Source organism: Phragmites australis, chromosome 5, assembly GCF_958298935.1.
Source record: "Phragmites australis chromosome 5, lpPhrAust1.1, whole genome shotgun sequence".
Taxonomy (NCBI): domain Eukaryota; kingdom Viridiplantae; phylum Streptophyta; class Magnoliopsida; order Poales; family Poaceae; genus Phragmites; species Phragmites australis.
The window spans coordinates 5,491,622-5,560,887 of NC_084925.1; the positions used below are offsets into that span (position 1 = coordinate 5,491,622).

Consider the following 69,266-nt stretch of genomic DNA (forward strand, 5'->3'; position numbering starts at 1 on the left):
CTAAAAATCGAGATCTACTCACCGGTCATGTTGTGGTATCCATTAAGGCTCATTTGGATTTCCATTTGGTGTTAACTAATTCTTCTTTAGTATCACCATTTTTTATCGTAGTCGCGATTTCAGGGCAATCCGAGTTCTGCGAGTGCTGCGTCGGAAGCATCAGGAATGAGGAGGATCCCGATTACAATCAAGACTTCGAAGAAAATTCCGAAGAAGGCAAGTTCTATCGCCTTGATCATATTGAGCCTATGTTTTCAAATAATATACATGATCAACTAAAACCGGACTTATTATCGCAAGTGTTATATATTGCGTTTTCTTTCAAACTACTTGTAGTAGTTAATCCTATCAACACTGCCATGCCTTACATGTCATCATCCAGAATACATATCACCCTAGGAATACCTATTGTTAAATATATTAACGATAGACGACGCCATGATATCTAGCATGCTTAGGATTGAATACGTCTCCTCGGAGATGTCGCTTTTAAAAAAAAAACCTCTCCTCGGAGACAAGATTTATTGTTATCAATGATAACTCATATATCATGAATCCTTGATGGTTGTGAATTCCGTGATGGTTGTGAAATCCTTGATGTCATGTGGGATATGGAGGGTGATGTGTAAAAATAGGTGAAAATTGTTTTGGCGCGGGCAGGTAGAGTGGTCCTCCGGGGAGGATGCTCTTGGGGGCTTGAGTTACATGACGGTATTCATTGGCCATGAAGATGTCTGGCCCGGCCACTTAAGGACCGAGTCATTTCGCGGTAGGAAAGGTGTTTGAAGAGTCTCGGTATGATTCGCTCCTTCGCTTGCAACGGTTGGAGGCTAAGTATATCGTATGGGTAGAGCTGTACAACCTCTGCAGAGTGTAAATTTATTCGAATAGCCGTGTCCACGGTCATGGACATGCGAAGGAAGAACCTTTTTTACTAGACTTGGGAGCGTGTGTCTTGATGAGTGAGTGTGTGGACTAGATGTCCGTGTGATGAGGTTCCTGGCTCGATCCGCCAGAAGCTGTGTGGTACTAGAGGTACACCATATGTGATTAGAAGGGACTGCGGAGTGAGGTGTAGCCCCTCCCAGGACCGAGGAACCCCAGTTACAGCTCGTCACTGGTTTTTGAACTACTTAAAATATTTTGAAGTCGATCATAACTCATACAATTGGATATCTGCATAAACTGCTTTACGCTTAAACCTAAACTGTAAATCCTATCCTTGAATAAACCCTTTATGCATCTATCAACACTTTGAAGTAGTATAGGGCTTGCTGAGTACCTTCCATACTCACTCTTGCTGTCATTCAGATGAAGAACCCAATGCCGACTCCGCCGGAGGTGAAGCCGGGGATGAAGAATAGTCTCTGAAGTCGCGTTCGCCCCCTCGCTACTTGTGGCTTGGGCTTTTGCTTCTATTGTGTGTTTTGCTGGCCGCTTGGCTAGGCTTGTAATATTCGGTATGGATTGTAAGCCTTTTGTACCCAGAATCTTACTATTTACATACGAAGTTTGACTGTGATACTATAACTGTTATACTGTGCGTATCAGCTACGTAATCCAGGGACTGATACAGGAGGCACAGGAGATCCTGGTAATGGGGGTCTTACAACCTCCACTAGAGGTTCCTACGTCTCCATTGTGGGGCTCGGTCACACTTGAGCCAGGTTTCTCTCAACCCTTTTCCTCGCCAAACTCAGTCACACTTTAGCTTCAGTTTCTACTATTAATTTGTTCCCTTCCGGAGGCGAAATTGAAGACTTCACAAACTTCCCGTGGTATACTACAACCTTAGGTGCTCGCCGGCGATGCCTAACTGCCTAGGAGCTCTAAGCTCCAAGAGTAACGAACGCTTTGCGATCTTATCGCCGATAAACTCAAGTGCTCAATAATAGAGTTTAGCTCACTTGCACTCAATCTTTCAATCTCTCAACCCAACTCACTTTTCTTCTCAAATCGCACACTAGATCGGAGTGGGAGGAAGTTCTTTTAGCTTTAAAGATGTTCTTTTTTGTGCTCTTGCAGTAGCAACAAAGGATGCGGGTTAAAGGGTAGATATATCCAACCCCCAAAAATTAGCTATTACACAGTTTTTTGTACTGACCCGGAGTATTCGGGTCAAACCAGAGACTCTGGATTGACACTAGAATGTTTAACTGAGAACCCTAGTCGGAGCTCATCCCGAAGACTCCAGACAGAACACCAGAACCCAAAGTATCTGGGTTAACCCAGAGACTCCAGGTGTACTAAAGAATGCCCAAACTAAGACCCCAACCCGGAGCCTCATTCGAGGGTCCAAAACCCAAAAAATCCGGATTCCACCCGGAACCTCCAAGATCAACGAAACTGACCGCGAAAAACGACAATAACTTTTGATCCCGATGTTCGATTTCGACAATTTTAGACTCTATGGAAAGCTTATTCAGAGGGTTACACATCAAAACTGAATTCATAACCTCAAACACATTGGATCAAACTAGGAACACTCCTCAAAACCAAATTCGGACACTTTCACACTTTTCCACCGGGCTCCTTAAGCTAACTCTCACTTTGGGTTGGTTAGAAATAAAGGTAATGCATACCAAATAATATGAGATTTATTCACTAAGTCTCTCCTTGCATCTAGTTTTGAAATATTTGTCATGGCATTGGGATGAGGAGGCTTAAAGAGTTGCACATTTCAGGAGAAAATTTCCACATAATACAGATACGAAGAATTAAATCTTAGTCAAGAAGATTAAGTACCCAAACTTAATTATGAAGATTTTGTGAAGCATTTGGGTGGTTTGTACTATTTTTTCCCCTTACATGAGTTTTCCTGAAATTTCTCATGTTAAGATTTTTAATGAGGCAATTCATGTGACCATGTCGCGAGCTATGCACTCTTTCTCCCAATTTTTCCCACTGGGTTTTTGGGGAGTTTTGATGATATATATGCATTTCACGAGAAGTGCTCAAGGGGGAGTGTTAAGAAACCTGAAATTTTATAACCGAATGTGGGCCCGTCTTGATCTCTCAGAGTTTGGCCTTATCAGAATAGGTGTTTATCTCTTGGAGATTGATTCTATATCTTAGGAGTTTTTGATACTATAAATACAGAGGTGAACCCCTCATTGTAGAACATAGATAAAAAAGTATAGAAATCTTTTCCCCTATATTATGTCTCTTTTGTATGATTGTTTTCTTGAGGGATCTTTGGACTACATCGGTAGCAGTGGTTCCTCAATAAGATCCATTTAGACTAGCTACACCCCCTTGTAACAGACTCAGGTCAATACAACACAAACATGATATAAGGTTATTATCCTTAGGGAGGCCTAGACCTATCTAAAAACCCATGTGTGTCCCCCTTGTGATTTGTCTACTCAAAGCATCCCCTAATTTTTCAATAAGTTCGTTAGGTCAGCGGCTTACAAATCTTCGATAGCTGGCACCGTACGTGGGGATAATGAGAAAAGGCATTGAAGAATCTACACGCGAGATGCCATCGACATCGCTCAAAGCTTCACTGAAAACCGGTGTTTTGGATGATGGGTTCTACGATAATTTTACCTCTCTTCTTGATAAATCAGTGATCGATCGGGTGGATTTCGATGATGAACTCTCTAGCGATGAGGAAAGTCAATTCATGGATCAATGCACCAAAGATCAAGATATCGAGTTTGAACCACTCAATCGCCAAGACAATTGTGAATGTCTGGTTCACAGGAAGTCAGGATCAATCCACACAATTTCTGACAACATGGATTGTTAAGATACCAACCTGGAGCAATCCAATGAAGCATCCATGATGGATTTGGGCACCTCCTCTAGCGGAGATTACCCTCAAGAAGTTTTCACTGTCGGAGACGAGGGTGATGATGTAGGTCATCATGATGCTGACCCTGCAAACGACCAGGATCCTGCGGCCCAGATGGTAGGCCATGGTTAGCTTCAAGCGGACACACCGCCCCTGGTCCTTAACAAGGCCCCGATCTTACTATCTCTTGAGAATCAACAGAGGGTTTACCGCTTTAATTCTATAACTGTTAAGAGGATCATCCTTCTACAAGAGGCCCTCATGCACCCTACGACCACAGGTCTAGCTGTCCCAGTTGGTAAGGATTGGATGAACTCAACGATTGACTTAACAAAGGAGATCATCCTCTAGGCCAAGAACTCTCATCTAGCTCTAGCTGGAAATAGTACAAATCAGGGCAAGCCAAACAATGTCCCATCGCAAGACACATCATACCCGGAGAGGGGTAACCCCTGGAACAAAGCTTCCTGGAATGACAATGAGGCAAAGAACTGCCGCTAGACCTTGCTAGTTACAGATCATCTGATCAATGACTTGTGTGGGGTCATCAACGACTGGCGAATACGCCCGGGGGGCCTTTGAAGAGGCTTCATCTACCCCTCATCGATCTAATCAGGGAACGTTCCGACATCAATCAAATCAGGGCCAATCTCTGATTGCGGTGGGAAAGACTCTCGAGGATTCTAGAACCAAGCAAGGTGCCATAAATAGATGCATAATCTTCTCTCTAGATCTATGGAACATAAGCTAGCTGCCAAGGTTCCACCTCAGGACAATCGAGAAATACAATAGAAGTACAAATCTCATTGAGTTTCTCTAGATATATACCACGACCATCCAGGCTACAGGTGGGGAAGAGAAGGTAATGGCAAATTATCTCCCTATAGTCCTTGAAGGGTAGCCATGACATGGTTGACCAATCTATCACTAGGGATAATATACTAGTAGGAGCAACTTTGTGATGTGTTCTGAGCTAACTTCCAGGTACGTACGTTTACCCCAGTATAAAAAATGATCTCCATTATTGTAAGCAGATGGGGAACAAAACCTTGCATGAGTTCGTGTGCCAACATTCACTCAATGGGTTAAGAGCTGGTATTGTGTTGAAGACATCGCTAGAAAGAAGCACGAAATGGTTAAAGAGCTCATGCAGATCATCGATAAGTCTGCTAGGGCTGAGGATGCGCTCCTCTATATCAAGAAGAAGACTTAGGGCATCAAGGGTCCTCAACCTAGGCTCGATGGCGATAAGGTCCAAAGCAAGCGTAAGAAGAACACCAGGGGAGGTAAGGGCAAGAAAGCTAAATCTGACAAAGTCTTTGCAAACATGCCCGAAATCTGTCCCAACTAGCACTCTGGTCCTTCCTCGAGCAAAAGCTTTATGCAAGGCTCTAGCGAACGAGATGAAAAGCCTTGGTGCGACTTCCACCAAACCGACAACAACAACATCTACAAGTGTTGCCTTTGGAAAAAGTTGGTCAAGGTAGAGGTCGAAAAGGAAGCCAAAGAAAAGAAGACCCAGGTCGCGGCCTAGAGTAGGGATTCCAACTTCGGCAGTAGTGAGTTCAACACAAATCCGATGTCTTTTCAGTCAGGTGAGAGGACAATCGACCACATGTTCGGTGGTTTCGCATCCTATGAGTCTAAACTATAGTACTATAGCATTTAGGCCTCTAGGTAAGTGGTAATTATTTCGGTGATTAATGACAATTGTATAATTGTGACTAATAAGTTTGTTTTGAAGGCTATAAAAATTTTAGTTCACAATGATGCTTGGGCAATCTTGGTCCCTAAAATTGAATTCATGGATGACCAAAGGATATGAGCATCAAGATTAAGGATCTTCTAGTTCTAAGTGTCACAAGGAGATAAAGGATACTTAGAGTAGCACATGTTCTCTTTTTAGTTCTTTGATCATCCTATAAAGAGGGGCTAAGAGTAGTAGTTATACCTTGTTGAGTCTAGACTTGGTTGGATGCACACTTATGAAATTATAACACTAGGTAGCTCATAAAAGCTCAAGGATACATTGCTCAGAAGATAGAACTCAAGAAATTTTGAATTTGACGAGTTCAAAAAAGATTGTAAACACCGAATAGTCTGGCGCTCTGCAAATTATACTTGCTGAAATGTTTTGACTCAGAAGAGGTGCTTCCACTCTACACGCCAGATGGTCCAGCGTTGAGGTTGAATCACGCTGAAGCATTCTTACAGAATTCAAATTTCTGTAGAAGAAGTGGCTATACATGCCGGATGGTATGGCGTACCCACGTGAGTTCAGCAGAGCAATTTTTCTAGAGAAGATGTAATCAACCGATCTGGTGTGGTTGTGCACGCTAGATGATTTGGTGTATGAACAGGAAACTTTGCTGGAGTATTTCAAAATAGTAATGGTTAGTGACAGTTTGTATTGGCTAGTTTTGGAAAAGTTACACGTCGGATGGTCCGACGTATGTGAGCAGGTGCACGCCGGACCATTCGTTGCTCATAGGAAACGTGGGTGGTTAGGCAACAGCTATATTTGGATTTCTAGCATATAAATACCTTCTCACTTTGTCTCACTTCCATCTCGTGTGAACCCAGAGGAACCTATACACTGTGTGTGTCATCAAGAAGCAAGAGAATGCACTAGAGTGAATTTCAAAGTTCTTACTTGAAGATTAAGGACATCATCAGTGTATAGAGAGTAGCAAGTGTGTATCTACCTATAGTTTAGGCATGATCATGGTCAAGTGAAGCTATTGGCTTGTTACTCTTGGTGGGTGGTAACACCTAGCCGGTCTTTGGTGATTGGACGTGTTTTGGTGAGTTCTTGGAGTTCTTGTGGGAGCCCCGAGAAGATCATTGTAGTTGGTTTGATACCCACCAATCCGGAGATGAAGAATTACAATCTTGAGGGAGCACTTGTGTCTTTGTGGCTCAAAGGAGAGCTATATCCTTGGTGGATTCTCCAACGAGGACTAGGGGGGAGTGCCAACTTCTCGGCGCGTCAGAAAAAAATAGGGTCTTTTTGTCCATCTCATTTACATTCCTGCATGTTTTGAATTCCGCATTTACTTAGTGTTTTCTCTTCCTTATTTTGTTTGCCTTGTTCTAGCTTATTCATGTAGTTGTTGCAACTTATTCTAAAAATCGGTAGAAGTAATTTTTTAATTAAAGTCCAATTCCCCCCCCCCCCCCCCCCCGTTTGGGTCATTTGATCCTTTGGTAGCAGAGTTTCATTATCTTGATAGACTTAACATCCTAGAGAAATGACTTCCAGAAATGGAAGTAGTGTGCATGGTTTGAGGGGTAGAACTTCCCTATTGGAAAGTTCACATGACGAGATATCTTAAGGCTATTTTTCCCTAAGTTTGGCTAGCCACTTCCATTGAGTTTGATCAATATTTTACCGAACAACAAGTTAGATGGAATGCCAAGGCTAGAAATGTTATATTTGAGAGAATTTTTGAAGAGGTCTTTTCTAGAGTAAGGAGTAAGGAACTATCTCATGATATTTGGTCCAGTCTTTGTGAAATTCATGAGGGTTCTAGGAAAATTCAGGAGGAAAAAAAATCATGTGCTAATGAACAATCTTAATCAATTTAAGATATTTCCTAATGAGTTATGCAATGATATGTATTCTCGCTTGAATATGCTTGTTGAGGAAGTCAATTCTCTTGAACTTACTCAATTGTCTCAAGGGGATATTATTCATAGGATCTTGATAATGTTTCCAAACCGCAATATAATATCATCATCTCTCCTCTTCATTAAAAGGATATCAATGACATGATCATCACCGATGCTGTTGGGAAGATTTTTGCTCATGAGATGTTCTTGTTTGGAGATCAAGGTGATCAATCTTCATCCAAGAAGAATCTTGCTCTCAAGTCTAAGATGGTTGACAAGAAGAAGAAGATGAAGCTTCCATCAGCAAGTGAGAGTGACGAAGATGATGATGACTGAGCTTGACCTCCTCATATGAAGAATCACAAGAATGATATCCAAGTTGGGTAAGAATGACTACAACTATGATCCCAAGAAGAATAAATTTTGCTCAAAAAAATTTGACAAGTCCGATGGCAGAGACAAGAAGAAATGCTACAATTGTGGTGACTATGGCCACATATTATTGCCCTCACCCCGACAAGAGAAATAAGAACAAGAGCTAGACCAATGATGCAAGTGAGAATGAGGATAGGCACTAGAAGACGAATAAAAGATAAGAATAAGAAGAAGATTTTCAACAAGAAGGGTGAAGGCCGCAAGGCTTACATTGTTGGTGAATTGGTCTCCGGTGAGAGCTCAAATGATAATTCAAGTGGTGATGAAGACAACAACTTTGCGAGTCTCACCATCACTAATGATGATCCACCATTTTATCCACAACCTATGTGCCTCATGGTAAAAGGTAACAACAAGTTGAGTAGTGAGGATGATGATAGTAGTAGAGATGATGATGGTCTTTCCCCTAATGATCTATCTAAGCTCATGAATGATTATTCTGCTATCATCAAAAAGCAAAAAACTAAGATCAAGTCTCTTGAGAATGTTAATGTTAAGTTTAGCTCTAGTCATGATAAGTTACTTGCTAAATATAATGATGTGCTTAAGAAACATGATGAAGCAGTTGCATCTAGCAAGTCACTTGAGGCTAGTAACAAGAAGCTAAAACTTGAGCATGTAGATTTGAAATTCAAATATCAAGAACTTGAATTAGCTTATGATGTCATTTATACTAGCATAAATGAATTGCATATTATTGATATTATTAAGATCAATGCATCTAGTTCTTGTGATGATCTTCTTGATATGTCATGCTCCTCTTCATGTGATACTATATTGTCTTCTAAGACTAACCATGCAAGCAAGCAAGCGTGTGGCTCACTGGTAAGGCACAAGGGTGCATCCTTACTGGTCCGGGGTTTCAACCTTGGGCTTGCACCCCCATTAAAAGGCCTCCAATGAAGGCCCCGAGGAAGGGGATCCGTTGCTAAAAAAAAAAGACTAACCATGTACGGAAGCAAGAGCTCAAATATGAGATTGCAAATCTCTACTCATGTGTGTCCCAGTTAACTAAGAGGGAGTATAAGCATAAGTAAATCCTCATGAAGAATGCAATATTTTACAACAAGAGAGGCCTTGGATGCTTTCTCAACCCGGTGGAAAAAAATCATTAAGTCACTGGAGATCAAGAATTGCTTCATCAAAAAAGTTGGTTCATATTATCAATATTGTGAAGTCACCGGTCACCACATAAGAGAGTGTTCAATTCCTACTAAATCCCTCCCTACTTTGCATCTAAATATAAGTCCACTTTCAATTATCATCATTTTTTGTTGCATAAGCTTAAAAATAGAAATTTTATAGCTAAATTCATTGGAACTCAAGCTAATGGCAAGCTTCCTAGGCAACTTTAGGTGCCTAAAGCTCTTGTGTCTCACGTTAATGATACCAAACTTATTTTGGGCACCTAAACAACAAGCTTGATCTCTTATGTGTAGGTGAACTGTAAAACCAGTGGCAAACATTGGGTACTTGATAGTGAATGCACACAACATATGACTGGCAATGTAAATATGTTCACCTCACTAGAAGATGAAGTGGGCAATCATTAAAAAGTCACATTTGGTGATAATTCTAAAGCAAATGTGGTAGGTTTGGGTAATGTGACAATCTCCAATGATCCATCTATCTCTAATGTGCTTTTAGTAGAGTCTCTTAGCTTTAATTTGCTTTTTATGGCTCAACTATGTGATCTAGGTTTCACATATTTATTTAGTGATGTTGATGTTATCATAATAAGCAAAAAACATAATGATATAATCTTTAAAGGTTTTAGACATGGATATATCTTGTATATTCTTCCTCTAATGAAGCTAGCTTGACAACATATCTCTTCACCAAGACTTCAATTGGTTGGCTTTGGCATCGTTGACTTGTACACATTGGAATGAGCCAACTCAAGAAGTTGTTCAAGAATGAAATGATGGTTGATTTGAAGTATGTGGTATCCAAGAAGGATAAGTTGTATAGTGCTTACCAAGCAGGAAAGCAAGTTGCAAGCTATCAACTATACAAGTTCATGATATCTACATTAAGACCCCTAGAGCTTCTACACATGGATCTCTTCGGACCAACTACCTACATAAGTCTTGGTGATAACCTCTATTTCCTTGTTATTATTGATAATTATACAAGATACAACTGAACTTTTTTTTTAGATGACAAGAGTAAGACCGTTGGAATCTTCAAGAAGTTCACGAAGAGAGCTTAAAATGAGTTTGAGGCCACATTTATGAAGATCCAAAGTGACAACAGGACGGAGTTCAAGAACACACAAGTTGCAAATTTTTATGATGATAGATGTATCAAGCATGAGTTTTCATCAACCTATACCCCTCAATAAAATGGTGTTATGGAGAGGAAGAACAAGACATTGATCACTCTTGCAAAAGCAATGTTGGATGAGCGTGATACGTCGAAGAAATTTTTGACGGAAGCAATCAACACGACGTGTCATGCATTCAATCGAGTGTATCTCCACCAACCATTGAAGAAGACGCCATATGAGTTTCTCATTGGGTGGAAACCAAATATCTCATACTTCTGAGTGTTTATGTGTGAGTGCTTTATCTTCAAGAAAAGAGAACACCTAGCAAAGTTTGAGCGTCATTGTGATATTAGTTTTCTTGTTGTTTATGCATCTAACTCCAAAAATATCGAGTATTCAATAATACCACCGATTTTGTTGAGGAAACATGTGATGTGGAGTTTGATGAATCTAATAGCTCACAAAGAGAAGATGTTTCTTGTGATGATGTAGGTGAAGAACCCTTGAGAGATGCAATGAAGAAGATTGCAATTGGGGATATCAAGCCGAAGGAGGATGATGAAGATGTATCTTCTACTTTCACTTTGCACACCTCTATGGCACCCTAAGTTGATCAAGATAATGAGAAGGATGATCAACCGCGTTGATCATATGATGTACACATCTCTCAAGAGGAAGCTCAAGCTCAAGATGTTGGATCACCTCAAGATACACCTCAAGAAATGTAAGTGAAGCAAACACATATTTCCAAAGACCACCCCATTGACTTGATTATTGGGAATCCATCTAGGGGAGTAAGAACATGCTCTTGTCAATATGCTTCATTTTATGAACATTACTCATTTGTCTCTTGTTGGTAACCTGTCATATAGATGAGGCTCTTAAGGATCTGAATTGGGTGATTGCAATGTAAGAAGAAATTAACAACTTCACTCGTAATGAAGTATGGATTCTTGAAGAGAGACCTTAAGATAAGAATGTGATTGGAACCAAGTGGGTCTTCTGTAACAAGCTAGATAAACATGTTGTGGTGGTATGCAACAAGGCAAGACTTATCGCCCAAGATTTTGCACAAGTTGAAGGTTTGAATTTTAGCGAAACATTTGCTCCCATGGCAAGGTTTGAAGACATCCGTATCCTTTTCACATTTGCTTCACATCATAATATTAAACTTTTATCAAATGGATGTAAATAGTGCATTCTTAAATGGCTTCATTAATGTACTTGTTTATGTTGAACAACCTCCAGTTTCGAACATTCTAGATATCCTAATCATGTTTATAGGTTAAACAATGCGCTTTATGGACTTATGCCAAATTTGTATTGATGATATAATATTTAGTTCAATTAGCAAAACGTTTTGCAAGGAATTTGGTGACATGATGTCGATGATTGGCAAGCTCAACTATTTTCTTGGATTTCAAATCAAGTAATTAAAGGAAGAGACGTTCATCCATCAAAAGAAGTACACAAAGTACATTCACAAGAAATTCAATATGGATGATAGCAAGCCAATCAAGACTCCCATGCCTACAAATGGACATCTTGACATGGATGAAACAGGTAAACCGGTTGACCAAAAGATTTATTATTTCATGATTGGGTCACTTCTTTACCTTACCGCATTTGGGCTCGATATTATATTTAGTTTATGCACGTGCACTTGTTTTCAAGCTAATCCTAAGGAGTTGCATCTTAGTGCAGTTAAGAGTATCCTTAGATACCTAAAGCATACATCTATCATAGGCTTGTGGTACCCCAAAGACACTAGTTTCGATTCGAATTTTGCCGGATGTCATGTGGATCGTAAGAGTACTTCGGATGGTACCACTTGCTAGGGCAGTCCCTAGTTTCATGTTGTTCTAAGAATCAAAACTTCGTACCTTTGTCCATCGTGGAAGCCGAATTTATAGTCGCCGAAGCTTGTTGTGCTCAAATCCTTTATATGAAGCAAATCTTGTTAACTTTGGTGTTCGTCTAGAGAAGGTTTCATTCCTTTGTGACAATGAGAGTGCCGTAAAACTAAACAATCCCGTTAAACACTCTCACACAGCACATTGATATTCGTCATCACTTTCTTAGAGATCATGTGGCTAAAAATGGCATTTCTCTTAATAGTGTAATGTTGAAAGATCAATTGGCGGATGTGTTCACAAAACCTCTAGATGAAACCACATTTTGTAGATTGCGGAGTGAATTAAATGTGATAGATGCTTCTAACGTCATTTGATGCCTTGTCATATAGATATAATAATGATAGGTGCTCTCCTAACCTTCTCAAGATATTAGTGAACATGAGTTTTACTTGAGTTGGTGGTCCCCTAGTTTCACTCAAGGCATGTTGTTCGGTTCACTATGAAGAAGCTTGAGAAAGGAAGTAATATGATAAGATAGATTTATTTTATGATATGTATTCACATGTTATATAGCTTGCACTCATGTCTACTTTCATGCACTTATTTTGCATTGCATGTGCATTGACGGTAGAGAGATCACAAAAGAGGATATCACTTTTTGAGATTGTTATTTGCTCTCAATGTGGGCATACACATCTATAAGTGTGATTAAAAAGTTGTTTGTGTTTGGTGCCTATTGAGTCATGTTCTAGCGAATTTAAAGCTTTAATCTTTGAATTGATAGGCAATATGGCCCATACATTTCCTTGGAGTTTTCTCCCTTCTTTCTTATTGGTTCTTATTGCCTATTTCAAAAATTATGTATGGTATGGCCTTTTTGGGCAAATATATGAAAATAAGTGTTTGAGAGGGTAAGATCTTCACTCGAACTAGTTCAAACATGTGTTTTTGTTGTGTGTTTATTTAAAGTTTAGACTCAATGAGAGATTTTAGTTCAGCATAATGTTTCTCTTCTCACTGGATGGTCCAACGTTCCCTACTTTCTTCTCATCGAATCATCTAACGCTCAGTGCTTTGTTAGATCTGCAGTATCCCTGGAAAAAGGTTTGACATTTGCTCAGAGTTCTTCAACGGACCTTTTGGTGTTTGAAGATCGGTTTTGGCTCAGTTTGGAAAGTGTTCTGGAAATGGTTAGCACCGGATCATCTGGCGCTCACATTTTTTGCAAGTCCCACCTGTCATATATGCTTTTGGGCTCGGCCGCATCCCTCTCATCCTCAATATGTTGTGCCACCTCCCGTACCCTCACTCCTCTCACTGACTAGCCTTGTTGCCACCGCTTCACCATAGCACCACGCCTCTGCCGTCATGTGGCCCAGCGTGCCACATTAGTGGTCCACCACAGCTCATCGCAGCCGCCCAGAGCCGCTTCGCCTTTGCGCCATCCTGCACTCTACCACCACAACCGCACCCAGTGCCGCCATCCACCGCCCTCATAGTTCTCCAACCATTGTTCTCCTCTCTCACCACCAATTCCCTCATCGGTTTTCTTTGTGGTGAACAATTTTTGGCCAGATTACATATTGTCTTGCCCTATATTTGATCAAATTGAGAAATCCATGCAAAATGATCATCTCTAGTGTCTTGTTCCTAAACCCAGCTTTCACTCATCTTGTTATCATTGTTCAATTTGACAAATGGGTCATGAGCATCATGATAAGGGCAAGGCAGTTGAGCAGCCTAAGAAAAAGAAGACAACAACACAGAAGGAATGGGATCGAGCGATAGCTGCTGTAGATGCATCTGATACTCAGCGAGGTTTTCAGATCAGATATAGTTCTTAGCCATGTCGGTCCACCCACACTCGGCCTGCCGTGGGTTTAGGTTCGACGCCTTCCGGCTAGCCAGGCAGCTGGAAGCAGGCTCATCAAGAGCCAGTGACAGAGGAGTAGACAGAGCAGCCTTAGCTATAGGCGAAGAATTCTACGACAGTGCGCACGGAAAGCTCACCGGAGAAGCACGCCGGCCAGAGCTTCGTGAAGGGAAATGCACGTAGGGCTTCTATGGAATAGCACAGACTTGGCTGGGGACTCCTCGACGGCGGCCGGGGGCGGCGGAGGAAGCACCAGATGGCGACCGAAGGGAAGGCAACGGCGTGGCGCAATTTGGACAGCACCTCCCCTACACGGGGAGGTGCTAATCTGCAAGACAAAGGGGCCCAGGGCACCCTAAAGCACACGACACAACGGTCGACGACAACACGGGCACATACGCACACCGGCGATGAGGATTACACGGCGGCGGGAACAAATCGCACGGCAGCACGCAGCAATTAGCCAACAAAGGGCTTGGGGATGCCCACATGCTATCTAGTAGGGTGCAAGGGGGCCAGGAATGCTCACTGGGGGACGAACAGTGGTGGGTTGGCTCCGTTGTAGGGGTGGCTCACGTCGGCTTCCGGCGGACGGGTGGCGGCACAAGGATAGCATCGAGCTCCTAGGGCTCCTCGCAGCAAGTCTATGGCAAGATGACAACGGCGAGCATGCAGCAGCGGCAATGGCCACGGCGAGAGCGTGGGGTGAGGCGAGATGGAGAAAGAGAGAGAGGTAGCGGTCAGGTTCTATTTATAGAGGGAAGGGAGAGCTGGAGAGAGGAAGTGCGGGTTGATGACATCATGGGACATCAGCGGCGAGGTGGTAGTCGGCGCCCACCTTGTTTCCCAGAGCATAGGCGTGCTCGGTGCCATCCATGCGCAAGTGGGGCGCGGAAGTTGCACGTGTAGGGTATGGGAGGAGAGAGAGCGTGCGAGAGAGAGAGAGAAGAAAGAGAGTGGAGAAGCGGGGAGCCGGTCAGGGGATTTTCCTAGAGGGAACGGCGGTCGGCGTGGCGTGAGGTGGAGGAGGGAGAAAGGAGAGGAAGGCGCGCGCGGAACGGAGGTCGGATCAGCGACGCGTGGACGGCCGAGGGCGCGCGGGCACGCTCGAGCCATCCAGCGCGGTGAGTTGAAACATGTGCAACGCGAGGGAGAGAGAGAGAGAGAGAGAGAGAGAGAGAGAGAGAGAGAGAGAGAGAGAGAGAGAGAGAGAGAGAGAGCGGCTGGGTGGGCCGCATGGTCGAGCTGCGCGGGAGAAAGAAAGGGGAAGGGAGCTGGGAAAAGAAAGTGAGAGGAGAAAAGAAAACCGGCCCGGGAGAGAAATAGAAGGAGAAAAAGAAAGAGAGAAAGAAAAAGGTTTTGGAATAATTCAAATTGGAGAATTTGAATTTGGTTTCTACTGTGGATTCAGATCAACTTCATTTGGAATATTTGAACTTGGATCTCAGAGACTTTCTAAGATGGTTTGAATCAAAGGATCCGAACTCGAAATTGGATTTGTGCTAAATAGAATCTCCGAGTAGAATTGAAAATGAGAGACATTCAATTTCAAATCTCCACACAAATAACCACACAAATCTCAACTAATGCATATGATCCATCTTAATGCAGAGATTATTTTGAAATTGATTCTAGTGCATTTTGGGAATACCTATTCAACTTAATACCCTTAACACACAAATGTCTACATATTGGTATACATATACATACATACACATATACTTCCTTGACTTTAATTATCTTAATTAATCATAAAAAGTTTTAATTTAGAGTGAATTTTGTAATTAATCAACATGCTTAAACTCAGGGTGTTACACGTCGCCTTCATCAACCTTCATCTCTTGCCTTGCTTGACCTCCATGTGTACCGCTAGGATCATCCTTGACTCCGTCCGGCCTCCTTGATCGTTCTGCACTAAACATCCCGCTTAGCTCCGATCACCTGTTGTCGACCACCAAGTTGCATCCATCACATATACACCATGAGACTAGCAAACATGCATCTCCAGAACCATATAACATCATCACATGTTAGTCCAAATCAAAATCAAGTTGAAAAAGATCAGACGTAACAAAAATTTGAACACCGGATGGTCCGACGTTCACACCAGTGCAACACCGGACCATCCGATGACTATAACTCCACTGGAACCTGGTTTGCATTTCTCTCTAAAAAAATTAGTCCAGTGATCATAAAATCCCAACACCGGACAATCCAGTAAACACCTCAACATTTTCCTCAGAACTGAAAGGCTCCGGTGATACTCTCCGATGTTTACACGTCCATCACCAGACCATCCGGTGAGTACATCATCACTGGAACTTAGTTTTCCAACCTCTCTGGAAATCTTTGTCCGATGAAGCATCCGGTGATCACCCGTGCACATACCGGACCATCCGGTGAGGCTACCGCACCAGACTTTCACATTTGCACCATTCTCTGAAAAAATTAGTCTGGTGCTCACTCTCACCCACACCGGACCTTCCGGTGAATGAATTTTTTCTATCTCTACACTGAAAAGCTCCAGTGCTCACATCTACCACACACCAGACTATCCAGTGAAGTTGAAAACCCTCACACCGGACTATCCGGTGAGTGTAAGCTTCCTGCACTGAGATAACAATATAAACTCCAATTCTTTTCAACTTTGGTTAGATTAAATCAACATTGCAGTATATAACCATACATATATTAACCAATAAAAACCACATAAACATCAATCACTCATCATACAAGATAAATCAAAACACATATTAACTTGGTTTCTTAGACCTCAAGATCCTAGATAACACCCCTGAACAAGTTTAGAGACCGCTTATGCATTTTAGTCTCTTTCAAAATTCCTACAAGGTTGAACCCGCTAGTGGCCAGTCCAAACAGGCCTTCATTTTGCAAGTCTCTTAATCTATACATACACCAATCATAAATCCCCTGGTATTAACATCAACAAAAAAATGCAGGCTTCTCTTAGTTCATCGGGCTGTCACAGTTGACTTTTGGCATCACGTTGCAGTCCCTAGGGCTCATATCCTTCTTGTTGTTCAACTTCTGATCTTCCTTGTCTTCTTCTAGGCCACCTCGACGACAGCATCAGTAATATATTTAAGCAGTTAATCATACAGTTTTATTCTTCACAATTAATATTGTAATCTGGAACCATTGTTGCCCTTACTATTCGTTGACCTTTATTTAATTGGTTTCGTTCGTTCATGGTCTCATGGGGCGGACCGAGCATATACCGAGCGGGGGCACGGGCTCCTACTTATTTTTATTCGTTTATCGAATTATAGACTGTTTTTACTGTAGCTACAGAAGCCCAATAGCTACCAAGCATTCCCTCAAATCTGGGCTGGATCCGCCAATGGTCTCATCTCATGGATGTGTTTCATGCACGTTGATCTTCTCTTTGAGTTCCTTTCACTTTCTGAGACTGACCTTTCGTATTGAGAGAAGAAAGCTGACACACCACTTGGATGGTTATTTAGATCAAATTGATCTTTATTACATGTATACCTCAGTTGGCCACGTATCAGTCATAAAAATATTTTCATAATAATATACTTATTATATATTAGATTTCAAATAATCAATACTTCCATGATAATATACATGTCAAATAATATATATACCTATGTTCAAATAATATATATGTCAATATATACTTTCACGATAATATATAGGCTTATGTTCACAAGAACATGCTTAATATACATAGGTTTTTCAGAAAAATATGTCTATGTGTATTGCGAAAGTAATATGTGTGTAGTTATATTACAGACATATGTCTTATTTAGACACGTCTGTGTGTAGGTTTATTACTTATAAACCGTTTATACAAACTCGATATCACAGATACTTTACAGAGACAGAACACATACTATTTATAATAAGATTTAAAATATATATGTGATAATCTATTCTGAGATAGTAGGAGCATAACTAATGAATGTGTTGCCTAGTTGAACACGTATGTCTCATTTGATGGAACTGTTTAGTTAGCTCGGTAATTGGCCAATTACGATGACGGTCGGGGCAAGAACAAGGAAGGAAATTTTATACGACTCTTGACAGAAAGATTTTTACGAGATTCTGATCTATGCTATCTTTTTACTAATTTAACGGTTGACACGTGTAGAAGAAAGAAAGATGAGAGTACGTGTCATATTACATATTAGAAGATGAGGTTTTTTAAGGACCAATCCTGTAGAATTTTCATGAAAGAAAGAATGCCGGCCGGTGACAACTGATAGCGTGGTTAATATCGTCAGCATGAGGTAATCCTTTTCATCACTTTGATCTCGGACGTATTGGCCGTACGGATCACAAGGTGCTGTCCTGTACCATGCATGTCAATTCTATCGTCAATTCTGTAGGGGCCCATGCGTAAACTCGTCAGCCTCACGCAAAAGGTACACCACTGTTTCGTTCATGTAGATTATGGCCACAGGAATTTCTCCCGAATTCTATAGGAATTGAAATGTTTTATGTAAAATTTAAATATTAATTCAATTTCCCAGGGGACCATACACTGACCCATAATTAAGCCCTAATATTGTCGTTCTGCATATATCAGCTATCAGTTCTGTATCCTCAGGTTGCTTTGTGACAAAATTTGTTTACTTCTTTTTAATACAATGATACACAGTCTTTTTATATATTTTAAAAATATATTGTTATGCTCTACCAACAGATTGTGAAAGGGAAAGTTGTCATTCTTCTTTTCCAAAAAAGATGTCATTGTTACGCTGGATAAGCATGCAGCGGGTTGTGATATTATTGATTTAATAGTATCGTTATGTGATGAAATCGTTGAGCTGACATCTACAAAACAACAACGCCTTGTTCCAGCATATCTCTAATTATGATTTATTTTTACCTTCATTATTCTTTCTTTTATTTAGGTCTGGTGAAGGTACAACGCGTAGATCATACAAATACAGTGCATCATCTGTCTGAGGTCAACGAGTACAAACCTAAAGAATCATGTGCATGCTGCATGTCAACGTGGCGGCCGGATGCGTTCATTGCCCAGCAGGTTCGTAAGCAAACAACATGTGCAGTACTGGCCAGAGAGAATCAACGGCAAATGCTGTTTTTGGATGCTTAATAACATACATCGATCAGACAAAGTGTTATATGTGTCCAGAATTTATTTATTTACTGACATAGTAGAAAATAAAAGAGAACTGATATATTCTATCTCCTTATATTTTATATCAAGTGGAAAAATACATTAACCATGTCATGGTCTATTTGCTCCAGAAAAGTTTAGGAAATTCTCTTGGTGCGTTTTTAAAAAGAAACTTTTGCGTGTAGGGGACTGAATGCATCTTGATTTTATACTGTTTGTGAATCTGTCTTTGTTGCTAGCTAGGATATCATGATCACCTTTTTGCCATAAAAAGTTTGATCGATCACACATCACATATATAGCTTGTTATATATATATGCAAAGTGCGCCATGTATAAACCAAAGAAACAGATCTTTTACGCATCAAACACAAACCCCTAATTGATCCGTTGTTAGCTGGTCCAAACCAATTGGCTTCCCAGGACCCAATCAATTCTCTATATAAATCTTCCAAAAGCCCAGAACAATAAGCAGTTGACACAGGTAGCAATCTCTCCTGAACGCATTTGATGATCGATTCATAGGGTTTTTTCTTCTTTAAATTGATTTGGATCGTCGATGATGAAACATGAGATCATCAACTAGGAAATCAATATAAAACTGCTATAAAACCAGACATCCTACTACCCGACTCGATCCAACGACACATCGTATTCTACCTTTTTTTTTAAAGTCTAATTATTGTCTGCCTTTTTTCCATGGTCTGTAACCACTCCCTTATATTTCTTGTACAAGCTAGCACTCCACCTCAATCAGACTACTAGTCCTACTTTTCCTAGCTTCCGGTCAGAAGAAGATCCAGAAGACATAGCCAGGAAGAAGAAGAGCAGGAGGAAGGGAGGGAAAAGAAGAACAGCGGCGACGAGCGTCTACTGACCGATCATCTTCTCGCATATCATCAGATTTCGGAAGCTGATTTAATTTTTTAATTAAATCATCTTTCCTGCTTCGGTCCATTTGGGAGAAGATAAGGTGATCAAGAAGCTAGCTAGTACTGCTTCGGTCCATTTGGGAGAGGATAAGGTGATCAAGAAGCTAGTTAGTACTGCACAGGTTTGCTGGCATAGGGAAGTGCTTGCATGCATGGGGGATATACCATGGCAGCAGCAACATGAGCAGGCTTCTTATCCACACACAGGGATGATCCAAGCTTCCTCCTCCTCCATCCATGGCAGCATCATGTATGTAAACCCTAACATACACAGATAGCTTGAATTAAATATTTTCTCTATTTTCTAGCACATATATAGATTGCTAGAATTAACACTTGCTTTATTTTGATTCTTGTTTTGTGAAGACAAAGCATCTCTATTTATTTGTCTTTCATCTCTCGAAATACATGAATATTTCTTCGTGCCTTCTGGCCCTTAAATTTCTCGGCATGTGCTTCTGCTTTGGTAATTTCTCATTAAGGTTTTGGACTTGTTTTCATGTCTTAGTTATGATTAGCTAGGCAGAGGCGTGATTTTGGAAACATAAATAATCCTCTACCTCGCTCTGATTATTTACTTCCGGAGATTACAACGTAACTGAAGTATGGCCGGGCATCTTAATCTGAAGATGATGCATGCTTTAAAGTGTCTGTACTTGCATATGTGTAATTTGCACTGCTGATGATGCACGTTTTCTCCAAGTAGAGGATGTGATGGTGTAACCAATGCAAAATCGAAAGATTTTTTTTTTCATTTCCTTAATTATGGATGTCGATCCTCTCTTAAGAAATTTAGCATGGCCAGCTCTTCTGTTTATTACTTATGTTTCCCTTCTAGTTGCCTTTTCCCACTAGATGGAAATGAATTGAGTGAAAACGTTATTTCAAGTTTTTTTTTTTTTTGGTCTTGTAGAACATTTAACTCTAAGTGATATGTTCAGCATCCGATAGCTTGTTCAAACATTTCGTCCTTATTTTATTTCCCTTTCTTGGAGAGTGATGCTCCTTTCACTACAATCTTAAATCTGTAGAACCATTAACGAACCAAACTATAATGATAATTATCATTTTGTGTAATTTCGGAGTGTATTAATTTGTGCAAGTGCAGCAGAAAGGACTCTGCAGCGGGATACGACATGGCAGAACTCGATCAAGCCCTCTTCTTCTACCTCAACAGCCAGGATCAAACATCAGATATTCAAGAACACCCTCGTAAGTCGCACTTAACTCCATACTTTTTCGTAATCTGTCAAAGTCAATGCAAGCTTGATTATGCATATATAGCTGTGAGAGGCCAGAGGGAATGGACTTTTTTCCCTGTCATATAAACTTTCTTGCATCACAAGTTCATACATGGCAAGTTAAACATATCATCTACCCTGATTTTACATGGTTAAGTTGCTAGCTACCCTATAGATGCGCGACAATGGCGATCAAATCTCTTGTTCTTTTTCGTTCTTTTTGGTTTGCGAAACTTCTTCTATACGTCTGACAAGACAATTTCAATCAAAAAAAGGAAAAAGGTTCCCTGATAGTTAAAGGAGAGTGACATGTAACAAACACCTGCTGATCTATGTGTTCATTCAAAAGGTCATGATTTTTTGCTGAAATGAGGCGGTTAGGCAGAGATATCTTTTCTCGTTGGCTAATTACTAGCTCTCTGCCTCACCACTTATCTATTTCCAAATATATATATATATATATATATATATATATATATATATATATATATATATATATATATATATGTGTGTGTGTGTGTGTGTGTGTGTGTGTGTGTGTGTGTGTGTGTGTGTGTGTGTGTGTGTGTGTGTGTGTGTGTTCATACTTTTACGCTTGCTCGTAGCTCCTAGCTTGAAGTAGTATAATGTTAGTGCCTTATTTGGGCATATAAAATCACCTACCAACGTGTATATGTGCACATTTTAGTTCTCTTCTTTTATGCACGTTTTATGTACAACTACAAATGCATGCGCATGTTCCAAAGTCGATCATAACGGTGTTCATGTGCGCGCGTGCATTCTGCAGAAACTCTCAACATCTTCCCTTCTCAGCCAATGCACGTCGTCGAGCATGCACCAAAGGTACAATTCTGAATTCCTTGACATGAAATGCTGATCGATGGATTTGGCGACGACGATCGAGCACACGCACTGGATCGATCGATGTTCTCAATTCCAACCCTAGCTAATTGATCTTGCCTCTGAGCTTTCTAGCAGGGATCTATGGGGACTAACAACACGGCGTCGAGCGCCGGCGCTGGCCCTTCGAAGCGTCTGCCGCCGTCCATTAACCCTCCGTCGTCGAGGCCGGCTCCGGCAGGGCCGAAGGACGGCAAGCCGGCAGTCGTCAAGGTTAATTTAGTAGCTCATCTCTATACATGCGGAAGTGTACTTACGTGTGTGTATACCAAGTCCTTACATACATACACACATGCATGACAAGTCCTTACATACATACATACATGCATGCATGCATGCATGCACAAGTCCTTACATACATACATACATACATGCACAAGTCCTTACGTACATACATACATACATACATGCACAAGTCCTTACATACGTACATACATACATACATGCACAAGTCCTTACGTACGTACATACATACATGCACAAGTCCTTACATACATACATACATGCATGCATGCATGCATACATACATACATATACGGTAGCGTTATTTTACACCCCGCCTGCCCGGCCCACCCACGCCAGCACCAGCCCACCCACCAAGCTTGTCCGCACCAACCAGAGCACGCCACATGGCCACGCCAACTGCGCCCATGCTCGCGCCCTGCGCTAGTGCATGCCATGTGATGTGCCAGCCGCGCCATGTGCCCCCAAGTTGTCAAGTAGTTATTAGGTAGTGTCCAATACTTCAATAGTTGTTTAGTAGTTGTTCAGTAGTTATTCAGTAGTGTCAGCCGAGGCTACTGAATAAAACTACTGATAACTACTGACACTACTGAATAAAGCTAGTGAACCAAACTAATGACACAAACTACTGAATAATTTTACTATGACTTGTAACTACTAACGACTACTGACACCCCTGAATAATTTTCTATGACTTGAAAGTAGTGAACCGCTACTGACAAGATTACTAAATAAAACTATTGAGAACTACTGGACTACTAAACCATTGAACACTACTAGACTACTAAACTACTGAGCACTATTGGACTACTTAGCACTATTGAGCAACTACATGACTGCTATTGAACTATTGATCACTATTGTACTACTAAACTAATGGACGCGTGCGCGCACGAGCGAGCTTGCGCGGGACACATGGCAAGTTGGTACGCGCTACGCGTGCGGGGGGGGCGTGCGCGCCATGGGCACGTGACACATGGCGGCGTGGGCTAGGCACACATGGGCTAGCTATGTTGGGTCAGGGTATAGAATATATATACGCACACAACGAGTCTGTTCTGCGCATACGCGCGGAACAGGCCTCAACTACGCACTGACTGATCAACCGAGCCATGCTTCCTTCCCCACGCACCAGACTGAGTCTACCTTCAATCCGCCCCGCACACCACAACCTCCGACACAAATCGGCCGACAGTGCCACCCTACAAAATCCGACTAGGTGCCTCAATCTCGAACCCCAAAATCCATAAAAATCGCAGCGGCGGCCAACCACAAGCCCCAAATCAACACCATCAGCTTCCCTGTATCGCAACTATGGCCTCCCAACCTCAAATTCGCAGCGGATTCTCGACCCCAACGCTACCGACCATGCTAAATTTCACATAATCAACGCCAAAAAGGTCATCTGCACCCCAAGCATCCCCAATTGCAACTACAGCGACAACATCGACCGTGGATCCTAGTACTGCTGCAACCATATCATGGCGATCACACCAGTGGTGCGTGCAGCAGAGCAGGATCCCTTACACCACCAATGTCTCATGACGTCGTCGGTTACGATCTCTCCAATCGCCATGGAGACATGGAGACACCTCTAGTTGAATGGAATTACGTCAATGTAAGTCACTCAGTTGTGCTTTGTGCTATACTACAGTTACAACTTGGTTTGTAGTTGTGATTTAGAAACAACCAAGTTACAACATGCTCAAGAACATAGTTATAACATGGTACACACCCTAGTTATGATATGCATTGTCGAGTGAGTACTGATTACAATATGGTGAACACTCTAGTTATAACATAACGAACACTACAGTTACAACATGATGAATACTACAGTTACAATATGGTGAACACTGCAGTTAAAATATGATAGACACTCTAGTTACAACATAGAAAACACTCTAATTACGACATGTATTTTTGATTAGTTACAATATGTTGAACAATACAGTTGCAACATTTTTTATTACAATTGATCAATGATATTGTTTTTTATGTGTCTCTGAATCTACAGCATTTGGTAATCCAATGAGCCCGCAGGATTAGTGGATGGGACCGTTGTGAGGAACGGTGACGTCCTAGGGGTGAATTAGTACACTTAGAAACCTAAAATAAATTGGCTCTAAAAACTTCACAAAATAAGTCTATATTAATTTCTATCTAAATATGTTCTAGGTTTATCTAGTGTGTCTACTCTACCGCTTAAGAGAATTGTAACCTACGCTAGCAAGGTAATTGCAAGTATGTAAATACAGAAACATAACTAAGGTAGAGAGACAAACTCGGCATAAGGATTTTTATCCCGTGGTATCGATGACATGAATGTCACCTCTAATCCATGTTGGAGCTCCACAAAGGATATACTCCCGGTTGCCAAGTCTCTTCTGGTCATAGCTCTTGAGTTATCAAGTCACCAAGACAAGGTCTCAAGCACGATGAGCCACCAAGGCAAGGTTCACTACTGCCACCGTTATCACTTCAGAGCTTGAGCCACCAAGGTAAGGGTCTTCGCATCCCTGTATACGTGTCTTGTCGCTACTCCACACCAAGTCGAAGGGTCAACAAGCTTGAGGCACCAAGGTCCAAGATGCTAGCAAGTAACCAAAACTCCAAGGCGCCGACGTACCACTCGATACAAGCTAGGATACACTTGGATATCTGATATCTCAAGTGTATATGAGCTTCTTCTAGACTCCAGCAGCATGCCACACGTTCAAATGACTGAGTGGAGGGGTATTTATAGTCTCAAACCCACCAACTAGACGTTTTCCCAATAGCTCAGAAAAGTTGTTTATACCGGATGATCCAATGAGAACAATAGTACTAACATCAGATCATTCGGTGAGTACAAACTTAGAAACTAGCCGTTGGACTCAGAGTCTCTGTGAACACCGGGTACTCCATTGTGCCTTAAAATCCATCACCGGACCTTCCAGTGAGTTATCTTGAGCTATCCGAGCCTTTACAACCTCTCTGTGTAAAATGCTCTAGTGTATTCATCTGGTGTTCATTTCATTCACACCGAACCATCCGGTGAGTTAAATCTTCTCTTCTTTTCCCTAAAAATACTCTGGTGCAACTATCTATGTGATCACCGGACTATCCGGTGAGTTGATCTTTATTCTTCAATAATTACAGTCGCTTCTGCAAGAAATGATTTTGTACCATAATCCGGTGTGCAGAAACCAAGCATCGAACCTTCTGGTAGGTTGATCTTTAGTCTTCTGCACTTGTATTCTTCTTTGCAAGCAATGCTCCAATGTTATCCTGTGCAGATCACCAGACTATCCGATGAGATCATCAGCCTTCTTCCCTTTGTCAGAAGTACTCCGGTGAGTTTAACATATATAGCACCGGACTATCCGGTGAGGCTATCAGCTTCTGTGCATAATGCTCTAATGAGTGCAAACTCCTTTGCACTGGACCTTCCGTTGAGATCAATTCTCTTAGGACTTATCTAATTCAATTAAACTTTGTCCCGGTTCCGGTGGCTTCTTGATGTATTGCATCCATGAGACCTACTAACATATATTCTTGGTAAACATGTTAGTCTCAATGATTATATTGTTATTAATTACGAAAATCACAATCATGGCCTAAAAAGGGCTACAAACATATGTTGAACTCGAAGAAAAGCGTTAGAGCACATGGGAGAGAGCTTTATAAATCATGATCCAATGAAATGATACCAATTGAAAAGATATAATAATTGTAATGATATGCAGCATTGATATCAATTGAAAAAGATAAACAAGAATCATAATTCATAAAACTCACATAATATAATCTAAACTCTCCCTTTTTGTGTGCATACATATAATGAGACTCACTTGTGAATATCACTTGTAGGAATGTAGCAATATGTATATATTTAGACAACAAGTAGAACAAGGAGAGGTAGGAAGTTTAAATCATATCATGCATAGAGATAGCTTAAATGTAGAAATGAATTGGCAATAATACCAATTAAAGCATTTAAGTATTGCATACCTCCGGGGACGTGTTAATTTCTCCATGATACTGCAAAAGATACATCTAGCAACACATATTAGTTTCAAAATTACAATATATAGGATATACTCCCCCTAAATATGTGCATACAGGTTCTGAATACTTGTGAGACATATACACTTATTATTAATAAGAATGAAAAGTGTACACTATGGATTGATTCATGGCACATAAAAGATATCAATTGTGAAATTAGTGCCATAAAAAGAACCTACAGTTAATAAACCATGTAGGTTGCTCATAAGAAAAAGAGAAACATAAGTAACTTACCATATAAAAACCTATACTAGGCATTGCAATAAATTGAAGTAAGTATATGCGATCCTAGATGTACTAGATGCAAAAAAAAAAATGAACTGAAGTCTAGTTACCATTTACCTCTTTTACCTTTGGATGGGGATTTGGGTATATGATAATCATGATCTTCATCAAAGTGCCCAATCTTATGTACTTGGCTTCTTCGCTTGAACCTTCACTTCATTTTGTGAGCCATGTCTCTAAATCACATAGCCGCCTCGGGCTTCAAGTCTTCTTTGAAATCCAAATTGATTGGGACCCCTTCATGTTGGTGATGACTTCATTGGGCACCCAAATGGGTTAGTTCTACCCCTCAATTCTTTCTCCTAACCATATGTGCAATCACCTTATCATTGTTCTTCTTCTTGAACTTGTAGCGGTTGTTCTTGGTCTTAGTTTTATAGTTAGGCTTCGTATAGATGTTGGAGGCCTTGTTGGAGAGATTCATTGCTTTTTTTCTTCTCCTTATTTTCCTTCTTGACCTGCTTGTATTGGAATGATTTGTGACCTTCTTGATGACATTTGAAGCATATCACGATGGACCCCTCCGTAATTTTCTTCACCATGGTTGCACGGTTATCTTGAGAAGGTTGGACATGATTCTTACCCTTTAATCTTGTCAAGTCCTTCTAGAGTTTTTTTACTTCTTACTTGAACTCATCATTTTCTTGTACAATGAGTTAATTAGATGGTTCTACAAGAATATTCTCAACACATATCTCATTGCAAAGAGGTAAGCATGATATATCAATTAAATCATCACAAGAAGTGCAAACATCTACCTTATGATTAAAATTAAATAGAGAGGTAGATTGGTTCAAATGGGCCTTAGATTGAGATTCAATGCACTCAAATTTTGCCTTAAGCTCATCATATTTCTTGTTTAGCAAATTAAATTTGCTCAATAATTGTTCATAATTAGAAACAAATGTAGCATGAATGTCATTAAGTGCATTGAATTTCTTAAGTTTTTTTTTATTGTTTCTTAAGGACCCTTTGTTGCTCATTGATCAAATGAAGGAGTTCATCGTAGGAGAGAGAATCCTCATTGAATTTATCATCACTTATATCACTTTCTATACCTTTGGTCATAAGGTATTTGTGTGATGATGGCTTGTGTGATGACGATCTTGAGGAAAACATCTCTTAGAGGAGTGGGTGGCAAAGCTCTCATCACTTAAGCTTGAATCTTCATCTTCACCTACTCATCTTCCCATGCTTACATATTCTTTGGCTCTTCTCCTTGTCTCCCTCTTGCTTTTGGTTTTCTTCTCATTTTTGATGTGATCAATTTTTTAACGAAGTCTTTCATGAAGATTTGTTGATCAATCCTACATTGATCTTCTTGATGTTCTGCTCCACTCGAGAGATGAGATTGACGACTTCGTGATCTATTTCTTCATCACTTGATGTGTTTTGCTCATCATATTCATTACTCTCTTCATCTTCATCTCCATCATCTTCGTTTGAGCTTGACTCTTGCTCTTGCCTCCTCATCTTCGCTTTCATGTATGGGCATGGTGCTTGCTCGCTTGTGAGAGTAAGGTTCTTGACGTTGGATGAGAATGAGGCTTCCACCCCCATGTTTATGGTTATCTTATGGGCGATGATCTTGCCGAGCACTTGATTTAGAGTCATCTTCTTGATGTTGTTATTTTCGTAGATGATGAAGACTATCAACTTATACTTTAAAAGAAGAGCTTGAAGTATTTTTCTCATCATTTGATCATCGTCAATTGGAATCAAACCTAGCCCATTGATCTCATTGATAAAAATATTTAAATGTGAGTTCATATCATTAGCACACTTTCATGGGCAAATTGTTTGATGCTATTGAGCTTAGTAACAAGCACATGATATTTCTCATTGCACACATTCTTTGTGCATTCATGTATTTCAATGAGACTATTCCAAATATCATGTGCATTGATGAGAGAATAAACACGATTAAATACATCAATATTTAAAGATGATAAAAGGATACTCTTCGCCAATATATCTAATTGTTTCTCCTTGTTAGTGATACGAGGTCTCATTCCTTTCTCGGCTACTCTCTAAACATCTAGACCTTTAGTTTGTAAATAACAAGACATTAGAATTTTTCAACAGGGAAAATTTATGACATCAAAAAGTAGAGCGCTATGGGTATCTATCCCAAGCCTGGACGTCACAACTCTAGGATGTTAAGACTATCAACAGAATGAGGCTCTGATATAAATTGTGAGGAACAGTGACGTCCTAAAAGGGGGTTAATTAGGACACTTAAAAACCTAAAACAAATTAGCTCCAAAAACTTCACAAGATAAACCTATATCAATTTTTATCTAAATGTGCTCCAGATTTATCTAGTGTGTCTACTCTACCGCTCAAAAGGATGATAACATACTCTAGCAAGGTAAATTGCAAGTATGTAAATGCGGAAATGTAAATAAGTTAGAGAGACAAATTCGGCATAAGAGATTTTTATCCTATGGTATTGATGACATGAATGTCACCCCTAATCCACACTGGAGCTCCACAAAGGATATACTCTCGGATGTCAAATCTCTTCCGATCACGGCTCTTGAGTTATCAAGTCACCAAGACAAGGTCTAAAGCACGATGAGCCACCGAGCCACAAAGGCAAGGTCTCACCACTAGTCTCTCTTTCGATCACTTGCCGTCGTGATCACTTTGGAGCTTGAGTCACCAAGGCAAGAGTCTCCGAGTCCCCATACACGTGTCTTGCCGACGCTCCACACCAAGTTGGAGGGTCAACAAGCTTGAGCCACCAAAGCTCAAGATGCTGACGAGTCACCAAAACTCTAAGTCACCGACATACCACTCAGTACAAGCTAGGATCACTCTTTAATCACTTCTTCAAGCTGCAGCACCTAACTACAACTCACTCTAGGCCTATAAGAACTAAACACTCTAATCTTATGCTTAATTGCATTGGATGATCACTTTAAGTATTTTGGTGGCTTAGATGTCTTCTCAAATGTATATGAGCTTTCTCTAGACTCCAACAGCATGCTACACGTTCAAATGACTGAGTAGATGGGTATTTATAGCCTCAAACCCGCCAACTAATTATTTTTCCAATGGCTCAGAAAAACTGTTAACACCGGATGATCCGGTGAGAACAATAGTACTAACACCGTATCATCCGGTGAGTACAAACTCAGAAACTAGCCGTTGGACTTCCACTCAAAGTCTCTGTAAACACTGGACACTCCAGTGTGTCTTCAAATCCATCACTGGACCTTCTGGTGAGTTACCTTGAGCTATTCGAGCCTTTACAGCTTCTCTGTATAAAATACTCTGGTGCATTCATCCGGTATTCATTCCATTCACAAACCATCCGGTGAGTTAAACCTTCTCTTCTTTTCCTTGGAAATGCTCCGGTGCAACTATCTTGTGATAACCGGACTATTTAGTGAGTTAATCTTTATTCTTCAATAATTGCAGTCGCCTCTGCAAGAAATGCTCTGTTGCCATACTCCAGTATGCACAAACTAAGCATCGAACCTTCCGATGGTTTGATCTTCAGTCTTCTGCACTTGTATTCTTCTCTGCAAGAAATGCTCTGGTGTTACCCTGTGCAGATCACCGGACTATCCGATGAGGTTCTCAGCCTTCTCCCCTTTATCAGAAATACTCTGGTGAGTTAACACAGAGAGCACCGGACTATCCGGTGAGACTATCAGCCTCTATACACAATACTTCAGTGAGTGCAAACTCCTCTGCACCAGATCTTCCTGTGAGGTCAATTCTTTTGGGACTTCTTCAATTCAATCAAATTTTGTCTCGGCTGCGGTGGCTTCTTGATGTATTGCATCTATAAGACCTACTAACATATATTTTTGATAAACATATTAGTCTCAATGACTATGTTATCATTAATCACCAAAACCATAATCATTGTCTAACATGACTATTTTTGCTACAATCACGCTCTATACCTATAGTTGCAATATGTAGTTGTAATCACTCTATGCTCATAGTTATAACTCTTTTATGTACGAAGTTACAACTGGTTGTAATCGCTGCTCGGTCTCCAGCGGGCCTGTGGGATCGATGGGTGAGGCGTGCGCTTGGTCTATGGGGCTGATGCGCACGTTAGAACTTAGTTGACGGTTCAATCGGGCGCGCGCTTAGCCTATACATATTCAGCAGGTACGTTGTATGTACCTGTAGAATATATATACACACTAACTATACATATACTTACATGCATGCATACGTGTGCTAGCTGCTTGCTGCTTGGCTATGAAATGACATTGTTGTGCTCATGTGTGTTTATTGCGTACGTACATGACGTGCATGTCATCTTTGTCAGAGAGATGGGAGCAGCGGCACGCCGTCGACTTCGGACCAACAGGAGGGGCCCAGAACGCGGGACGCCAAGACGCTGAGAAGACTTGCTCAGAACAGGGAGGCTGCAAGGAAAAGCAGGCTCAGAAAAAAGGTACGTAGTAGCCAGCAGTACTGATGATTGTTTTCAATCACTATATATAGCTCGCTGGTCAGCTTGATTAAGTAGTTAACCAGCCGCCTAAAAGTTGTTGCAGCAGTAGCAACCTAGCTAGTAGGGATTACACAAGATTAAATTTGACATCCTAATTTTCCATATGTGAAAATTGTGTTTAATTCTTCATGATTGGGCTATATAATAATGTAATGTTTCCTTTGTCACAATATATATGTTTCCTAAAAAAATGTCAATGTGTAGGCTTACATTCAAAATCTAGAGACAAGCAGGATCAGGCTGTCCCAGCTGGAGCAGGAGTTGCACAGATCTAGAGCTCAGGTATTTACTTGAAGATAAATTTATCCTACAACAGGTTGCTATAATCTTTGTCCTCTTGTGATTTTCACAACATGCAGGAGGGTTGCTAATCGATATCTTAATTTGCGTTACTTCTACAATATGCACTTCTCTGGAATCGATAGATCGAAGCGTAAGAAATTATATATTGTTCAATACTCGACAAACTAATCAAGTTCGTTTCATGCATGTCTCCAAACACAAACCAACCTGCATCAGGGAGCCGTTTTTGGTGGTGGAGCTCTTTCTGGTGGCATTACTGGACTAAGCCCAGGCATGCAATCAAACCCTAAATATTTTTCCTTCTGAAAATTAGAATAAGCCCTAAATACAGCTCATAATTAAACTTTCTTTACTTCAATTCCTTGTTGATTTCTCCTATATATACTGCATTTGTTATGCACAAATGTTTTTAAATTTTCCACTTATATTGTGATCATCTGAAAACTAAAAATTAGCACTGTTGCAACTAGCAGAGGCGGCATGGTTCGACGCGGAGCACGCGAGGTGGCAGGAGGAGCACGGCAAGCTGACGCGCCACCTGCGGGCGGCGTTGGATGAGGAGCACGCGGCAGCTCCGGCGGTGGCGGACGCGCAGCTGCGGCAGCTGGTGGACGCGGCCGCGGCGCACCATGGCGTCCTGGTGGAGCTGAAGGCTGCCGTCGCGAGGGCCGACGCGTTCCACCTCGTGTCCGGGGCGTGGGTGTCCACCGCCGAGCGCTGCTTCCTCTGGATCGGCGGCTTCCGCCCATCGGCCCTCATCAAGGTCAGTTTAAGTTTAACTATCTTATCAGTAGATGTATATGTAATTATGAAAGTTAATGAAAAAATTATTATCGAAAGAAAAAACCTCATTAGTAGCTCGTTCATTTATAAGTAAGCAGCTTGCTAACTGATGTAGAGTTAGCAAAGGCTTTTGGTGCTTTAAAAAAAATAACTGCACGCAATATATATAAAACGACAAATATTTCAGAACGATCGAAATGCTGAGCTTGGGCTTTTGTAAGCATGAGCTCACGGGTTACTTCAGTACGTAGTTAACCAACTGCTCCTTTGATTATTTGTGTGTGTTGAGCAAGTCCACAAAAATAAATGTAAAGTTGAGTACGTTGTGCGACTGAATTTTGGCGCACACACACACACGTTCCTTGCCTTCTTGACCACAAACGCATGCACGACTCAATCAGTGACTACGTATACAGGCTCCTAGCATGTATATGAGTATATGCTAATGTATTATGTTACTAAATACATAAGCAATTAAGGATGTAAGTACTATTCGGTGATAACAAGAAATTAAGCCTTTAGGGCACGTACAAAAGTGCGACATGAGCTGTCTATAAGTCTTGCTATATGTAGGATTTCTGATTATCGTGGAAGGGGATTAATGAAGAAAGAGAAGGTTAATTGTCTTGAGGAAGAGACAGTTTGTAAACCATTTATCTCTTGTACTGCATTTATTACTGGCTAGTACTAACAGACAATGAAGTGTAGTAGTTTTCTTTTAAGCTGTCCCTATATTAGGTGTAATGTGTTAAAAGGTAGCAGTTGTCTCAACGGTTATACACTTAGGAAGAAGCCTGTTCTTCAGACATTAGATAGGTATGTCCATAGATGTATGTTGGATTAGCTAGCTAGCTAATAATAAGTTGGTGAGATGTCCCAGTTGATGGAACACACAGGCCTTTGGAATAATGATCTTTGGCTATATATAATATACTAGTACTAGCTAGGTACGTGCTATTTGACTGCTAATTTTGTGGTGGAAGAATTGTGGTGATCGACAGATGGGCAACTGTAACAGTAGCTAGGTTAGATAAGAGATGGAGACGGGGATGGTTAAGTTACCAACAACAATGCAAAGGATGTCTTTACATGTGTGTCTTTTGGCTTCTAGATGGATCGGTTGGGATCCATCCCCAGGTCTCATTAACAAATGCTTACGTTTTAGACAATCACATAGTTCTCGAAAGATAGTTTTTTTCGTTTCAATATATTTGTAAAATCTAACAAAATTTATGATATTATAAAAGTGTATTTCAAGGAAAATCTACTCATATAATTTTTCATGTTTCCAATCATTATATTTGAAAGATACTAATGAATAGTCTAAACTTTAAAAGTTCGATCGGAATTTTGTCCGAAATGTTGTGTCTCTCTGACTGAAGTAATTTTGTATGCTTGTTTCATGCTGGTGTAGTCCAAATTTCAGTTCAGTCAGTGTACTTGCATTGCATCCTTTGATCGTTAGTTTTTTTGTGTTAATTTTGTAATACAAAAGTCTATATTAATTATTTCCAAAAAAGATAAATTAATTAACTAGCATGCATGCATGCAGCTAGTGGTCCGGCACGCGGAGCCTCTGACGGAGCAGCAGGCGGTGGGCGTCTGCAACGCGCAGCAGTGGGCGAGGGAGGCTGAGGCGGCGCTGGACCACGAGCTGCAGGCGATGCACCGCTCCGTCTCCGAGGCCGTCTCCTCCGACGCAGCGTCGCTGCTCTGCCCCGACTCCGACGTGCCCGGCTACATAGCCACCATGTCCCTCGCCATCCGCAAGCTCGCCTCCCTCGAAGCCTTCGTCAGACAAGTAAGTTCCTTAATTTTTCTCCAGTTTTTTTTTTTTTTTTTTTTGTCTCTGCAGGATGGCTGTACACCAGCTGATAACTTTCAGTAACAAGCTAGAATGACTTCACTCACTGAGGTCTGTGGTTGCAGGCTGACGTGCTGAGGCTGCAGACGCTGCACCGGCTGCCGCAGATCCTGACGGCGCGGCAGTCGGCGCGGTGCTTCCTCGCCATCGCCGACTACTCCCACCGTCTCCGCGCGCTCAGCGAGCTCTGGCTCTCCCGGCCGCGCCGGATCCAGCCATAGATCTAGCTACCTAAGCAGGGACACTTCGTTATAGATGCACAACAAAACAGGGAGGGGATAGTTTCAGTTCAGATATCATATAGAGGAGGTGATCGCATAAGATGACCCCATTTCTTGCTTCTTAATTTGACATGAGTTATAGGAGTATTTATAAATGTAATTCTGTATGTATAATAAAGATTATAGTGATACCTGATTCGGCAGCATAAAATTAAAATACTAATAATTATAGGCTGTAACTTGTGTGATCTATTTTGGGCTGATTTTGCTTCTCAACATTCAGACACAGAATCTTCCGATTATTTTTCACAATGAGTACATGATGTCGGTTGTACCTAAAAACAAATTAGGAGCAGATTGACTCATTGACATATCACATGATGTAGCATCCAGATTTTGAAATGGTAAGTAACCAATAAGTTGTTGTAAAACTAATAAACTACTTCCAAATAATGGGGTGTTAGATTTTACAAATGTGATCTGCAACCAGCCTCCCTCCCCATCTCAGGGGAAAAGAACAATTAAGTTACAAACAACAAATTGTCAACGCTCCCAGGTTCTCAACAATTACAACATAAAAGTGCCATCACAATGATGACTTCCTTCTGATGTCACAATCTATCAAGAGCATCAACAATTGCCTTTCGAAATGCATTGTTGTGGAGGAAAAAGGAGGAAACATGGCCTCCTGTTACCCACCGGACTTCTGAGCCCGGCCATGCCTTCTGGAGCTCCATGACTGAATGTCTGGGAATGTAACCATCATCCTGCAATAAGGAGTACATTGCTTTAGATTGGACATACAAATACTCGAGTAAACAAAGGGATCACCTGAAATAAGGATATCATCGTTTTAATCAAGCTCCATGAAAAATGCTCAAGTAAACATTTCTGCTATTAACAAAAGGTTTCAATTTTTTTAAAATTGCAGCAGCAGTCCAAGATGACACTTTGCTGCAAAAAGTGCAGGAGAATGATATATTCTGAGTGAATTCAAAAGAAGTTCTGCCGGAAGAGTAGTAAAGCAGCCAGTCAACTAGTAACTTAAGCTGATAATGAAAATGAAGTCTACCTATTAGGCTAGAAGTAAAAGACTGGTAGGGAAAATATCATATCTTAGGAGATTATAATAAAGGTCATGAAAAGGCTCAGTAGAGCAACACTAACCGTTGCACCGACAAAGATGACAGCCTGTGGGTTCTTTGGCACTGGAAATCGAGTTACATCAGTCAAAGACAAAACTGACCGCAACTTGTCCCTAACTTGCTCGATAGTGATCCCAGTTTTCTGTGCCGCATCTTCGGTCAAAGATGTTACATCTCGAGTTAATGCAGCTGCATCTTCTCTCAATGCATCCCAAGCTGTGGCGTATTTGTAGACTCCTTCACAAAAAGGTACAACTGCAGAGTGTGGGGCGAGAAATGGTAGTGTCGCAATTGGTGTAGGATGCAGGGATCCAACCATTGCCGCATGCACACCACCTGCGTTATCAGCAAACACATTTCTGAGAAGATCTGACAAGGCATTTCATATATAAAATCAGAATACTATAAGAGTGGACAGCTTTAAAATGCTGTGACGTGTTTATTCAATACATCCAATTATGAGCAAAAACCAGAATTACATACCCATGCTGAGCCCACATATGCCAATTTTCCCATAACCAGCCTCAGTCTGCAGCCAGTACAGGAGGCTGCGAGCTTCATCAATTGTGGCTTTTCCTAAAAGTAACAAATCACTCACACACTGAAGCTTTGACCCATGCTGCATGCTAGGACGTCGTTGTCCATAATAGGGGCTGCGGTTCATTTGAGTTATCAGATATTGTGAGTTGTGGGGAAATATCTGCATGAAATAATGCAAACAAGCCTCACCTCTCAAGAACCATAGTTGCGATATTGTCCTTCAAAAGAGGCCCACCAAGCCGAAGTCTGCGCTCGAATGTGTGGTCACCAGTGCCTATAATATTATAGAAAAAAGGAACTTAATTCATTAGATAAGTCCCAAAAAAAGGGTCAAGGAACATTTTTGACTAAATGAAAGTAGAGATGCTTTCGGGTATGAACATTGACTCCTGATCATCCAATGCAGGTGACTGGAAGATGGAAAAATGGTTTCAGAAAAGGAAACGATCAGAGGGGGTGATGTAAAAGGTGTCAGAACTAGATAACCAGCAACAGCACACTCATCTAGTGTTCAACTGATAAAATCTAAAGGTGTAAGATAACCGAACATTCAATATAAAAAGGCTATATGGTCCATTAAGTTATAGAATAAAATGTAATTACAAACTCATGTACCTGCCAGATGGATCACACATGCCATATTCTCTGGTTTAACAGATTTAGGGGTAAGAAAAGCAACTCTTGCATTGTGACTCTCAGGAGGCAATGCGTCAATTAGTTGCTCATGACATGTAGTCCTGAAAACACCCTCTCGCAGACAAGAATTTTGTGTCTCCCAAATTGTTTTCCACATGGGCTGCACAGCAGTTGGTGGCCAGTTCTGGCAATGCGCCTCAGGGAATAACTGCTTCACCATCCTCTCTAGCAAATCAAGTTTAGTACCTCCCCATCCTTTCGAGAAAAATGGTGTTCCTAATTTGGTGCGATGAAGGAGAGACCCATATATGTGGTCCAGTACATAATGTACTAAGCCAAGATTCACTGATACCATATCCAATCAATCCTTGAATAATGTTGATTCTTCAAATCTTATTGTTAATAAATTAAAAATCAATGGCACCAAGAAATGCCTGCAACACAAAAATTAACAAGAATATGGGTCAATACTATATTGTTGGGAATTCAATGTATCAGGAACATTTACAGTACACATTGTTTGCAGCATACCACACAGCAGAGGCTCGCTAATTTGCAAAACTTAAAGCAAGAATATTTCAAAGCAGGTACATGCACTAGCTTGAAATCTTGGATAGGGCACAGCAACACAAAGTATGCATTTGACAAAAACAAACTCTAAATTTGGGCAACTGCCTAAGAGCATAGTGGGTCTGTAGAAAAAGAAAATAGTAGGGTGACAATGAAAAGCTTGGACTCGCACTCTGCCATTCTTCAGTATGATACAAAATGCCAGATAAAGATTCAACAAGCCTTTCCTTATGGAAATCTTCATAATAGCTGCTTGGGGAATCTAGAAGCAAAGAAATATTATGATCTTTGATCAGAAGCAACCTTCTCTTAACTCTTGGAAAAAAACCTTTGCTGATGAAGTTCTACTTCAGGCTAATAGAATCAAGGAAGATTTAAGAACTGAACTACTAGAATGGACAATCTCAGTTTGCCCTAGTTTAAATCTCTTCTATTAGTGACCTGCTGGCCTCTCCCTTCCTCTGCTTTGGAGTTTCCACCCTCTTTGGGTTTTGTATAGTCTTACTTACTTTGTACTTACTTTTATGTTTTAATATACTTCTTAGTAGGGGCCTCCCCTGCTGAGTATACCCCTTACAGAAAAAACAATGAAAAGCACAGAAAATAACCCTCCAGAGAAGTGCCATAAATTACATTTCAAGAGCCTCTATTTAGGCAGGATAAAGTCAGGAACCATGATCAGAATAGAAAACTCCTAAAGGCGAAAGAAGAGTAGTGAATTGCGAAATTGGACTTGTAAGGCCTACTCTCCTTAGATTGTATCAATGTTGTACTTTCAGCCTTGGATTAAGCTTCCTGCTGGTAGGGGCCGTGATCACCTTCCTGGTGCTCACGGCAGGGGCTTGGACAAAGGTAGAAGAAAGAGAACAGCAAGGGAATCGGCAATAGAAATAGCAGTAGAGGAATAGAAGTAGTAGAGATAATTGTTGCTCTCCTTTATTCTGGGCGCATAGCCCCCACATATATATGGCCGGCCAGGGGTACCCAGCCGGCTTACAAATTCTATTCAAACCACAATTCCTATCCTAATCCAACTAAACTTCTATTCTTAAACCGACTGGACTTCTTATCTCTAATCCGATAGCTATAGAATCCTATCTCTAACTGACTTAACCAATATCTGTCCTAATCCGAGTAGGACTTGTTATTCCTAAGCTAGATTACATCTCCTGCCCAATTCTAATCCTTCTTTCTGCGTCGCCTATACTGGATGCCGATCATAACATGGGCTAACCAACCAACCTTTAAATATTTCTTCAAGGTATGGCATTTACATGTATGCTGCAAACATCATTTCATCGCATTCATGTACGGTAGCGACAGTCTAAACATCCAGGACAGCTAAAAGAACATTTCTCTCCCACAAGCAACGCGTCTAGTCAAGGTAGATCTGAAAGAACTTCGATTGAGCTCACCATCAACTAACTACCTAACAACGCAATGCAGGTACCCAGATGCGATCCTCCGCGCAGAACACCATCTGGCCGAAAGCATTCCGAATCAAGCAGGCACTAATCCGACCATGATTACAACGGACGCACCTAGGCATGAACTGGCGGCAGCGACGAGACGCCAGGAAACCGCGAACCTCCGCTCGAATATCAGCCTGACGCACAACGAACCCGCGAGGAGGGGGGTCGCTGCGGGGTATCGGGACAATCCGGCCCAAGATCCACGGCGAACGCGACGCGCGGAGCCCGCGAACCGGGCGGGGGCACGCGCGACACGAGAACCCGCGAAGAATTACCTCGCTGGATCCGCGGCGGCGCGAGGAAGACGGCGGACGCGGCACGGGCAGGAGCTGGGTCGCGCGGGCCGCGAGAGCTGAGCTGCACGGACTCCTTGCTGCGCGGCGCAACCGAAGAAGAAGAAACGGTGGGCGACAGCCGCACGGGACGCCGCCGTGGCTGGATCGGGGGCTGCGATCGGATTTGATACCCACACATGTCGCTCATCATATATCTTATCTCACAATTGTTGCCAGGACGAAGACTGTAGTACCGGATACAGATATAAATACCAATAGTCTCTGTTATAAATATAAATCGGTATAAATAGAATATTTGATGAGTTGGATAGAGATAATATTGATCACGAATATTCTTCATATATTAAGTCAAAGCAACAGAAATCCATATTCTACACAACACCTTAAGCATGTGTCAATGAAGCATATATAATTGCACAATGAAACATGTGAAGTATTTCAAGATTTTGTGAAACTCAAACATGAGATTGTTTTCTATACAAACAAGAGCATCATTATCATCTAGGTTAGTACAAAATATATCTGAAACACTAAACATATCATATGTAACATAGAAGAAAATATTAAAAGCACGCATATCAAGAAATTTCCCTCATTGTTATACGACGAATAGAAAAAAAAAACTTTACATACTTAGTACCACACTTCTAAACTAACATAACCCCTCTTTCACCCTAAATTAAATTAAAGCAACAAGTTGAATCTCAGCTTACTGCTCATAAAATTGGCATTAAAATTAGTCTCCACAGGAGATTACTATGAAAACTTGCAGCTTAGTAGTATATATACATATAAACTTAGAAAATCAGTAGACACATAGACTTGTTATCAGCAGAAGCAATAATATGACCTCAGAGGTATTTCAAAAGAAGAAATTTACACATGATGAAAAAAAAACGATGACAATATCAGTTGTTAGATTGGCTTCACTGTACATGTCATTTCATTTCATACCGTTAATGTTTCTATGGCATTCTGAACCATGCTGCTTAAAGACTTTAGTTCTCCCTACTCAGTAGCATACAGTCTTTGTCGAATATTCGCCGGGCTCAAAGTTGCGTTTACCATGAAAATTAAAAAGTAAACATGAGTGTAACCGTCCCCGGAAAAAGAATGTTTAACAGCATAGAACATGACAAGGAAGAATTTCATATCTATTTGCTAAATATCATACCGTTCGACTTTTTAGCGTATAAACAAATATGTTATTGAACGCCTTGCTACAGTGTATTGTTTAAATTATAAATTGAACATAATATTATCACAGTTGTAGCTCTGCAGCTGCATCAAAATCAAACACGTTTTTGAATGTAGAATTTGGTAAGAATTTAGTAAATAAATTAGTAAAATTATCACATGATTTAGTTTGTAAGATTTCTATCTCTCTATTATTTTATAATTTATGAGGATAGAATATTTTAGGGGCAATATGTTTGGTTATATTGCTCTTTATAAAATCTATTTGTATTTGAGCAATGCATACTGAATTATCTTCATAAATAATTGTTAGAGATTCAATACAACCAATACCATATGACTGTTATATGAGGTTGATCATTCCGCGAAACCATACGCATTCGCGTGTACTTCATATAATGTAATTATTTCAGAATGATTTGTAGATGTAGCTACTAGAGTCTGTTTTAAAAACTTCCAAGAGATGACTGTTCCACCATATAAGAACATGGTGGAATATATCACCTTAGATGATCATTGTTAGCACTTTGATTACTTGGATATCTTCTCAAGTGTATATAATCTTCTCTAGACTCTAACACCTTCAAATGACTGAGTAGATGGGTATTTATAGTATCAACCCTACGGATTAGCCGTTGACCAAACGACTCAAATTCTCTATATACGCCGGATGTTCCGATGTAGACAGATTGTACTCACCGAAACATCTAGCGTGTATACCTTCCTAAAACTAGCAGTTGGAAAACCACTCAAAACCACTGAACACTAGATGCTTCGGTGTGTTCATCAGCTCCATCGTTGGACCTTTCAGCGTGTTCAACTGAGCCATCTCACGCATTCCTTAGTGCAAAATACTCTATCATTGCTTTGCTTCATCGCCGGACCATCCGGCATATTAAACTACACCAAATCGGACTTTAACATCTTCTCTACAACAACTGCTCCGGCGTATACTTCGCCATGTACACTTCAACATCGGACCTTCCGGCGTGTAGTCCTTCTGTCTTCCTACTGTTGTAATCCTCTCTGCAATAATTGCTCCACCATATAATCCAGCGTGCATACTACCGATTGTCGGACCTTTTGATGTGTACCATCCTTGAGCTTCAACTCAGAAATGCTCCGGCGTTCATATCTCCACATCGTCGGATCATCCAGCGTGTAAAAACACGAAACAAGAAAAGACTCCAGCATTCACAACTCCTCTACACCGGACCTTCCGGTGTAGTCATTTTTTCAGGGACTTCTCCAATTCAATCAAACTTTATCTCGATTGCAATGGCTGCTTAATGTATTGAATCCATGAGACCTACTAATATTCTTGACAAACATGTTAATCTTATTAACTATGTTGTTACTAATCACCAAAATCACAATCATAGTCTAATAGGACCATTTTTGCTACAGCCAACGCTGCGATTTATGGCCTCCATCAGACACTTACCACCTCGTACAATTGTGGCTACAATGCCAAGCCTCCTCTTCTCCGGCGTGATTGCAGCCACCACAGCAGGCGACACGGACCTCGCCAAAGATGATCATAGAAAAATATCATGAGGTACCCGTGTCGACAAGACCACCATTCATCGCATCCCTCCCTCTCCCACCACTACCGTCGTACCCTCCACCTGTCTCCATACCCTCCTCCACCACTGTCGCCTCCTCACCCACGACCATTTCTGTCGCCTCTTGCACAATCACAAATAACTCATAAGCAGATTCAGAGAAACAAACATGCAAATAGGTCATGGGATTCACAAGATCCCCCTCCTCCTTCTCTCCACATAGCACTGCTGCCTCTGCCAACTCATCCGATCGCAATGCCCATTAGTGGGTGCTGCAGATGACTGGCCACTGTAGTGTGTTGGGTGCTCGTGATGCGAGCTCAAGGGTTAGCATGGCTGGTGAGGTGAGAGCATATGCGCTTGGCTGCATGGGCGCGCAACGACACCAGAGGCAGCAGCGATGAAGGGTATCACCGCGACAACGACAAGGAGGAGAAGGCCAGAGATGGAAGAGGCGACCATCACAACATATTTGGGAGAATGGGAGGGTGTCGTATTAGTTGGGGAAAGGATAATGCTCACAATAGGATGAGAGCAGATCACAACAACCTTGAACAACAGAGCCAAGAATCAGTAATTCGATTGAAGAGGAGCTCATCCTCCTAAGATGTGACTGGCACAGACAGTAGCATGGACATCAGGATCAATGGTGGTGATGACGATGTGCCGACGCTGCCGTTGGTGAGGGTGAGATTGGGGATTGGGAGGGGAGGGTGATGAGGATGCGTGCACGGGAGCGGAGGCGTGGATGGAGGCGAGGAGGTCGGGGCGGGTGGTCGTGCAAGAGAACGAACAGATAAGACGATATGGTTTTATTTGGTTTCTAGTTTGTAGGTTTTTTCGGTTTTTGTCTAGTTTTTCCTCGTTCTTTATTAGATAGATGGGGAATGGGAGGTGGGAGTGAGAGGACGTACAATCAACTTCTGCTTTATATAGTAGAGATATATTACGATCGTTCGACCATTCCACGTGTCTTAAACTCAACTATATTAACGGTTTATCATGTAAATTAGCAACATACTCTCATGGAAGGAGTCATATTGGAGCAAAATGAGAAGAAATGGGCTCGCGTGTGATTAGCTAGTTAGCGAGGCCCCATCTTTCAGTACAAGACTGATCTATTGGCATAGTCGGAGAAGTTACAAGTGTGAAATAAGCTAGCTGAAATTTCTTTTAATTATTTTGACACATCAGCAACTTCAAATGAAAAAAATCTCACCTTTAAGGTTGCAGATATCGTTAAGAGCAATCATTTTTATATAAGAATCATCTACTTCTGCACAAAATTCAACTGAAATCAACAAAATTATTAGCTGACTGTTGTTTAGCAACTGCATTGTTTCAATTGCCCTGAAAAAAAAACATTGTTTCAATTTATGAGTTAGAACTTGAACACACTTTGTTCGGTATCCAGGTATCCTCTGCGATTTCAGCACTCCTAGTTGTAAGGATGGGTGCTTTGCACTTCCGAGAAACAAGATATGGTTGTCCCTTCAAAAAGAAAAATAGGCCATCAAATGTGGATCATGACCGACGACAGGCACCTGCTGTCTTGCTCTTCAGAGAAACCCAGCTTTCAAGCCGTGCTGTCACGCTCGATCTTCTGTGAATCGACCTACCATCGAGCACTCTGACACTGGTGCCATGCCATGTATGGCATGTGGTGAGGATCCTTTTTTGCCGGGCCCTGGCCCTGGGCTTTGCCCATGTTCTCTGGGACTGAAGAATACATGATGGATTATGGATACACACCTCTTGTCTCGTATATCTGTTGCATCTGCCTTCCTCTGAACCTCTGCGGAATTGGGGAACAAGAATAGGTAGATGCCAATCATGCCATGTCCGGCAAGCGAGCGAGCGAGCGAGCGAGCGAGCGGATGCCATGTCATGTCCTGGAAAGGACAGCGGCATGCATCAGGGGACGGCCAGGGGTGCACGGCCTTGCCGCAAGTGGTCTCTCCGGGAGCGGGTCGGTTCAGCTGATCAGTCCGGTGATCCACCTACGGACAGAAGTGGGAGTGAGCGGAGAATTTAACGTTTTATCACCTTATCGGATAGCGTACGGTCAAATGTCTTTATTCTGCAATTGCTTTTTTTTTTTACTACTTTAGGCCTACAATTAAGAGTAAAATGTTATTTGAGTTTGTTTTTTTCTCTCTCCCTCACTCGAGGGATGAATTGGCCAGTTATGGCTACCGTCATAGCCGGCTATCTTGCTCTTGTTGTGGTCTTCCTCCTTCTTTCTAAGGTTTTCCTCTTCGCCTTCTTTGTAATTCATCTGTGAGCACCTTTTGATGTTTGGGATAAAGTCAGATGGTGCCTGCCGGCCGAGTAGATAGATTCAACGTCATCTCAGCGAGATCTGGCCATAGAGGGGTGCAACCATCGATGTGGCCGGAGTTGAGGGCATGGCAAGATTCGATGAGGGCATCTTGACTCCTCGGTTGGAGGACCTTGTTGACAAAGTCAAGGTGACAGTCTATTGGTGGCAGCTCCGTCACAGCCACTCTTTAGGTGGTATGAGGTGGAGGCATGCAATGCTGACGGTTAGGGTCAGTGCAGGCAGCACGAGAAGAGGTGCAAAGGCGGGGGAAGGGAGGGGGACGAGGAGTGGTGGAGGTGAATGGTCATGCGAGGCTAGGTGTCATAGCTGATAAGCTTGAGCAGGCAGCAAGAAAGAAGAGCAGAGGAAGAAAATCGAAGGTATACATATCTTTTCACACTTAAAAGTGGCAAAGGAGCATATTTTCTTCTCTCCTGTGACATTTGAGCAAGAGTATTGGAGAGGATGGCATTTGGCCATGTGCCATTCAGCAGGGTGGCAAAAATTAAATACTCATGGTGAGTAGTGGTCTCACATATTAGCTTATCGGTTTCAGTTGTGAATTAGATCCTGTTTAGCATATCTTCTGTTTGTGGATTCTAAGAATTTTATAGGATTTGTGTCAAACGGTAATATTTTACAATAGAGGAGAAACCTAATATAGTTTTCAAATATTTTCTAAGAAGTGAACTGTGCATAAGCACAAACTATATCAAATAGGACACACTCGGCCGCCAAGTTGCCATCTTCGGCCTTGGATGAATGATGATCCCTCCCCCTGTTCGCGCAAGAGGCGGAGAAGCTTGCGTGGTGCGACGTGATGCGGATGCGCCATTTGCCGCCGTCGCGGTCGTCGTTGCGGCGGTGTCGTGCAAGCCAAGCGGCGAGTGATGGAATGCCAATGACGGAACGGGATGATGGCTTCGCCTTGCGGATCTTGGGGGCCAAGAGTCCACTATAATAAACCGTCACTCTCCGCGATGCGCAGTTGTCGCCCCGGTTCAGTTGATCCGTCCGCGCGCTGACGGCGGAAAAGGATCGATTTTTTCCTGCTCCCCGACAAAAATTATCATCTTCACAGCTTCACTCCTTCGTAGTCACTAGTCAGTCGACTTTTATCTCCCAACTTGCGAGGCGAAGAGACAAGGTCTTCTTTAATCCTCTCTCCGATCTTTTTACCGTCTTGCGACTCGCTTTCCGCGCAATTCTTGGCTGATTCGCCGGTCATTTGATGCGTTGTCGCCACCATTTCTTGATGCTTAATCTTCTCCTTCTCCTCGCCGTGGCATCAGGTGGTAAAGGTTTGGGTTCTCAGAGGCTTCGCTTATGCGGCGGCAGTCAAGCGGTGACAGTTGAGTGAGGACTGAGTGGGTGGCGAGTGGTTCTTGGCAAGAAAGGGGTGATGGCGCCAGCGCGGGTCGTGTCTGTGGCGGCGGCGGCGCTGCTGGGGGTCGTGGTGTTCTTTGCCGCCGCCGCCGCCTTCCGCGGCGCGGAGGGGAAGTTGTGCACGAACGCGTTCCCGGGGCTGGCGTCGCACACGGAGCGCGCGGCGGCGCAGCTGCGGTCGGCGCCGCGTGCGCCGGTGTCCGAGCTCGTCCACCGCGGCCACGGCCCTGAGCATGTCCACGGGCTACACCTCACCCCCACTGACGAGTCCACCTGGATGTCGCTCATGCCGAGGAGGGCGCTGCGGCGTGAGGAGGCGTTCGACTGGCTCATGCTTTACCGGAAGCTCCGGGGCGCCGGCGGGGAGGCGCTGCCCGGCGCGTTCCTCTCTGAGGCATCGCCGCATGACGTGCGGCTGGAGCCGGGCACCTTATACTGGCGAGCCCAGCAGACCAACCTGGAGTACCTGCTCCTCCTGGACGTCGACCGCCTCGTCTGGAGCTTTCGCACTCAGGCCGATCTGAAGGCGCCGGGAACGCCATACGGCGGGTGGGAGGGCCCCGACGTCCAGCTCCGGGGACACTTTGTCGGTGCGCCACCGCTACCTCGGTTAGATTTGGAGCGTTTTCACAGCAATTGCGTAGCTTGACTGAATTGCAGTGGCTTGCTGCTCTTCTTTTCAGGACATTACCTGAGTGCTACTGCCAAGATGTGGGCAAGCACACACAATGATAATCTCTACACGAAGATGTATTCTGTCGTCGATGCGCTCTACGATTGCCAGAAGAAGATGGGCACAGGGTACCTGTCGGCCTTCCCGCCGGAGTTCTTCGACTGGGTTGAAGCCATCAAGCCTGTCTGGGCTCCTTACTACACAATCCACAAGGTGCTGGGGTGTTTCAGTGTCTACTTCTTGATCAATATGCGAATGATCATTGCATAGTTGAGTGACTGTAATTATCGGTTTGTAGATTATGCAAGGGCTTCTTGATCAGTACACAGTGGCTGGGAATTCCAAGGCTCTTGATATGGTGGTGAAGATGGCTGATTACTTCAGTGACCGTGTCAAGAATGTCGTACAGAAATACAGCATTGAGAGGCACTGGGAATCTCTCAATGAGGAGACTGGTGGGATGAATGATGTGCTCTATCAGCTCTACATGATAACGGTGATTTCCCGTCTGTTACAAATGTAGCATTGATTAATGCAATTATGTCTAGCTGATATGCTTCCTTTCTCTTAATTGGGCAGAACAATCAGAAGCACTTGACACTGGCTCATCTTTTTGACAAGCCATGCTTTCTTGGGTTGCTTGCAGTTCAGGTCTGCTGAGCACTGACTTAGTTTCCTAGTTGTGATTCTTCAGCTATTCATTGACATCTAGGATTATGTTTAATTCACAATAGGTCACTACTATAGTAATATAAAACAGCATTATCTATGTAAAGAATTATGATGACTTCAGTTTAATTTGGTTATCGTTCAGTGGTGACTACATGTATATATATCAAACAGATTTGAATATGTCACCACCATATATCAAACAGATTTGAATATGTCACCACCATATTTCCTTTTAAAAAAATACTATATTTTGTTGCATCGTTATATTTGTCTAGTATAATTATCCGGTATTATGATGTACAGTGTATATGTTAACGGAAAGAGTAATGGCACTTAGGTTCCTTTAGTCTGACTCAATAGTCTAATTTTTAGGATTTAGTTCAAGTTTGTACTGAATCCTAGGGATTCAGATCCCAAAACCACCTTTCCTAACTGGCACTAAGAGTACTGTTCCTCTTGAAAGATTTTCATTTGATCATTTGAGTGATAGCTGTATGTGCATTTTTTTTCAGGCTGACAGTATTTCAGGCTTTCATTCCAATACACACATCCCTGTTGTCATTGGTGCACAGATGAGGTATGAAGTTACTGGAGATCCTCTTTACAAGGTAAAGTCGTTGCAAATGTTGTTTACTTGATAGTTGAACTACTTTATTTTCATAGATGGAGAGGAATCTGTTATGGATGTGAGCATAAGTGCATGATATTATCAGTTTAGAATTATCATATTGGGCTAATGTTACAAAGGGGAAAACAAGTAAATTATTTCACTCCCAATATGTCTATGCTCCTTGGTCTAAAACATGCATGTATGCTTCTTGCTGACATTAGTAAATTTCCAAAGGGATCTGGAATTCTGATGGGTTAGGGTCTGTTTGATAGAGCTCTTCAACCTCCTGATTCTGTGGTGGAAGTGATGAAGTGATTCTGTGGTAGAAATAGATTCTATGGTGAAAGTGATTCTGTTTGTGAAATCGTTTGGTATGCTAGTGGTGGAAGTGATCCTTGAGAGAAGATTGTGTTGAAATTGAGGAGAATCAACCAGGAATCGGTGAAAGCTAGATTTTTCGGTTCCCACCTCGCAGTACAAAACGTGGGAGTGATTCTCTCTGATTCTAGCGCGGAATCGATTCACCGGCAGGGCGTTTGTTAGCGCTCCCGCCGATTCTGTGGCGGAATCAGCTCCTAGAGCGCTACCAAACGGTCCCTTAATCTGGGAAAAACAGGATGTGAGATGCTAAATTGTGTTTTCTCATTGTTTTCTTTATCAAAAGGAATTCTAAGAAATTTTTGTTCAAAATTTGGGAAATATGCTGCACATTATATTTGTCCTACCATTCTAAGCAAATTTTCCATCCATATGCCAAACAATTGATATGTGTTGGTAGTTTACTGAAGTAGTGTTGTCCTCCTTTCTCATTGTTCTCTGTACCATTTTAGTGAAGCTCACCACAAGCCTAATTCTTGAAACAGCAAATTGCCACATTTTTTATGGATACAATAAATTCTTCACATAGCTACGCAACCGGTGGCACATCTGCTGGTGAATTCTGGTAATTGATGTAACTGTAGATGCCTGATTTCCGTAGTATGTAGTGTTGGCAATGAGCTTATACTCAATCTCTTTTCAGGATCGATCCAAAGCGTTTAGCTCAGTCTCTGAGTACTGAGAATGAGGAATCTTGCACTACCTACAACATGCTCAAGGTTGACAATTATCAAACCATTTTCCAGAACATTTATTTTGTCATACAGAAAAGTGTTGTTTCCTCATTTACAAATGTGTCATCTGCAAACTATGTGCAGATTTCCCGCAACCTATTCAGATGGACAAAGGAAATAGTATATGCAGATTATTATGAAAGGGCGCTGATAAATGGTGTTTTAAGCATTCAAAGAGGGACAGATCCTGGTGTGATGATTTACATGCTACCCCAGGCCCCTGGACGGTCTAAAGCAGTGAGTTATCATGGTTGGGGAACAAAGTATGATTCATTCTGGTGCTGTTATGGGACAGGTAAAAAATACTCCTGACTTTTTCATGAAGAAAATAAAACTGCTGATTTCTGCTTGTGTTGTTTGGCTGTGTTGCCTTGATATGAGAAATCCTGCCATTGCAGTAACTATGCTTAATTTCAAATCACGATTTTTCTCTTCATGTTATTTTCCATGTGGTAAAGGCATTGTCCTAAGCAGTGGAAGTTAGGGTTGCAATTTACCTTAAAGAAAAGATAGGGTTGCAATTATTTATAGCCAGCTTTTAGCTTATTTGTTTCTGAATCTTCTAATTCCATTTGCAGGGATAGAATCCTTTTCAAAACTTGGCGATTCTATTTACTTTGAGGAGAAAGGAGATATGCCAGTACTAAACATCATTCAGTACGTACCGAGCACTTTCAACTGGAAGACAGCTGGGCTTACTGTTACTCAGCAAATCAAACCCCTCAGCTCTTCTGATCTGTATCTTCAAATTTCACTCTCCATTTCTGCAAATGTAATTATGTTCATTTTTTAAAAGTGAAATTCAGATAAAAACATCTGCAGTCAGCTCATTTGTTTTCTATTTGTTCAGACAAATAGTCAGCCTGCCAAATTGAATGTGAGAATTCCATCATGGACATCTGCTGATGGTGCAAAAGCAACTTTAAATGGCAAAGATTTGGGGTCAATATTTCCAGGTACAATCATTTTAATGTGCCAACAATTCAAACTATCTATTTATCATTGATCTTCTGAGGCCACTTCACTACTCGGTCCTATTCTGTGGGCAGGGTCTTCCCTCTCAATCACCAAACTGTGGAACTCAGGGGATCGCTTATTACTACAAATTCCCATCAGGCTATGGACTGAAGCAATTAAAGGTAATTCAGAAATTTCAAGTATTATCAAAACCACACATTTAATATTGAAGGATAAATTAGCTAATATTACTTGGTTCACACACTATATTTCACCATGATAACCAGTTGTTGTAATAAAAATACACAAGGTACTAATAGAAATCACGGATTTTGCTACCGTGCGTGCTAATATTGATATTTTTGTGAGAATCTCCATCTAAATATTAATTGTTAACTATCTGTTTAGATGACCGGCCGGAGTATGCATCTCTTCAAGCAGTTCTATTTGGGCCATTTGTTCTTGCTGGCCTATCCACTGGTGACTGGGACGCGAAAGCTGGCAATGCAACAGTCTCAGATTGGATCACTGTTGTCCCTTCATCATACAACTCACAACTGGTGACCTTCACACAAGTATCCAATGGGAAAGCATTCGTTCTCTCAAGCGTGAACGGGACCCTAACAATGCAAGAACTTCCTGAAGTCGACGGCACTGACACTGCCATCCATGCAACATTCAGAGCACACTCTCAGGATTCAACAGGGCTGCATGACATCTACAGCACAACCATTCAGGGAATTTCTATGCTGATCGAACCATTTGACTTGCCAGGAACAGTGATCACCAACAACCTTACCCTATCTGCACAGAAGGGCTCAGATTCCCTCTTCAACATAGTACCTGGGCTTGATGGAAATCCCAACTCGGTTTCCCTTGAGCTTGGGACCAAACAAGGATGCTTCTTGGTGACAGGCGCAAATTACTCTGCGGGGACAAAGATTCAGGTCAGCTGCAAGAGTTCTCTTCAGAGCATTGGTGGGATACTCGAGCAGGAGGCGAGCTTTGTGCAGACTGCTCCGTTGAAGCAGTACCACCCAATCAGCTTCGTCGCAAAGGGGGTGAGGAGGAACTTCCTCCTGGAGCCATTGTACAGCTTGAGGGACGAATTCTACACGGTTTACTTCAACATTGGGGCCTGAGTCCCCAAGTTTACACTTGCAGTAGAAATAATCCAGAATAACACACGTCCTCTTTCTTCTCATATACTGTAGTTTAGACAAGGCAATGAAAGAGGAAATGAGCCGTTTCATGTGTATCCCTCTCATATATTCACTTTAGTGCAATATTGAGCAAGTCAGACCTCCGTTTCTTATATCATTTCTTAAGTGAAATAGTTATATGTGATGATGTGAAATTTTCACGGCTAACAGAGCCATTGATGAGTTGATTTAGATACCAATCTTGTTTCACCTTCTGTGTCTTGGTAAATGGTGACTGAAGGTGTTGCAAAAATGTTCTCTTCAAAAAAAGGTGGACGTGTATGGAGCATGTTGGTAAGACTCCACGGAGAGAGTCAAGCCCCGAGCTCCCGTCCCGCACCTCTTGATCTCTTGAAAACCGAAGACCGTACAGTTTGAGGAGCACAGTAAAAAAGGTGTTGCTAAAATGTTACATCCTGCAGTGTTCTGCTGTTTGTCCTGATGATTGTTATCTGACTTCCTCGGTAAAAAAGTGTGCCATTTGGGTGGGTGCCTGATTTTCAATGAGATGATTCCCATGGTTGAGGTTCAGGCTGAGCACTGCAACTGTTTTGACCAGGCTGTTGCATACTTTACATTGCAGTGGCAGTTAAATAAATGATCAGAGCAGGTAACAGCCCTTAGTGTCATAAAATACATCTACAGCTACTGCGAGGACGACAAAGCTGAGATCCTATCCATTCTCTCATAAATAACGAAGGAATCTCAAGCTGATCAGACTTCTCCGTCGGTGTCTGCATTCTTTAATCTCTGCTCAGCACCCGGCAAAGGAGTTGCTCAATGTTCCCATCATATCTGAAGAGACCCACAAATTAAAGGGAAAAATATTCGTCACCTGCAGATTATTTACGTACAACCTATCCTCTTTGCAAGTGACAAATCATACAAAGCAACTTAGGCTTATTCCAATTATTTGCAGGTGACAATCATACAAAGCAGCATTGACTTGTTCCAACCAAATATAGAAAGGAGAGCTACATGTTCCCATTGTGTAGACTATAAAGAGAACATTGTGTGTGAAATCTTCCCTTAGCTTGACAATTTAAGTTGCCTTGTATTGTACTGCAGAATCTGCACCTCCTACAATCAAGCTGAGTCCTGATGATCCGAGCTCTCCAACAAACATAATTTTAAAATATGATGATCAGCCACAAGAATCCTGAATGAAATAATAATTCCACATGAATTGATTGCGGAACACCGATGAACTGAATGTGCTGATGGAATATCAAAAGGACAATTGAACCAGAAAAAAGACTTGTGGGAAATATGGCAGACCATTGCTGATTACTATTACTGATTGGAATGTAACACGCAGGAGACAATAGTACATTACAGAGCTACCTAAATGAGAATGCCACAATACCGACCGAAACCACCATGAATAAGCTTACACAACATAGTCAACACGCAAACCATTTGGACTCGACTGACAGGATGAATTCTTGCAGCTGCCTGGATGCAAGTGTGCATCACAATGTTGAACAACTCGGGGAATGTGGCAGCAAACAAAAATGACAAGTGCAATGATAAAGCAGCAAAGAAGGATGACGAAATCTTGCAGATCGCAACCCATTTCACACCCCCATTGCCCCATCAGATCTTGTCAAGCTTCTCCGCCTTCACCACCGGATTAGCCTTGGCAATGGCATTCCTAGCTGCAGCCTGGTAGTCGAACTGGCAGTCATGCTTGTCGGAATAGCGGTGCACTGCACAGTACATGTTCCCACATCGGCAGTTGAATCCTGTCAACCCAACCCTCTTCCTGCAGGTAGTGCACCGGTTCGGGCCTTCCTTGCCCTTGGGGATTACGGCAGCAGCCTCACTGGTGCCAACAATATCAGTAGGCTGCACAACAATTGTCTTCTCCTTGACTTGAGCCACCAGCACCTCTGCGCTTCCAGTGATGACAGGTCCTTTCCCACCATCACCACCATTGACGATGCTATCAAAGGAGGAGGCAGCCAGCTGGGCCTGCTCCTGCTTCATGACCATCTCCTTGTGGCACTTGGAGCACATGTTCATGGTGGCTGCACTGCCAAAGAAGCCGCAGTTATTGACGCATAGGATTGGGCCCTCCGGCTGCTGGCAGCCCGCCTCCTTGTGTTCCATCACTACTATAAGCTGCGCAAACAAAAAATCTAAATGTCAATAGAAATAAACTATAGTAACATTTGGAGGATAGACGGTGCATCAATTGGTTCGTTGCTAGTTTCAAGTTCCATATAAAATGGTAATTCGAATTGTCACACTAAGACACCATCACTGATTGCAGAGTGCACACAGTTCATGGAACAGGATCCTAATTCTTAGGAAGCACAACGCAATAGTCACTACCTAAAAAAGGTATCCTGTGCGCGGCTACCAATCCACTCAGTACGTTCATTTGGCCAACAGTATAAACGAATCAAATTTAAATCTTCAAAACCACATATTGTCTCCAAGGGGATGTAAATCGAATACATCAGTCAACAAATCTGCTGCACAATCAATTAATCCCACCACCTAACACTAAATACACATAATTTTCACCGGAAAATTAAACAATTGGACTCTTAATCACTGGTTGTTTCCCGTGCTTAGAAAATAAACCCAAAATATCATGGAAAAGGGGAACAGTAGATCAAATCATTTCCCCACTAAAAAAGAACGCATGCTTTTCCCCAGCATAAATACTTCACCCCTGAACCATAAGACCGGATCAACCCACGAACGCTGCAAGCATCCGTCCCCTTCGCGATTCCCAGCCCGTGAAATCCGCATACCCAGCGAAACAACACCCTCAAAAAAATTCCAAGAAAGCCTCGCGGATCGATCAGGGAACGCCGAATCGGGCCCTGGGGGCCACGGATCAGACAGAGCCTAGGCAATCCCGCGGCGAAATCATAAAGGAAATGGGGAGCAGAGCAAACCCTAACCCTGCGCAAGGAGGCGTGCGGGGATCGGAATCGCGAGGAGGAGCTTCGGAATGGGGGTCGTCGTCGCCAGGGGAAGGTGGGGGAGCCAGATAAAAAAGGCGGAGGCTACGGGAAGTTACCTCCTTGCCCCTGCTGCTTCGAACTATTTGCGGCGGGTGGCGTGGAATGGTCTCGGTAAGGTGGGGTAGGCGCCGTCCGATTGGGTTGGGGAGAGATGATGGATGGATGGGATGGTTGCTTCTGCGGATTTGCGGAGAGGCCCCTGGTAGGTGCCGGGTCTTTTGGATTTTTTCTTTCTTGATGATGGGGAAGAAGAAGGAGCCAGTCCTTTTTCTTTCTCTTTTATTATGGTGTGAAACCCCGTTGTTAATGGTGGACGCAACAGTAGTTTCTGCTTCCAGTCATGCAAATTTTAGTAATGTTTGTGAATGAAAAAATAACAGTCTTATTGGTGTCGATGAGTTTACAAGCGTGTACCACGTATCAGAGCGTGTGACATGTACCGATTAATAACATCTAATGCGCGTTTTCTAGCATATGGACGAATTAAGATACTAAATTGCAGCCGTTACGACGTGATAGTAGTTTTCAGATCAAAGTGTTAGCTATGCAACGTACTTGTTCAAGCTAGTGTTCTAAGATATATTTGTTGTGGCGCACCATTGATCCATTATGCAATATATTTGTTGCCGCGCACCAGTGATCCATTACGCAATATTATATAGCGTAATAGCTCATCCTCTCCCATGATTATGGAACTAAAGTTTGAAATAGCTTGCTTAATGTGTTTCATACTAGCTACTAGCAAGCTTAGCATGCTCATTTTCTCGTAGTTGAACTCACATTCAGCGCATCTTGTTTTTGCGGTTAGCCTTTTGAATAAGAATGGTAGGAGCTAGCTTTAGCATTCAAAAGTGGTGGGTTGAAACAGCGACGAATGTATTAGCTAAATGTAAGAAATATAATATACTCGCATGTAAAAACGTGAGATCGTTAAAGTGTACACTAACCGCATATCACATGCGATCGGCTGCCTCACCACAAGTTGCTATTTGAACTGCATTCTTTATTTTCTTAATTTTCCAGGTAAAAGTTTGCTTAAGCAGAGGTCAATGCATGATGTTGCTTATCAGCTTTAAATGAAGACAATTAGATAATTTCTCGGTATGAAGAGGGCAGCCATGCAAAAGGCAGAGGGATTACTTGATGTGTCGACACGTTATGCATTCGGGAAGAGAAAGTAGAGGAGATGGTGATGGTAGGCAGCTGGTTGCAGGACGATTCGGTTCGTTGACGGTTCTCCGTCCGGCCTGCGCGACAAGTTCCACGGACAGGTTACGGTTTTCCTTTTTCTAGTAGAACTATTTTTTAAAATATATAGTATAATTTGTAGATATACATATATATTTATATAATATCTACTAAAAATAAGAGATGTGAAGTTTTTGATTGACGAAGTTATCACCCTCACTATTAAGAGTACATAGCATAGCACTTAAGAATTTAACAATAATAAGATAGGTAAGAAGCAAATATGATATTTAATTTATAGTAAGTATACAATCGCCTCTATTAATCATTTAAGTCAAGGTTCGACTCAAGTTTAATGTGAGCTTGTAGCATGTGTTAGTGTAGAGACCTACAAACAATGCAACACTATAGCTGACATATTTCGGGTAGGGCCTCTTTAGAACAACGAGATTTTAGAGAACAACAAGATTTTAGAGGAATTTTCAGTGCTAGAATTGTATGATTGGCTCGACAGAAATTCATAGGACACAAAGAATCCAGCTTGCCCTGCATATATCGTGGAGGAATTCGTATTTGTGTCATAATCTTCTTCCAAAGTCCTCGTACATTTTCTCTTTTATTTCCATCTCTTGCTAATAAACATCTACCTCTAACATCCTTGTATTTTCCACCTGAAGCATTCGAAGACCTCATACGGAAAATTCATTTTTTTTTACCCACTCCGCCGAATTGAAGAAGACACACAAATCTAGTCTTATGTTTTCCATCTCTCGTGTTTAAGAATCATGTGTTCAAAATATATCCTAGCATTTACGAGGGATTTTGCGTACATGTCAGAGTGTTTGTTGTTCAACTCCTGAAAAATCGACAAGGTTCATGGGTGAAGTTACTTTCATCTGATTTCATAAATGAATGTAGCGAGCATGCATTTGTATTGGTTTTCATGTTTTAGATGTCGTTCCAATCGAAATAAGTGAATAGACCCTATGAAAAGATTTACAAGCGTGTTGGTTGCCTAGATTGTTTGGATTTTGTGCTTGATTGCTCTGATATGTTGTTGATAGATGATTTGATGCTTGGTCATTTGACTTTAGACAATATTAGTATGCTAATATATGGTAGAAACCAAAATACAAATTGATAAGGTTACACCTATGCTAGGTTTAGTTCTTAAACATATATGGTGTTTTCGGTAAACGAAATATGAATATACTAAAAAAGTGAAGGCTCAAGCATATGGATGGCTCTAGAAGAGAACACGACAATGCTACAAGAATCATGTAGTTTGGACTAGACTTACTATTCCTCTTCAATCATTTGAGGAAAAAACTCCAAACTAATGGGGAGTTGAGAGCGGCCTTGATCATTTGAAAAAAAGCTGTGAGTTTGTGTTAGGGGCAAATTCAAGGAGGGGATGAGGGCTGACCATGAAGAAGAGAGATAGGAAGAAGAAGAGAAGGTAAAAGACCTCTTACCCGACCGTTTTGCGTTTTTTACCGGTTTAAGTAAAACTTCGGAACCATACAAACAAATATGAAAAATACTGCTTTTAAAAAAAGAAATACACAAATATCCGACGTGACAAATATTTCGATCCCTGATTCCCTTCCACGGCGGTTCGAGGCGACGCCGCCAAATCCCCTCCCGGCGCGCGCTCAAAAGGGCGGGAAATTTTCGCGCAGCCGCGCCGCCTCTCCTGTATAAGATCCCCAGTCGCCCGCTCCTGCTCGTTTCTCCTCCCCACCACCACCACCACCGGTCCACCGTCGCTTCCCATCAAATGGGCCGAAAGGGCAGCAGGGCTAGGGCTTCCCGCGACGGAGACGCCGACAGCGGCGAGGAGGAGGGGGCGGCCGCCACCGGGGGCAAGAGCCTCTACGAGGTAAGGCGCCACACGAAACCCTAGCTAGGATCGCGGCCAAGTCCGGGGCGGAAGGTAGCGTGCTTTGGTAGGCGTTGCTTGCGGCGTTGGTACGGCGCTCGGATCACGCGTGGGAGATTTTGGGTTCCGAGGGTAAGCGACGGCCCTCCCTGTGCTTGTCCGGTAGATGGCTTTGGATTAGTTTGGTTAGGTGTCGTGTTGGGTTACGCTCGTTCGCCGGTTTAGTGGAACTCAATGCGAGTTCGATTCTCGTGTTGGTAATGGCATTTGAGAAATTGCACCGAATGTATGCGAATTGCAAAGTATAGTTTTGCCTCGTGGTTTTCGAGAGGAGTTCCCCTCCATACACCTCCTGATTCCGGTGGATGCCATTTTGATATGCAAAGCGATTGAATTGTACAGTGGTGCCACTGCTGAATTGAAATGAGTACTTAAGCATTCGGGATTAAAAAAGAAAAAGGCAGGGAAGGATTAAAAGTCACTGTCTAGAGAAGTCGTAGGAGTGTAAGGAAGGAATTACATTGTCTAATCACTTAATTGTCTTTTGTATCCTGTGCTATTTTGTCATGCTTTAGTTAGCTCTTTGGTACCATGCATGTCTTCGAGCCGTATCTAGTATCCTATTAACTTGAACAATTGCTACGAATAGTCAAACAGTTATGTGCCTGCATATGAACAGATCAATGTTTTCTCAGGTGCCTCTGTGTATGTTGATTCAGGAATGGGTACTCTTCATGGATATATCGTAGTTAAATTTTAGGTGGCTCTTTTTTGTCCTGTAAATCATTATGCTTTTGCACATCTGATGGATCAGACAAGGCCTTTGGGATTAATGGTCCGTGTCTAGCAAAATAACCCTTTTGTTTAGATCAAGAGTGATAGAGCCTGTATAAGTTTTACTTGTATCCACGGAGTATGAGTGCTTTAGTGCTTCTCCTGAGGTCATGAGACATCCATGCTAATTTTTCTTGTACACTGGCACTGCAGAACTGTGGTGTACTACTTGATTGCACTTAATTAAACTAAACATGAAACAAATAGTACATAAAGCTGAAACATTTTACATATAATTGTGAAAAAAGTTTCTGAACAATGTTTAATTGCTGGGGCCTCTTTTAAGTGTAAATGAGTCTAGCTCTGATATGTTCTAGGTGTAAATGCTGGAACAATTGTCATAGACCATTTTTTTTTCTATTTCCATATCACAAGTTCCTAATTTGATGTCTTGTTTCTTTTCTTTCATCATTTGAAGATCTTAGGTGTTGAGAAGACAGCTTCACAACAAGAAATAAAGAAGGCATATTACAAGTTGGCTCTGCGTCTCCACCCAGATAAGAATCCTGACGATGAAGTAGGATGTAAACTCCAAACTATGGATGTTCTACATAAATAAGTGTCAAGTATCTTAAGTAGAATACCATGTGATGCCAGGAAGCCAAAGAGAAATTTCAGCAGCTGCAGAAGGTGATATCTATTCTCGGAGATGCAGAGAAGAGAGCTTTATATGATGAGACTGGCATCGCTGATGATGACGTGAGCACCTCATTTTCTAGTAGTTTAGTTTCCACCATTCAGCTTGAGGCGATATTTTCTGAATCTTTTCTTCCTCTTAGGCACTGGTTGGAGAAGCTGCAGACAATCTTCAAGAGTACTTCAGAGCAATGTACAAAAAAGTATGCTTTGTTCCATATATCAATGATAGGCTCATGTTATATAATCAGTTACACGGTGAGTAATGATGGCTCGTTTTGTTTTGATAAATCATTCCCAGGTTACTGAGGCTGACATTGAAGAATTTGAAGCAAATTACAGAGGGTCAGATTCTGAGAAAAAGGATTTGAAGGATCTCTATACAAAATTTAAGGGCAACATGAACAGGTGACTGTTACACTCATTGACCCTTTTGGCTGGATTGAATATTTGTTTTGAAGTTGGTATACTGCCACCAAAGAACTGTGTTTCATTCTATTTTGACATTATGCTTTTTTCTGCAGGCTTTTCTGCTCAATGATTTGCTCAGACCCAAAGCTTGATTCCCACCGCTTTAAGGACATAATAGATGATGCGATTGCTGAAGGTAAATAATTATTCAGTTGCCACTTCTAGCATGCTCAATTTATGCATGTTTACCTGTTCACTGAAATCCCTGTAAAATTTCTTGCTATTTTGTTCTATTCTAGGTGACCTGAAGTCAACTAAAGCATACGAGAAATGGGCCAAAAAGATATCTGAGATGGAGCCACCAACAAATCCATTAGAGAGGAGAGTGAAGTAAGTTATTCCCCTCGAAACACTCAACCTTCCATTGGATACCCCTCCCTAGGTGTTACATTTGTCGTGAAACTCTGACAGGAAGAAGAAAAGCGAGGAGAGCGATCTGATCCTAGCCATCTCGCAGCGCAGGGCAGAACGAAAAGACCAGTTCAGCTCCATCCTCTCATCCATAATGTCCAAGTGCGACCCCAAGGCAAGCAGCTCGGAACCCACTGAAGAGGAGTTTGAAAAGGCGCGGAAGAGGCTGGAGAGCAAGAGGGCCAAAAGGCGCAACTGATGCAGCCTACGCGGCTACTCGCCCTGTGCCGTACTACATCGTCGCAAGCTTAGCTTAGTTTGTAATATGGTTTAACAGAGCGGAAAGCAGTCGTCTCCTATGAGCTGCTATGGCTCGTTTAGTGGCTCGGTTAGCCCGTACTGGCAATAGCGTCCGTTACGTTTGATGTTTTTCACCATCTATACGGTAGCGCATATTGTTCTTTATAATTTAGGTACGAGTGTAATTGGATATGATACAAACGGATATAATTTATCCGGTATCATATTATATATTTTTTTAAGTAAGATATGGATATTATCGGATAATTATCTTTTCATCATATATGTATCCTATTTTATATTTTTTCAGAGTTAGAATTGAGCAGATAGTGCAATCTTTTGTGAACAAATTCTCTATTCAATATGAGCGTGTTTGGTTCCTCTGCTCGTGTAAGCTATTCGGAAGGGTACCAGAGTGGTCCAAAAATTCTAAACATTCTCATGAGCAAACTAGAGGTCACTAGCAACCCATTCTAATTAGTTTGATAAAAAAAACCTAAGTTAATATTTAATTAAAATTCTCCAAAAATCATAAAAAAATCATTAATATTCTTATCATGTGATGTACTAATTTATAAAAATATTTTCAGCCCTAGATTATTTAGTAAAAAAGTGAGTTCCTTTATATTGCAACATATACTCATGCGGGCAATCAAACACAATCTATTCTCAATCTGAGCACATGATGCGAACCATATACACTCTACTGCATCTCTCCAACTTATCTCAACTCAGCCTGCATGACTCATACAAGTCAAGCTGAGAGCATGCAGGTAACCAAATAGGTCCTATGGTGATGATTATAGACATGTGAGATGCTTTAACTATGCAAAATTACAATAATATTAACAACGGGGTCCTCACGTTCCTAAGTTGCTTCATCCTCGGTGTGGTTGCTCTATTGGACTTTGATAAACTTAATAGAGTAATGTCAAGTCTTGCATTCCTCTTTATTCTAGATTCGAATTGGTCGCTCACAATATGAGAGATCTAATTGCAATTCTTGATTTGCAACATCAATGACTTTAGTTGGAATTCAACGGCATTTCTTTCGGTTGCGAGACATGAAACACGTTGTGGATAGCGAAGAATGATGGAGGAAGGTCCAATTGATAGGCCAACTCTCCATGCCGAGCAATAATTTGGAAAGGCCCTACGTATCGAGTTGTTAGTTTCCCTCTGACTTGAAAGGGTCGAACTCTTTTGAGAGGAGAAACCTTGAGATCGACAAATTCCCCAATATCAAACACAAATTTTTGTCGGAGGCAATCCACATAGCTCTTCTGGAGGGACTGAGCAGTGAGGAGACACTTGCGAATAGCCTGAACATGCTCTTTCTGCCTCTTTGACCAAATCTAGACCTAGAAAAGTCCTTTCGCCAGATTCTGACCAATTCAACAGCGTTCGGCATCTTCAGCCATAGAGAGCTTCAAACGACGACATTTTAATGCTCGACCGATAACTGTTGTTATAGGAGAGCTCGGCGAATGACAAACAAATTCCCCACTTCTTCCTATGTGTGAGAGCACAAGCTCGCAACAAATCTTTCAGAATTTGATTCACCCTCTTGGTTTGACCATCGTTTGAGGGTGGTAGGCGTTGCTATAGAAGAGCTCGGTTCCCATGGCTTTATGAAGGCTATTCCAGAATTGAGAAGTGAACTGAACGCCTCGATCGGAAATGATCTTCTTTGGAATCCCACGAAGGAAAACAATCCGAGTGAGATATAACTCGGCATAATTCTTAGCACTGTATCATGCTCTATGAATCTGATCAGGTGGCCATTGATGATATGAGCATTGCCGTTGAACAACCTACCCCTCTAGAAAATGTCTCTAAGATTGAACAGACCAATCCCAAAAGGCCAAAAGGATAAGGGCAGGAGTAGGTGACCTGGAGGTGCAGAACATCCTGGATGCACTGTTGAATCTACAGGATAAAGAAGTTGTAGTCGTCTAGGTGTAGGACCTCAGCATCATCCACAACAAGCGCAAACTCTAGCGATTTGGTTGGGGTTGCCATATTCAACCACCATTTTAACCATGATTGAGTGGGAAGGAGGAGGACTGGGAGATGAAGGGGCTCTGGAGAGGTTGAGGGATACAATGACTGGGAGTGAGGTTTTCTAGGGGTAGGATGGGAAGGAACTGATATGCTTGGTAGAGGAAGGTGGGTGATGTTAGTGAGGCGGTTTGGAGATGGGCTAATAATTTCTTTGATAATGCGAGTCACGGGCTGTTGAATCTATGGGATGAAGAAGTTGTAGTCGTCTAGGTATAGGACCTCAACATCATCCACAACAAGCGCAAACTCTAGCGATTTGGTTGGGGCCGCCATGTTCAACCACCATTTTAGCCATGATTGAGTGGGAAGGAGGAGGACTGGGAGATGAAGGGGCTCCGGAGAGGTTGAGGGCTACAATGACTGGGAGTGAGGTTTTCTAGGGGTAGGATGGGAAGGAACTGATATGCTTAATAGAGGAAGGTGGGTGGTGTTAGTGAGGCAGTTTGGAGATGGGCTAATAATTTCTTTGATAATGCGAGTCACGGGCTGTTGAATCTATGGGATGAAGAAGTTGTAGTCGTCTAGGTGTAGGACCTCAACATCATCCACAACAAGCGCAAACTCTAGCGATTTGGTTGGGGCCGCCATGTTTAACCACCATTTTAGCCATGATTGAGTGGGAAGGAGGAGGACTGGGAGATGAAGGGGCTCCGGAGAGGTTGAGGGCTACAATGACTGTGAGTGAGGTTTTCTAGGGGTAGGATGGGAAGGAACTGATATGCTTAGTAGAGGAAGGTGGGTGGTGTTAGTGAGGCGGTTTGGAGATGGGCTAATAATTTCTTTGATAATGCGAGTCACGGGCTGTTGAATCTATGGGATGAAGAAGTTGTAGTCGTCTAGGTGTAGGACCTCAACATCATCCACAACAAGCGCAAACTCTAGCGATTTGGTTGGGGCTGCCATGTTCAACCACCATTTTAGCCATGATTGAGTGGGAAGGAGGAGGACTGGGAGATGAAGGGGCTCCGGAGAGGTTGAGGGCTACAATGACTGGGAGTGAGGTTTTCTAGGGGTAGGATGGGAAGGAACTGATATGCTTAGTAGAGGAAGGTGGGTGGTGTTAGTGAGGCGGTTTGGAGATGGGCTAATAATTTCTTTGATAATGTGAGTCACTGGCTGGCTCGTGCCATAATATTTAATTGTCCACTTCCAATCTCGTTATTTTTTTAGCTTGATGCAAAAACGAGTATAGGGATCGATGACGTCCTAAGAGGGGTGAATTAGAACACCTGAAACTAATCGACTCCAAAAACTTCACAAGATAAATCTATCAATTTCTATCTAAATGTGCTCAAGGTTCATCTAGTGTGTCTACTCTACCATTCAAAAAGGTTTGCAACCTAGAGCCAATCCCAGCAAACTACTCTAAGAAGGTAAACATGCAAAGATAGATTGCAAGTATGTAAATGAGAAAAAAAAAGATTTTAGCAAGAGCAAACTTGGCATATGGGATTTTTTTATCCTGTGGTATCGATGACATAAACGTCGGCCTTAGTCTAAGTTAGAGCAGCCACCTAGACTATAGCTCTCGAACGGTACCCGATCATAACCCTTGAGCCACCTAGGCCTAAAGTAGGTTGAGCCACTAAGGAAAAACCTCACCACAAGTCTCTCTTTCGGTTATTTGCCGTCGTCTTCACTTCGGAGCTTGAGCCACTAGGACAAAGGTCTTTATGTCCTCGTATAAGTTTCTTGCCACAGCTCCACACCGAGTCAGTGTCAACAAGCATGAGCCACCAAGGCTCACGACGCCAGTGAGTTACAAAGACTCCAAGGTGCCGGCATACCACTTAGTACAATGTAAGATCACTCATTGATCCCCTATCTAGGCATCAACACCTAGTAACAACTCTCTCTAGGCCTAATAACACTAATTACTCCCTTAATCTTGTGCTAATTGCTTTGGATGACCACTTTTACTACTTTGGTGGATTGGGTGTATTCTCAAGTGTCTATGAGCTTCTCTAGACTCAAGCACACTCAAATGGCCAAGTGGGGGTATTTATAGCCTCAAACTCATGAACTAATCATTGTTCAGTGGTTAAAAAAGGCTGGGAACATCAGATGATCCAGCGTCAATAGCAGTACAAACACTGAACTATCCGACGTGTATAACAACAAAAACTAGCTGCTAACTATCGTTGGAACCGCACTCAAACTCATTGTGAACACTGGATGTTTTGATGTTATCTTGAACTCCATCACTAGACTATTCAGCATGTAGACTTGAGCCAACCGAGCCACTTCTCACTGAGCATTGTCCGGCGTGTAGATCTTCTGATCACCAGACCATCCGACGTGTACAACCATGCCAAAACATGCCGCTGCAACATCTTCTAGAAATTGCTCCGGTGTAGCCAACTCTTTATCGCCGGACTATCTGGCGTATACAACATTTGAACCATCTTCTGAGAATGCTCTGGTGTGTACAAGCCTCTGAGCATTGGACCATCCGACGTATATAATTTTCCTAGGACTTGTCCAATTCAATCCAATATTTGTCACGCTTCAATGTCTTCTTCATGTATTGCATCTATGAAACCTACTAAAGTATATACTTGGCAAATATGTTAGTTCCATTGAATATGTTATCATTAATCACCAAAATCACATGCATGCCCTAAAAGGACCATGATTGCTACAATGAGCTATATGGCCATAAGCAAAGCATCACTTACATTTGATCTCATATGAACAAGCAGAATTGTTGTTCCCTCTAGATAAACATCTTGAGTGGCTCATGTGAAACATTTGGTGTGGATGGAGAAAATGGCTAGGAGTTTGAGGGGACTTGAAAAATAGATTGCCTTTCGGCCATATGCTCGTTATCATAGATGTTTGTGCGGTTTCCAAGACATTGCCTCGTGGATCCACCCTTCTTTCCTTGGGAAGGACATGGCATGATCGCACTTGCTGATGTCCATAATCTTTTCTCGACATGACCTTCCGGGAGATGCTAGGCCTAGCCTCTGAGCCAAAGCCATGTACTCATCCATGGGACAAGACCACCCTGGCTGATATCCATGTCAAATTTCAAATGAGAGAAGACTGCTCAGAATGGGAGGAATTTTGAATTTGAAGAGGGGGGGGGGGGGAGGACTTCCCTACAAAAGAGTAGGGAAGATAGGAAGAACTAGGCGTGACTGAGGCAGTGAATAGGAGAACTAACCAAACTTGATGGTTGAAATGCTACCAGAAGAAGACGAACGCTTGGGAGGAGAGGGAAGCACAACATAAGGAACAAAGGAGAATAATTGGGTTTAGGTTTCTTCCTATGAGAAACCAGGTTCCATTGGCTATCCTCTTCTCTAGATCAGTGCGAACTTTCCTGGATCCAATCTGCATCGCCATCTCTCCATAGATGGAAGTACACATGAAAGGACTGAGTAGTGGTACGTCTAAGACCGTAGATAAGCTACCCAACATGCTTAGATGGAACCGAGAAGCAAAAATGCCTATCCGATTCAAGATGCACATGAAAACCATCTGATGTTCCACCCAGGACCGAGTGGAGCACCCAACTCACGATGGAGACAGTGAGCTTGAAGGTGTACCTTCTAAAAACCACAAGCATGAATAAGCTACCATTAATGGAAGAGGAGGGATGATGTACCACAGTTCCACAATGAGCAAGAACCTCCACCTAAAATCTTCTTCCTTGCAAGAAGTCCCGATTCTCCATCACCGCAAGTGACCGGTCTCCCATGATGATGAGGCGCTAGCAGGATAGAACGTGAAGAGAGCAGTGGAGACATCTGTAGCTAGCGAGGGGTTGAGTACGGCAAGGGCGACGGGGTGGGGGCTGGTGCAGGAGCGAGAGCAAGGGTGAGATCAAGCCATGCTAATCACCATAACCGCACCGATTTTGTGTGGTTTCAATTTCGCTAGCAGATTTGCATTTTTCAAAATCCAAAATATTTTTTAACCAAAATAACCGAACCGAATCTACCAAATAACAAGGCCTAAGATCTACCTTTGAGTACAGAGAACCGTAGATGAAAGAAAAAAGCCTTATATACTGTATCAGTTGCACATGCTAGCTATTTTTTTTGGTTTTGTACAAATATTAATCATCGTTTAAGTGATAAGTATGTTTTTACAGCTATGTGGTATTTTACACAGTAAAGGAACTTATAATTAATCGATATCTTTCTATGTGATCATGATGTAGGATAGCTTTTGCTAGCAACATTCGCTATCCACTATAATAGCCCATGGCTACGTGACGCCATGAAAATTGCGATTTAAAGGTTTACTATTGATTGATCATACGTGTGGTTTGGATTGGATCAGCGGGCTAGCGCAATATATTTGACGGCTGGATTGGATTGGATCAGGTCAGGTGCTAGCGCAATATCTTTGACGGTTGGATGTGTTTGTATTGTTATTCTGTAAAAGAAAGAAAAAGGGAGAGCAAGAAAGGATCAATGGCTGCATCTGTTCCATGGAGCAAGAAGGAACACAAAAATTCCAAACGGGTATGAAGGCGTATGGTTTATCAAGATCGTTTATTTTCGTTGAGATTTATGCCAGAGAGGTAGATAAAATAATTATGATATATGTAAGATCATTAAAAGATGGATGAGTATCATATAGAAGACAAACGATTAAGATAAACCATGAGCGCACACGGAGTTGCATTTCCCAACAACAAGGCATCATCAACTACTAGATTTTGTTGTCCTAAAAAAACTACTATATTCTGCTAATTTTCTCTCTACCCTCCACATGCTCCCCAGCCCAAAACTCTGACACCAACACGGCAACCACCGCCAGCTACAACCTCTCCTCCTCCTCCCAAACCTATCGCTAATCCCAACCCAAGAAAGGTAAATCAACCAGCTAATTGCCCTCAGTAACCATGCGCGCCACCCTATTCCCGGTGAACTAAGACCCCGTGCCCCGGCCTTCTTGCCTGCCAGCGAAATAGCGAATCACGCACCACCCCTGGCTGGCTTCGCTCGTGCCACTATAAAGCACCGCCCCTCGGAAACCCATCGGAGAGGAATTGAGAGATAACTCAGGCCCATCGAGTGAGCAGTCTCCCAATTCAACCCAATAAAATCACCATCCCCCTTGAAGCCAGGTGGCGCGATGCCCGCACCCCATCAAGCCTCACAGCATGGCAGTCGCTGCCGCCAACCGGCAGTGGCGGCGACCATCGCTTCTCCCGTTCCCTCCCTCTCCTCCTCTCCTCTGAGTTTTTTCCTCTCCAGCATTTTCTTCGCCTTGTCAGTGGTTTCCTGGTGCGTCGCGTGGTTGGCTCTTGTTCACGACTTGCATCATACGAGAAGCCGCATATACATTGTGACTGACGGCAGCGTCGCAGGAGGCCTTTTCCGCTTTTGCTGCTGAAGAACTGATCAACGGTGAACTATCAGAAGAGCATCCAGCTTCCAACGGTTGAGGTTTTGATGGTAGCATCGCCATGATGAGCTTGGCAGCTGCATAAAGAACTGCAGCATACAAGGCAACAACATTAGCCGAAGCACTAATCATGCTAATACAGCCGACCTTCCAAATTTCATCTATGAAACTATTCATATTCTGTGCAATTTTACCACCTTAAACCCTAGACGCATCTCCTGATTTCACCACCAGGACTTTCAGATATCTTAGGCATGATAGATATACCAGCTGGGGGGCAATTTTAGATCTCTGGCCCAAGAACACTTACAACAAAAGAGGGGGAAAAACTATATGTTACAATATAAGGCAATCTGATCTAAACAAAGCTTTCTTTCCGAAACTTGGATTGACATCGCTGAAAAATGGACGGCATAGCACTACCTCCTCCTAGCTGAAAATGCTCAGAAGAACAAAACTGAATGTGACCAATATACATGTTAATTTCTGTAGCCAACACCAAAGTGAAATCTCCTTGCTTGTTTATCGTTGAAGGCGTACTCAAGTCGCAGAGGTCCAAGTGGGGAGTCCACACGGATGCCGACACCGTAACCATAACCACTACCAGGCTTCCCACGGGCTCCAGCTGGGTCACCTGAACAGCAGCCAATCACATCAGATGGTCCAAGTAAGAACTGTGTCTACTATCTAACAGAAAGAGATGCTAATATATATCAAAAGTTTAATGATTGCATCAGTCCAAAAGTCTGAGATGTATCAGACTTGTTCCAATTAATCAACTTTAAAAAACATCATCAGCACAGAATTCCAAATCGATATCCTAAACTAGATAATTCTATTTTGAAACCATATATTAGGTTTTGAGTTCACCTGAAGGAATATCCTACTTTCGGTCTGCCAAATGCGAACTGCATAGAATTATCACGTTGGGCAAAATGTGAGTAAAATATGACTTACCAGGAACTTTGGGACCAGAACCGAGATCACTACCGTAGTCGGCAAAGACCACACCTTCCAGTGGCCCAAACTGCATGCAAAGCAAGAACTGTAAGTAATCAAGTGATGATTTAATTTAAAATCTTGATTTGTTCATTCATGAGATCCACGTTGGGCCGTAGTGGCAATAATATAACAAATGGATACTGGTACTATTTTTTCTAAAATATTTGTTGCTAGATAGTAATATACCATCTTTGTTATAACCATGTGCACTAGGTGTTCCTGGACTACTGCATCAGATCAAAATCTTATCCATGTTCTGCGTGTGTTGGAAAATGTTGCATATCTAATATGTATTCAATTGTTGGGCGCTGTAGCAGCATGCCCACCTATTTATTTGCTTTCCCAGTTAGCTATATTCTTGAACTAAATCTGATAAAGAAAATTTGCCTTGAATTGCAAAGTATGCTTAAAAAAGTACCATTTTTACTTAATTATGTACATAGTATACCGATGTTTCCAACACGTTATTCTGGGGGAAGTTGCCATATCATTTTGCCTGGATTTTATCATACACACTAGTATCACATACTTCCATAGTTCCATGTGGGGTTCATTTAACAACAGCAAAAATACAAGGTTCTGGAAAAGGAATAAGCCTACCGTGCGGAATGACACTTCTCCACTACCTACAGCATAAGAGCGCCCAGAACCAACAGCACCTTCTTCATATCCTCTTACACTATTCGTTCCACCAATTGCAAATGCTTCATGAGGTGAAAAATTTCCCTCCACATGACCTCCAGAAGCACTACATAAGACAAAAAAACGTTATATAGAAAGTAACAGAACTGGAAGAACTGTCAGTGTAAATTCATATGTAGGAAATTCAGTTAATTACACTTTTTGTTACAGGCTCAATACAAGAATTTTATATAAACAAACCTTAGAAGAAGCCGAGCAGGACCAATTTCATAGCCCTGCCTCAAACGTGTTGTCACTCTGTTGAAGCTTAGACACTCAGGAAGAATTGGGAGACCTTGCTCAACATTGAAAACAAACTACAAGCAACAATGATAGCAGGAGATAACAGATTACAACAACAACAAAGCCTTTTAGTCCCAAACAAGTTGGAGAAGGAACAAGTGTAAATGCCAACCATTGTAGAGCTATGATCTCCAGAATCTGTGTATATACTTTCGAACTTAGCCAATAGTGTGTCATCATAAGCATTTCCGCTGCAATGCAATGAGATGAACATCAGGTTAGAAATGACAACTTAAAAAAGTATATTGATTGTGTACCCGAACATAAAGATATTTATTGTGAAAATAAGAAGTAAATGAGACAATGAGAGTTGAGACCTGGCAGTTAATTGGCTGTTATAGAAATCCCTGATGACAGGATTGCCTTTGTCATCACGAGCACCAGCATGCTGCACAGATACAAAAGGTCAGCACCATGCCATGTGGCTAGTTTTAAAAGGATAGGCAGCAGAACATGCTACATGCTAATGAAAAAGTTAATTTAATGGTGCTTTGTTTCCCTTAATTCCTACACTGATACAGAATGGTGCAGCTGCATTTATATCTGAAACGTAGGACCTAAAGTAGCA

At 42.0% G+C, this 69,266-nt stretch overlaps 6 protein-coding genes across 12 annotated transcripts in view; 3 read left to right on the forward strand and 3 right to left on the reverse strand.

Annotated features, from left to right (window-relative positions):
* Nucleotides 1-19,485: 19,485 nt before the first annotated feature.
* Nucleotides 19,486-34,560, forward strand: LOC133918558 (transcription factor TGAL9-like). 5 transcript variants are annotated; one of them, XM_062362483.1, is made up of 10 exons: nt 19,486-20,156; nt 21,018-21,118; nt 21,935-21,990; nt 22,123-22,260; nt 30,923-31,051; nt 31,316-31,393; nt 31,631-31,685; nt 31,888-32,177; nt 33,750-33,998; nt 34,127-34,560. In XM_062362483.1, the coding sequence occupies exons 1-10, from the start codon at nt 20,059-20,061 to the stop codon at nt 34,280-34,282; spliced, it is 1,350 nt and encodes a 449-aa protein (XP_062218467.1). In that variant the 5' UTR covers nt 19,486-20,058; the 3' UTR covers nt 34,283-34,560. The 5 variants fall into 5 exon arrangements, with proteins under 5 accessions (XP_062218467.1, XP_062218468.1, XP_062218464.1 ...); XM_062362480.1 differs by having other exon boundaries at nt 19,487-20,156; nt 21,015-21,118; XM_062362482.1 differs by having other exon boundaries at nt 19,488-20,156; nt 21,015-21,118; nt 22,126-22,260.
* A 131-nt stretch (nt 34,561-34,691) lies between these two features.
* On the reverse strand, nt 34,692-39,146 carry LOC133918559 (uncharacterized). Of its 2 annotated transcripts, none has more exons than XM_062362487.1 (6): nt 38,921-39,146; nt 36,583-37,037; nt 36,157-36,241; nt 35,911-36,080; nt 35,450-35,763; nt 34,692-35,049 (listed from the first exon to the last, which is right to left on the reverse strand). In XM_062362487.1, the coding sequence occupies exons 2-6, from the start codon at nt 36,956-36,958 to the stop codon at nt 34,894-34,896; spliced, it is 1,101 nt and encodes a 366-aa protein (XP_062218471.1). In that variant the 5' UTR covers nt 36,959-37,037; nt 38,921-39,146; the 3' UTR covers nt 34,692-34,893. The 2 variants fall into 2 exon arrangements, with proteins under 2 accessions (XP_062218471.1, XP_062218470.1); XM_062362486.1 differs by having other exon boundaries at nt 38,715-39,146.
* A 5,844-nt stretch (nt 39,147-44,990) lies between these two features.
* Nucleotides 44,991-50,751, forward strand: LOC133918560 (uncharacterized). 2 transcript variants are annotated; one of them, XM_062362489.1, is made up of 13 exons: nt 44,991-45,173; nt 45,319-46,002; nt 46,096-46,298; nt 46,384-46,581; nt 46,665-46,736; nt 47,270-47,365; nt 48,231-48,310; nt 48,389-48,464; nt 48,564-48,774; nt 49,058-49,251; nt 49,330-49,435; nt 49,529-49,618; nt 49,845-50,751. In XM_062362489.1, exons 2-13 carry the CDS (start codon nt 45,429-45,431, stop codon nt 50,576-50,578), a joined length of 2,634 nt encoding a protein of 877 aa, XP_062218473.1. In that variant the 5' UTR covers nt 44,991-45,173; nt 45,319-45,428; the 3' UTR covers nt 50,579-50,751. The 2 variants fall into 2 exon arrangements, with proteins under 2 accessions (XP_062218473.1, XP_062218472.1); XM_062362488.1 differs by lacking the exon at nt 44,991-45,173 and having other exon boundaries at nt 45,180-46,002.
* A 1,145-nt stretch (nt 50,752-51,896) lies between these two features.
* Nucleotides 51,897-53,682, reverse strand: LOC133918561 (zinc finger A20 and AN1 domain-containing stress-associated protein 8-like). Its single transcript, XM_062362490.1, has 2 exons — nt 53,557-53,682; nt 51,897-52,762 (listed from the first exon to the last, which is right to left on the reverse strand). Exon 2 carries the CDS (start codon nt 52,748-52,750, stop codon nt 52,235-52,237), a length of 516 nt encoding a protein of 171 aa, XP_062218474.1. The 5' UTR covers nt 52,751-52,762; nt 53,557-53,682; the 3' UTR covers nt 51,897-52,234.
* A 2,688-nt stretch (nt 53,683-56,370) lies between these two features.
* Nucleotides 56,371-59,515, forward strand: LOC133918563 (chaperone protein dnaJ 6). Its single transcript, XM_062362491.1, has 8 exons — nt 56,371-56,689; nt 57,942-58,040; nt 58,121-58,222; nt 58,303-58,362; nt 58,461-58,567; nt 58,684-58,766; nt 58,870-58,960; nt 59,042-59,515. The coding sequence occupies exons 1-8, from the start codon at nt 56,588-56,590 to the stop codon at nt 59,238-59,240; spliced, it is 843 nt and encodes a 280-aa protein (XP_062218475.1). The 5' UTR covers nt 56,371-56,587; the 3' UTR covers nt 59,241-59,515.
* Nucleotides 59,516-66,843: 7,328 nt separating this feature from the next.
* LOC133918564 (outer envelope protein 80, chloroplastic-like) overlaps nt 66,844-69,266 on the reverse strand; it is a 13,072-nt gene continuing 10,649 nt past the window's right edge. Inside the window, exons 11-16 of the mRNA XM_062362492.1 lie at nt 69,016-69,086; nt 68,811-68,889; nt 68,597-68,712; nt 68,315-68,462; nt 67,670-67,739; nt 66,844-67,346 (exon numbers count right to left, since the gene is read on the reverse strand). Of these exons, the coding sequence (XP_062218476.1) occupies nt 67,192-67,346; nt 67,670-67,739; nt 68,315-68,462; nt 68,597-68,712; nt 68,811-68,889; nt 69,016-69,086 (639 nt within the window). The 3' untranslated portion in view covers nt 66,844-67,191. The remainder of the gene's footprint in view (nt 67,347-67,669; nt 67,740-68,314; nt 68,463-68,596; nt 68,713-68,810; nt 68,890-69,015; nt 69,087-69,266) is intronic.

Coding starts and splice junctions, on each gene's coding strand:
- LOC133918563 (XM_062362491.1), top strand. CDS start 56,588: ATGGGCCGAAAGGGCAGCAGGGCTAGGGCTTCCCGCGACGGAGACGCC. Junction 56,690..57,941: donor GGGGCAAGAGCCTCTACGAG/GTAAGGCGCCAC, acceptor CATCATTTGAAG/ATCTTAGGTGTTGAGAAGAC. Junction 58,767..58,869: donor AGATGATGCGATTGCTGAAG/GTAAATAATTAT, acceptor GTTCTATTCTAG/GTGACCTGAAGTCAACTAAA.
- LOC133918558 (XM_062362480.1), top strand. CDS start 20,059: ATGGGGGATATACCATGGCAGCAGCAACATGAGCAGGCTTCTTATCCA. Junction 20,157..21,014: donor TCCATCCATGGCAGCATCAT/GTATGTAAACCC, acceptor GTGCAAGTGCAG/CAGAAAGGACTCTGCAGCGG. Junction 33,999..34,126: donor TCGAAGCCTTCGTCAGACAA/GTAAGTTCCTTA, acceptor CTGTGGTTGCAG/GCTGACGTGCTGAGGCTGCA.
- LOC133918561 (XM_062362490.1), bottom strand. CDS start 52,750: ATGGAACACAAGGAGGCGGGCTGCCAGCAGCCGGAGGGCCCAATCCTA.
- LOC133918559 (XM_062362487.1), bottom strand. CDS start 36,958: ATGGTATCAGTGAATCTTGGCTTAGTACATTATGTACTGGACCACATA. Junction 35,764..35,910: donor CATATGTGGGCTCAGCATGG/GTATGTAATTCT, acceptor CTGATAACGCAG/GTGGTGTGCATGCGGCAATG. Junction 35,050..35,449: donor TCATCTTTGTCGGTGCAACG/GTTAGTGTTGCT, acceptor TCCTTATTGCAG/GATGATGGTTACATTCCCAG.
- LOC133918560 (XM_062362489.1), top strand. CDS start 45,429: ATGGCGCCAGCGCGGGTCGTGTCTGTGGCGGCGGCGGCGCTGCTGGGG. Junction 47,366..48,230: donor CTGGAGATCCTCTTTACAAG/GTAAAGTCGTTG, acceptor TTCTTGAAACAG/CAAATTGCCACATTTTTTAT. Junction 48,775..49,057: donor CTGGTGCTGTTATGGGACAG/GTAAAAAATACT, acceptor TTCCATTTGCAG/GGATAGAATCCTTTTCAAAA.